This window comes from Diplotaxodon limnothrissa, linkage group LG3, assembly GCF_057381915.1.
Source record: "Diplotaxodon limnothrissa isolate DT_005_m linkage group LG3, D_limnothrissa_male_GT1.1, whole genome shotgun sequence".
Classification (NCBI taxonomy): domain Eukaryota; kingdom Metazoa; phylum Chordata; class Actinopteri; order Cichliformes; family Cichlidae; genus Diplotaxodon; species Diplotaxodon limnothrissa.
The window spans coordinates 44,139,836-44,211,924 of record NC_140598.1 but is presented as its reverse complement, the minus strand read 5'-3'; the positions used below and the strand labels follow the sequence as shown (position 1 = coordinate 44,211,924).

Below are 72,089 nucleotides of genomic sequence, written 5' to 3'. Positions count from 1 at the left end.
ATGGTCGCTGCTGTGAGTCTGTTGTGAGCGTGTGTTTCTTCCTATTCTTCTGTGTTCTTCCTATAAACAAACGTCAAAAGTTTCTTTGGGGGGGAAAGTTGTGTGTCGGATATGCTTAAAAAAAGTGCCATAATTTTTGACTTTCTAGTGTCTTATTTTTTGGTTTGTATATATCTTAAGTTAATCGGAGGGCAAAGACGCAAAGTCGTTAGAACCAGTAAATCTTTCTGACCTATATATACTTATTTTTTGCTCTAACTGCAGATAAACACAAGCCTCGATACAGATTGCAGTAAAGTGAAGGGTTTTATCTGTTAAAAAAGAAAGGGGGGGGGGACAATCGCACTGATCGACAGGGAGACGGAGAGTTCGTGAGCAGCAGTTTTACATCACAGAGTCAGGGCTCCGGTGACGTCATATTGTCTGAGTCGTGTCTAAGGGAGCAGGTCGTTTCAAAGACACCCCCTCCTCTGTTTGAAAAAACTTCACTTTTTCCTCCTCCCCATCGCTTTCACTCACCTGCCACTCCCCCCCCCCCCTTTAGAAAACACCCTTTTCCCCTCATTTCTTTCTATCAATCTTTTTTACTCCCCCTCCTCTTCTTTCCATTCAGCCCGTCTTTGCCATCCTCAACTCCTTCCTCCCACCTCCCTCTGTCTCTTTCTCTTGTCTAACATTTTGCTATCCGTGGCCTGCAGGAAGCTAGTCGGTCAGGCGCCGTCTAAAAATAGTCCCCACCGAAAGCAGATTAAAAAGAAAAAGAGGAGTAGAAAAGAAAAAGGAGGGGTGGGAGTAAATAAGTCGAAATGAACCAGGGGGCAGAGGCAAACCTTCACCTTGCTGCGGTAGGCAGAAAAACATTGCCGGTCTTTGTTTTCTTCGTTCTCGTGTGTCTATTTTTATATTCAGTCTCCTTATCCATCCTTTAAAGCCTCTTTTATTTTCTTGTGAGCACAAGCATTTACATGAAGGTTCTGTTTATTTGTGTTTTTTTGAAAAAAAGCAGGGTTTGGGGCGAGTGCCTACAGCAAATAAGCAGGACCAGCTCAACTGTCAGTCAGGCTTATAATGTGTCTCCTCTGTAACCTACAACCTGGCAGAGATTGTCAATTGATTTCAAAAAAACCATTATAGAGCTAATTTTCTATCGGACCGAGTATGGCCTTCACGGACAGAAAAAGGCGTAGTTTTACGCATCGATGCTGTCGGTCCCGATGAGAAGCAGCACCGAGCGTGTTATTGGGTAACAATACTGTGATGTCAGAGAGCTAATATGATGTTCTTGAATCATTCTTCCTGGATTTCTATGATTTCTTACTGTGTTTCCTTTGATTTTTGCTCCTCTCGGGTTTGTGCGGCAACACGGTCGGCTCATGATTAAAAAGTACAAATGCACTTTATAAGATGGACATGTTACACATTGCACTTGTAAATGTCGAATGTAAAACCTTGAAGAGAAAGATTTATTTTTACTATTGTAAATAAATGAAAAGAGAAACAATGAAAAAAAAAAGACTGCAAAAATTGAAAGAAGAAAAAGTGGAGAATAATTTGCCAAATAAAATAAAAAGAATAAAAAAGGGGAAAAAAAAATTCTGGAGTGGAGTAACGTCATTGCTTTGTAGGTTGTGTGACATTATCGGTGTGTGGGTGTCATTTTCGAGTGTGTGTGGGGATTATGAGTGCGTATGAGTCAACATTGCAGGTCACTGTAGTGTAGAAGGAAAGCCTGGGAATAAAAAAGAAAAGATGGTGCTGAATTATTAAACCACTCCCTGCTTGCATAACAGCAGAGAAGGCGAGATATCCCGGCAGGGAGAAGAGGGATCGGGAAAGAAGAAGGGACAGATTCCAATAAAAGATGCAACACGCACACAAAAAACACGTTTGATATTCCCGGAGAAGAAAACAGGAAGCCCAGAGGGACAGGATGCTGGGAAAGGTGTGAGAAAGTGTATATGTATTTGTGTGGCAACCTAAAAACTAAAAGAAACACACACATTTGTGTGATCTACACGTCTTTAGGTTGGTGTATTCCCTGGAGACAACGATAGCCATAGCGAGGGTGCTGCTGAAGGGTGGGGTCTTGATAAATAATTAACGGCGCTGCAGACTTGGTGACGCAGGTGAGCGTGTTTATCGTTTAACCTTTAATTAAGTTCTTGATAAACACGTTCACCTGCTAGCATGTGGGTGACAGCGTGAGACTTTAAAAGGTGATGTTCAAACTCCTTGACTCACCTCTATGCGGTCTCCACATGGAGGCGAAGAGCTCCGCCGTGTGGCCAGAGGTGAGTACTGCGCAGTCAGGAGACTAAGGGAAAAGACGCAGCATCCACCCACACACACACACACACACACACACACACACACACACGATGGGCTTCTTTTACGTCATTACAGCAGCTCTCTTGCAACAAGCACGAAGCAAAGCCCTTCTCCCCTTTTCCTTATCCTTACTGTCTCCTTCTCACTCTGTATGCACCCTTACACCCTCAGTGAGTCACAGCACTCTCTCCACCATCTGCTGCAGGATGCTGCAAATCACCTCGATGTATGTGCATGTGTTCGAGGGAGAAACGAACGCACAGAAGGTGGTGATGTTTCCGCATCTGTCGTGTCTGACTCGACACGCACACACATCCTGAGCCTGATATGAAACTGATTAACATTCGAATGGAGCCTGTGACGATGACTTACTCCATGTGGCGAGGAGATGATTCACGAGTGGACTTAATGTAAAACTGAAAGTTATTAAGTCAGTGATCTGGCATATTTTAAAGTTTTCCAGGAACTGATGATTTTTTTGGTAAATGGAGCATCTAATACACGTGACCCTGAAAAATGTGACATGATTTAATTCTCGCTGTTTGGCGCCACTGAGACATACAAAAACAGTCCCCTTCAGATGCATGGACAAGGGATTTGGTAAGTGTGAGAAGCCTTAATGCTACAAAAGCACAGCTATATACAACAGAGAACCTGTTATGTTTTCCTGTTTATTGTCATATTTATTCTGCTACATGCACATATTAAACATGACCAAAGTTTCAAATGATGAAATCAGCATACAGTTATGGTCAGAAGTTTACATCCACCCTTCATGGGCATGAATGTCAGGGTAATTTTGGGCTTTTAATCATATCTTTGAACTGTTTGTTTTCCAGGGTGGGATGATTGGCCAGCACACATAGGCTTTAGAAAACAAGAATTAGGTGCACAAGTCTGAATTTATTTTTCTGAATTTCTCTAATCCACACATGGTCAAAAGCATACCATATACCAGTATTATTGACAGCAAAACAGCCCAGAGCATGATGGTACCACCACCATGCTTGACAGTTGGTATCCGGTCGTTAAGTGATGACGCGACGAATCCTACTTCCGGGCCTAAAGTAGTCTGCGTTTAATATGGCTTTTGTGTTGTTAACATGTTTAATGTTTTGTATTTTCTTCTATTTGATCTCAAAAAGCTCCTAAAACAGTCAGCGACCACTGTTGACCTCCCTCAGCTTTTATTACCGCTAATCATTTATTTAAGCTCAGTTTTTAAAACCTTAAGATGTAACTACAGCCCAGCCCATGCAGCAGTATATGAATGACTAACCTCGTATTGTGGATGGATTATCTCAGTTGTTCTCCTGGCTGAAGTTTGGTCCTTTTACAACATCCTGCCATGCGATTACATTTGTTCCTGACCACCGAGAACACTCACGTTAACTTTTATCGAGTGGAAAAAGAGTTAGCTTGTTTATATTATGCTAACATAGCTTTGTCGCTAGCGGTCACGTAGCACATCATTATATACCAGCTAGCCCAACTTCAGTAACCCTACAAACGTCACTGCTGTTTAGTTTTCTGTCTTGCCTGGATGTTAAACTCAATTATTACACCTGGTAGAGCAGAACGCTGATAATTTTATTAAAGATGAAAGACTTTAGACAGTTTTTCAACCCTCAGTAATGCCATAGTGATCGTTTGATATATGGACCTGCAGCGGAGTTTAGGCCCAGACACGGCTAGTGACGTCAGACTTAACGACCGGACAATGGCGTGTCCAGCGGGGTGGCCTGGGGGGGCACAGGCCACCTCCCCAACCAGACTGGCCACCCCAGGTGCCACCCCAAAGGCAAAACAATACAATTCAATCAAATATCAAATGTCCGATTATGTTTTCACGGTGAAGCTCAGATATCCGAGTGTAAGTGAATGCAGCATCGGCTTCTGCGCTATGTGCGTCACGTTAGCAAAGGTAGGAGAGCCAAGCACGAAAGACGTCACTGCAGGAAACAATTTTTCGGTGAAAGAAAATGAGGACAGAATAAATGTCCCGGTAAGTAATATTAAGTTTGTTGAGTTTAGTAAACTTCGGTGAAATTAGAATACCAAGGAAAAAATAACACTTAAAGAATTATTGCAGCCGTCGAATATTTCAGACAGTATGCTACAGAGGGCAGCTAACATAAGAGTTATGAGTTATAAGATATCATCTAAGTCATAACATTGCTGTATGGAGCTGCAGATTTGGTTGCAGGTTAACATAGCTGGACTGGCCATCGGGCATACCGGGCATATCCCCAGTGACTTATTTTTTATTTTTATTTTGTAAGGGCATGAACAATGAAAGGTGGTGGATTGGCCAGATGCAGGTCGATGTGTAAAAATAACTCAGTTGTTTGGTGGTGGCTATGGCGGGGCTTCCACAGAGGCCAGCAGGTGGATGAGGGAAGGGGAGGCAGGAGGAGAGACCCGAGGCAGCCGCCAGTCCGAGTGTCAGGTGAACTGAACTTCAGGTAAGAAGTTATGACCTGCAGTCTATCTGGGTCAGATATAAACCAAGTTTAGGTGGAGTTTATTTTAGTTGTGCTGACTTTTTACCGTCAGTTGCAATAACTCATACTGCCCGAGCTAGCATGACGGAGTTTCTGTACAGCTGTTCAGTTGCTATGATGTTACTGATAGTGAACTTTATTTTATTCATAAGGTTAGTTAGTAGAGTTGCCAACGGCTCCTTAAAAATGGAATGGTCCCTCATTCAGAGAAAATATTATGCATTTGGTATTGAGCTGAGAAGAGACGCAGTTTGTCCCGAACTTTAGCTAGAATGGAAAAAGACAAAGCTGGATTTATTCTGTGTGTTTACGCTGCACAGCTGCCTCTTCTTCTCTCATTCTCTCCCCTGCCTCTCCTGTTGCTGCTTCAATCATGAAACTGATCAATGATCAGCTGATCAGCTTTTCTCTCTTGTTTATTTATCGCCCACTTTGCGCCAGAAAGAGGAAACCAGCAGATGTCGCGCTAAACAACAGCAGCACGTTTAAGCTTGATCAGCTGTTGTTAGAATTTATTTAATATTAATTTCCAGTATCAGCTGATGTTTGCTGGAGCCACAGCTGTAAAGCTGCTGGTCATGATGTCGGTTTGGATATGTGGTGAGAGGGAAACATGAAGATGAAACCAGGAGATGTCCTTACTGAATCATCAGAGCTGAACAGGTGATGAAGAAACAGGTTTAGGTGACATGAATGAGTTGAAGGGAAGTTATGAACTGTTTCTGAGAGACAAATAACACCAGGATCCTTTTTTAGGTAGCTGACAGCTGGTAACTGTGCAGGGGCGGGTCTAGCAAAGTTATGCCAGGGGGCCAGGTAGGGAATTAACAGGGAGAGGTGGGCACAAAGAAATACTTTTCTTTCTTATTCTCATTTAAAATATCTCGCTTTTATTAAATAATTATCTAAATCTTACAACCAAAGTTTTTATCTGATGTAAAATGTATAGAAATCATACATATACCAACAAGACAGTGTACATCACTGTCACAACAGCATTTGTTTTCATTCAAAGGCTTTATGGCTTTAATACCTGGTGGGTCGGTCTGTAGTCAAAATGCCAGATTTTCTGTCCCAGTCCAGCCCTGCAGGTTAATACTGGCAGTGTCACCATGCCAGCTGACTGTATTTCATCGTCAGCCAGTGTTGTTCTTTATCAATATTACCAAAGTTTACCATAAGGCAGCATAGAAAGCATTTACTTGCTTTCAGGTTTTATTCAAATGTTAGTCTTTTCAGTTGTTTCCCCACTTTTTTCCTGTTTCAAAATCAAACACCAGTTTGTGAGAAGATTATCTTCTTTTTTTAACAGGCAGATAAAGTTTTACATTGGAATTGGCTAATTTGTCAATTGTTTGTTACAAATGTTCATATTTTAATATTCAAAAATGTTTTTGCCCAAAACATATGTGCACTACATGTCAGTAAAAATACTATGCAAATATTGCTGTCCTTGAATGCTGAGTAAACACTGACAAAGCACTGATTGTATCTCTTGTACTTTATCAACGCAGTATCTAAAAACTTTGCACCGTAGTGGTTAAAATCTCATTCTAATAAGAGTTAAAAGCTCATTCGGTTATTAGGTTTATAGGATTATTTTTAAACATTATCTGCCAATTACATCTGCCACCCTTCTCCAAATCTGTGCCCCTACCTGGCCCCCCCAACAAAAATTTTCTAGACACGCCACTGCGACCGGATAGGATTTTTAGGTTGTAAAGCTTCACCTTTATTCCTTCAAACATACCTCTTGTCATTGTGGCACAAATCGTTCACAAGCTACTGCTATGTGAACACAGAAGGAAAACTCGACTTCGCCTAGGTTTTACCATGTGCGCTTTGGACTACCGTAACTCATCGACCATTTGAGCTAGAAAAAAAATTCACCTGGTTACTGAAAGAAGAGAAGCTGCGCTTTACAGGGATATTTGGTGTATTACGGTAGCACAAACGGTTTGCAAGCTACTGCTCTGGAAAAAGAAAAGCCAACTCCACTTAGGTGCGCTTCACACTAGCGTAACTCCTCGACCATTTGGGCAAGAGAGACATTTCAAATGGTGACTAAAAGACAAGAAAACGAGCTTTACGAAACTTCACGGTGCATCATTAGGGGGCACAAGCTGCGACGGTCCAATCACATGTAAAAATTGATGACTCATGGAGCAGAATGACGGGTGTGGAGAAGTGGCAACGCCCCCAAAAGGCCTGGATATTTTTTAACTGTTGTTTCATTGTCACAACAATACAATAATGTAAAATGACTTCCAGATATTGAAAGCTGAGGGTATTCTGAGAAAAGGGGCAAAAGAATTCACTTATAATATGATTTTTGGCCCTTTTACAGCCAAAATTACCAAATATGTCGAGGCAGCCTTAATGATACATAATAATAATGGATTGCATTTATGTAGCACTTTTCGACACCCTCAAAGCGCTTTACAATTTTACTCGCTGTTGGAGGCAGCTACAGTTGTAGTCACAGCTGCCCTGGGACAGACTGACAGAAGTGAGGCTGCCATATCGCGCCATTGGCTCCTCTGGCCATTATCAGTAGGTGGTAGGTGAAGTGTCTTGCCCAAGGACACAACGACCAAGAAAGACAGCTGGGGATCGAACCTGCAACCTTCCGGCTCACATTCGCACCTACAGCCACCTTAGAATAATGAGTTAACCACATGAATGTCTTTGGGATGCGGGAGGAACCCACACCGGCACAGGGAGAACAGACAGACGGAAAGCCAATGTCCAGATGTTGTATTTGAACCTGTGGACGCTTTTGTTGTGAGATAATAGTGCTACACACTCTTCATCCACCTATAGTATAAAATTCATATTTGAGGTACAATTAGGTATGTAGTAGGGGTGCAACAATACACAAAATTCATGGTTCGGTTCGGTTCGATACTTTGGTGTCACGGGTCGATATTTTTTTGATACAAAAAAATGTTCATGCCTTTTTTAATTTGTCATTTATTAAAATTATAAATATATATTTTATCTCAAAAGTACAGTTTTTAAATTTAATGTTGCTGAAACAACAAAGGGATAAAATAAAATAAATCTATCTGATCGAGAAATCACTCATCTTTGGAAAAGAGAGTTTATTACAGAGAAATGTCTCTTTCCAAAATAAAAGCTATACTATACGCTTCTTCTGGGCTATATTCTCAGCAGCATATTAAACATATCAGGTCCCCATAAGGAGAATCATGTGCTAACGGCTGTCTAAATGACTCGGGTAAAGTTTGTAGCATGCTGCTTGTTGTTTTTGTCTGCTTCCACTTGTCTTTGCACGAGGATGATGTTGGAGTAAATGTGCAGTCATAGTCATAGGGTTAGGGTTAGGCGCCAGAGGGATTGTTCGCATAGGGCGCCAAACAGGCTGGGACCGCCACTGACTGACCTGTACTGTTACTCTTTACCTTGTAGTCTTTTTGGGTCTCAGAGCAGCTCGACAAAAACTGCTTGTCACTTGAAAACTGTATTTGGTCTCCTTGTCCTCCCTTTAAAACTACAGAAATAATGCCAACAGTAGCTCACACAACTACTATGTACTGTTTTATGTGCCTCTATATCATTTAGAGAAGGTGATATTTTAATCAGTGGTGAATATTTATTTATCTCAGCGCAGGACGGACTCAAACACTTGTCCTCTCTTAAATACAGTCTGTGCAAGTCATCCTGGGAACCGGTTCCATCAAGCACATTTTTTATTTATAGACCTTTGATTCCAAAATTAGATCCTGACTGAAATTAGGAGCAAAAACAAAGCAAAGAACAAAGCAAAAGGACTATCCATCACCAAGACATTTCTGTTTCTGAGCATGGGTCAGCTGTATGTTTTTAGTCCGAAATAAAAATCTCTTCATCATTCCAGCATTTCTGCAGTGCTTGTTGTTTTTGCCACTGAACTGTCTCTCGCTCTCTTTTTTTTCTCTGTTTCCTTCACTGCTGTGTCACCATCTGTGCCCCAAAATGACTCCTCGGTCCAAAACAGCACCCATCGGTTCCTCCTCCACCCTGCCAATGGCCCAGAACGGCACGGCGCTGGGACCAAACGCGTCACCAGCAGTAGGCGTGTCACAGCGCTGAGAACATAAAGTGATGATGGCTGGATTTACGTCATTGCTGTGAAATGACAGATACTGCTGAGTAACACTTATCAGATTTGATTCTCTGTGAGAGAGGGGCTGGTAAGGTTTGCTTCTTTGTAACAAAATTTAAATGCACATAATTTGACCTGATGTTAAGGAGAAATGAATGCCAGAAAACATCAAATCATGTGCGTCACAGGATGTCTAACAACTATCAATGTATAAAAATCTCTCTATTATATCCTCCTGTTATAGAAGACTGAACGTGCCCAAATACAACTATTAATCTTATTTTAAATTGATTAAAGTTAACTGATAATGATAATTTGAAAATAAGCAAATACCTAATCAGCCAATCTTATGGCGGCAACTCAGTACATTTAGGCATGTAGGCATGGTCATGGACAACCTGCTAAAATCTAACCTCAAAATGGGGAAGAAATGTAATTCTAGTGATTCGATCCCAACTGATATGCTGGGATTTTTCCACACAACCAACCATCAAAAGAGAAAATATCCAGTGGGTGGCAGTTTACCGCGTGAAAATGCATTGTTGGTACCAAGAGGTAACGGTAACTCAAATAACCACTTGTTACAAACAAGGTATGCAGAAGATCATCTCTGAGTCTGTAGCAGAAAAAGACCACACCGACCACACAACTCAAGAGTCTCGATTTCTGCTGTGACATTCAGATGGCAGGCTCCATCCTGTCTCATACGAACAGTGATGTAATGCTGATGTTTTCTTAGCACGTTTTGCGGTGAGTGTTTTCACATGTGGCTGAGGGAAAAAAACAAAGGTGGGCTACAAATGATGATCCATTAGTGTGTCTACGTTAACCACAAGGGACACAAAAAAACAGGTCTGTGACTAATGCATAAAACCTAAAACAAAAGTACAGCATACACAGTTTTGTTCACCATTTATTAGCTATAGTTACATGCATACTTGCTTACAGTTGATTTTAGTGTGCAGTACACAGTTTCATTTAGTTTCATTGTCTAGGTTATATTACCCCAATTTTACTTTACAGGCTGCCTTACCAAAAGAAGTCTTTACAACATAGTTCGTTTTTCACATTTTCAACACATAACAAAGTTTTCTTAGAAGCCAGTAGCCATAGATACACAAGGTACGCTTGATATGCGAGGTCTCTGCTTTTGTTGCCAGGACCGGAAAAGCTGTCAGCACATCAAACAATACGGGAAGTAGCAAAATCGTCAAAGTCACAGCTTTACATTCTTAGAAGCTGCAGGGTCACCAGCTACTCCGGGCGAATTTCATGACTGAGTATATCTATGGCTCCAGCACAACAACACGACCATAGAATAAACAATCAGAACAATCAGAGCAATCAGACCACTTTTCTCTAGGTTTTTGCATCCTCCATTACGATACAACCTTCTTCCTTTTTTTTTCTCTTTAAATTCTAGGTAAATATTGGCCAGGTCTGTTGCAAATCCACTCTCTATCTCTTCATATGTGCTTTTTTTTGCTTCAGTAATAATGTCTATAAACGCAGGCCTTGGCACAAATCCTTAAATCTTATTCTAAACATTCAGGGAGAAAACCAAGAACCTGTCCACTCATTGTCCGCCCTTTAGTCCAGTTGTGAATCTCCAGCAGAGTGCAGTTGTTGAGTTAATTGAGTTTATATACAAGAACAAAAAAATTAAAGCTACTTTTGAGCCCTGTCCCTTTTTCAGAATCATGTCGTTATTGGGAATAAACCTGCACAGGTAAAGGTGAAAGTACTGAGCAGTCTGAACAGTCTCAGATACAGACTTAGATTATTACAGCAGGAGATATGGAGGTCGAGATTAGGCCGAATGCTGCTGAACACTTTACATGTGCAAGAGTAATTAGACGTTGAAGTTAGTGATTGTACAATTAAACAGCTGTAATGTACAATTTAGACAAATGTGGAGTCCCACCAAGCACCACATGTCCACTGATGTCCCCCCCTTTTTTCTGAGCTAAATATGGCCGGCTAGTCAAAACTGTCATATTTTCAGGCTACTACAATATTGTGCAAAAGTCCTGATCCATCCCTCATCTTTTTGCATTTTGGAAGTAGGTGCAGTACCTTAGTTTCATGCAAACATACATGTAAATACAGCATATAAGGAAAAAACTGAGTTTGTATAATTCTAAGAGATTTAAAAGTCAATATTTGGTGTGACAACCTTTATTCTTCAGCACAGCCTGAACTCTTAGACAATATTTCTTGTAATTTCTTTAAGTAGGAGTCGTTCTCCAGGCTTCTTTAGGGACATTCAAAGCTCTCTTTGGATGTTGGCTGTCTTTAGATGATCCCACACAAATTCAACAATATTGAGATCTGAGCTCTGAGAAGGCCAATTCATGACTGATAGCGTTTCATTGAGTGTGTTTTTCTATCCAGTTATGATTTTACTGCATTGGCAGTGTGTTTGGGGTCATTGTCATGTTAAAAATTAAGTTGCTGCCAATTGAATGATTTACCAATGGTACTTTTCTGTGTTCACAATTCACATTAATTTTGACACGATCTCCAAAACCACTGGCTGAGATGCAGCTCCAAACCGTAACACAGCCTCCACCGTGTTTTACAGATGTCTGCAGACTCTGACCTTATTACATCACTCCATCAGACCTGTTGTCACTGATTTTCAGTCCAGTTCTTGTGTAATCTGACATACCTCAGCCTTCCTGACAGCCACCCTTCCACTTCCACTGATTTCTAATGAGGCTTCAGTGAACAGTAGACTGATCATCTGAAGGTTCAGATGCATCTCTCAGGTCTGTTTCAGGTCTTTGTTGGATTTTTTTCCTATTTCTGACTTTTAGACAAAAATACTATTTATCTGTCAATTTTTCTTAGATTCAGCAAGAAAAATTAAAACCATTAAAACTTTGCAACAGGTTGCTAGTTACAAAGTACCTAAAGATACAATTTAAAATTATCTGTAAAGTTATCCTTGAATGAGTCATAGGTCAGTGTTAAGTCTCTGCTCAGGTACAAGGACTGAACTGAAAATGAGTGAAAAAGTAGCCAATGTCAAAGAAAATTCTGAAAGACCTTCACAAAGTCTGGAGAACGGTTACTCAAAATTTACAAGAAAGCCACGCTGCCTGGAAGCAAATATTAAAAAAAAATGAGGTGACTCAAGACTTTTGCACCATACAGCTTAATTCTAACCATGAATCCACGATTATGCTCCTTGATTCATGAATCACTTTCCTTCTTAACAGCCTGAAAAAACAATTTTCACCTTTAACTTTTCAAATCTAAAAGTTGTAGAGCAAACCTTTTAATGTAATCTTCCACATGTACACTTGTACTTTTTTTGGTTAGGTGGGACCGTTGAATATCAGAAACTGTTCAGAGCGCACGTTTTCCTCACAAATTAAAAACCGACTGAAACGCTGTTGGGTTAATATCTCTGCCGCAGTGCTAGCACACGGAGGAGTAGAACTCCACTTCCCACAATGCTTTGCAATTAAAGGTTGCAGCATTAACAACAACAAAGAAATCGATTAACTGAAAAGAAAACTAAAACCAATATTAGAATTTGTCTTTGCAGGATAATGTTTAAAGGTCAATCTGGTAACAATAATAACAAAAGATCACCCTTTACGTGGCTTCTGTGATATACCTGTTTTATCTGGTACCTTCATCCTGGCCTGGACAGTTAGAAAAGCCTAAAATAAATCAAAGTGAACAACTCACTGCAGCACGTTTGAAAAAAGAAAAAGCACATTATAAAAACACTACAGTCCAACCAGCTCATACCGAGGATTAGCCAAACCTATACCGAAAACAGAGAAGAGAGAATATACTGTAGATTACTGCCGCGAGCCTCTTACATTTATGTATTTATAGTCCAGGGGCTGCGTTCACAAAGCCTCCACAGACAGCAGTGCTGACCCAGGGTCGAGTGAAGGAGTGGACATGACCTTTGACCCTTGGGCTTTGTGAGAGCTGCTCCAGCTGTGGTTTAAGTGTGGAAGCGTTTATAATAAGACCAAGAGCACAGCACACAGTCACTGGCTGAAATGTCAGGCTTCACTTTATGAACGAATACAAAAAATACCAAAAACTAATTTCATGATAGTCACTGTTCAGACTGGGCAGATGGGGCTCAATTATTCAATGAGAGGGAAACTCGAACGAGGCTGCTGGCGCTTGTTTTCCCACACCAGCTTCATCCTGGGTGGGTGGAGTCTTTTATCACAGTTTCATCACACTATTCTAACGTTAGAAGGTATGTTTTTAGGAAATGCACTGACCCAACCCCTTTTTTTGTTTTTGAGAGTTTGGCTGTCCAATCACTTTTGTACCCAAAACGTACCTGGAGAGCCAGCTTCCACATTTCTCTGTGTAGTTTCTGCCTGTAAGCTAACGCCAGCGTACTGCGAGCTCATAAACACACCTGTGACATAAAATATTACTCTGAGCATTTCGAATGCTGCTGATCGTGTGTTTGTTTGATATTATGAATAGGACCTCTTTAAAAGAGCTGTATAATCATGTCGAGGAACATTTTCCAGTGGGCTCAAATATGTTAATGCATATTATCTGGCTTTGAGAATAAGATTATCTGCTCATCGGTGGCCCAACAACACTGGAACTGGTTTGTTTACATGTCCCAACTGTAGAAATATCCCACCAGCATAATCTGTATATAAAAGATGGCCCCAGCTAATGGTCTGAAAAGTGAAGCCAACATGAAAGCTGGAGTCTTTCTTCAACCAGCAGGGGGAGACCTCGTGTTGTACATTAATCGATGGGAAACCCCCTAATCTTTCTTCTTCTGTGACTTTACGTGTCGATGTTGCACGTTCTCCCTGTATCATTGTAACAGTCAGGAAGGCCTCACTAACTAACGGTAGGCCCAAAACTCAGAGTGTACAGCATGTACGTCCAACAGCTAACTAGCACTTGTTTATGGCTGTGTAGCTTTGAAATGCTTTCTTAAAAATGTAATTTCATACATCCTTTGTAACTTAATCCAACCCCATTAGTTTTTCCTTAGTACACTAGTGGCTCAGTCACACTGGAGTAAAAACCTCAGAAGAAAAAAAAGGTGGTTACCTGGTAATTGCATTGGATTTTTTTTGCAATCACCAACAGACTTCAAGTAGATACAGCAACTAACTGGTCGTCCAGAGCTTCAAAATGCTGCACCGCCAACCTTCTGGGCTTTCACCTCGACTGCACAGGTTGCCTGGTGGGAGGCAATCGGTCTCCAAACAAATGCAGACTGACTCGAACACTTGACTCTCAGACTGACTGGCAAAGGTTTGCAAATCACTGTCCTCTAATTTCTAAACACCAGAGAGCACAACTCGTCTATAACGCGTCTCTTTGCAATAGGAGACTCAGCTCAGCTGGTTGCATACTAGTTATATTCCAATATAAAAGCAGGGTTGTTGAGTGCATGTGTCAATGTGACTGAATCATAAACTAACGGTGCTCTCCAGACAAGCGTCTCCAGCTGTACGTCCCTCCGCAGAGCACTTTTATCTCCCATTAGCTACAGCTACATTAGCCACATCCTGTTAGCATGCATGACAGCTCACTACACAGAGATAATGCTGCTCCTGCTGTCTCATGCTGGTTCAGATGAGCCAAACTCTCAAAAGGTCAGTGTCTCCAAAGGAAGGTGTGCGTGTTTCATAAACAGGCATGACCCAGAAAGCTAGCGAGTTATCTGCTAATAAGCTATTTTTCTTTATTTTCCCTGATTATCCTTACTCGTTTCCATAAATCCTTTCTCAACATTTGGTAGAGGAGTTAAGATTGCACTATAATTAGTTTGTCTTGTGCTATATACCTTGTGTTTTGTAAACACGTCGCCCCCATACTCACTAGGGGCCCACCTGCACACAGAGCCTGTAATATTGCTAATAGAGCGTGTAGGGGAGGGGGAGCTGCTGAGTACTGAGTGTTGTTAAAGGTTAAAAATAAGCAGATGTGGGGCTGAAACAGTGTGTGTGGTTACTGTGCCATACGCCCTGGGTGGCTGGACACAAAAACCTCTCTGGTTTAAGTTCACAAACAGGTGTGTGAGAAATGTATGACTGATATTCTTTTTTAATCAGACTTTTTTAGTTGATGATGAACATTAAAACTAACCAAACCCCTTAAGTTTCAACTTAGCGTCACATTTCTCCCCCTTTAACTCTCCCCGCTTCATCTCTCTATTGTTTTTTCTTCTTTTAGTCGGACCATTCGTTCTCGTCGAGCTCGGAGTCGTCGTCGGACTCGCTGTACTCCACTGCGATACGACGCGACAGGATTGTGGCCACGTCGTTACCAACGGGCTCCCTCTTTGCCTCCTGCTCCCTCTGCTCCTGCACCTTCCTCAGCTGGATACCTGGAGGGAGCAGAGGAAGGGCGGAGTTAACAAAAAAAAGATAATTTCTATTAAGAAATTTAAGTAAATTCTTGGGGTTTTTTTTATAGTGTAAAATCTTTAAAACATTTAAAATTTCTTTATGTGTTTGTTCCACCAAAATCAAACTATTTTGGATGCAAAGGCATTTTTCAGTTATTCAAACTCATCCATCCTGGTAGTTTTTATGAAATAAATTTGTTTGTAAGCAACCAAAATGAAACGTAGCTGTGTTAACTTCCCTGCTCTATGTGGGGGCTAATAATAAAGACCCTGTGCGTCCCTTCCTCATACAGACGCACTCACCTCTACGTATGGCCGCCAACAGGTCGGAGCGGGCGTCGCTCATGGGGATCATCCCCAGCATGGTGGACTTCCTCGTCGAGGGTGCCGCGTCCACAGCTGACTGACCGATAGCGGCGTGCGGGGGTGACGGGTGGGCCTGGTGGCCCAAGGGGGCTCCCGGAGGAGGAGGAGGAGGGGCGGCCGGGGGTGCGCCTGAAGGCGGGTGGGAGGGGGAGGGCACGTAGTTGGCTGGGGGAGGAGGAGGAGAGGGTGAGTAGGGACGGGAGAGGGCGGAAGAGGTCGGGGGGACAGCGGAGGTGGCGGAGGGCGGGGCGTTGGTGGAGTCGAAGGCGGTCTGGGCAGAAGGGATGGTTAGTGGGGGTGGGGGAGGGGCCGGCGGGATGTAGTACTCGGGGATGGTGGAGGGCTGCCCTCTGGTGATGGAAAGAAGTAAATTAAAGATTTTTAATGAGTAGAAACAAACTAAACGCAAACAAAGCCGTAAAACAGATCAAGCAATAACACGCAGAAAACAAACCCGTGTGCGGCGCGGTAGTCCTTAACCGACTGCTGCCTCGGCCCGTTGACTGTCGGATCTCCTCCGGCCTGGACGCCGTGTCCCGAGGGGGTTCGGCCCAGGGAGGCCACGTGCCGACCTGTTGCCGCAGCACCGCCCGCTCCCGGGGGCTGGTTGGCCGGCCTCAGGCCCCGATCCAGTGACTGCGTCTGGGCCGCGGCACTGAGGTGATCCCTGGTGTGGTGGTCGGCGGGGTGGGCAGTGCTGGAGGCCTGGGTGGAGGGGTGGTTGGGGCTGGCTGGGTAGGAGTCGGACGCCATTGATCTGTTGGAGAGTTGTAATTGAAAATTAGAGGGCAGGTAGGAAGGAGCAGTGAATCATGATAATAACAGAAATGTTAGATTTTCTATTCCTTGTATTATTTCCTGCTCTGCCACAGCAGTGACTTCAGTCCCTAATGAAAGTCAACCTCATCGTTTCCTCCAACCTGCTGTGACGCAATCCAGGTGCTCTGCACTACATTTGCCAGAAGAGGGCAGCACAGAGCTGTAAACGACACAGTAAGCTGGCACTTCTTAAATCTCTGTATTAAGCAGGTATGTGCTTAAATTATGTGACACTTATAGTGGCTGTGTAACAACGCCAGCTTACTGTGTACTATTTATAGTATATGAATAGTATTTATAGGCTTTAAAGGATGAGAGAAACACTCATCCAATGCCCATCCTCAAACACTGACTGTACACATAAACTAGGACAGGAAACAGGACCTCAGAGACAAACCTCACTTGTAGCTAATGTATGTGTGTGTGCACACGTGTGTTTACCTGCTATCTGGGGACAGTGAGCCTTCAGAGGACATGCCGTGGTAAGGGGAGGGGGCGAGCCTGGCGTCTGGTCTGAACTCTTTGTCGTAGGCCAGGACGTTCCACTCCTGGCGTCGGTTACGAGCTTTACGCACCTTCAAGGTTAAACCGGGAGAAACAGACACGTTACACTGCAGTTACAGGTAAAATTATATATGTATATAATTATAGTAATGGAGTTTAGAAAGATTAAGCTGCTGTATTACATCTTTCTCCTGCAATCCTTTCACAGTCACTACCTTTAGAGCGGAGCATTAGAACAGCTGTACCTGTATTGCACCCTACTAATAGAAAATAGATTTTTACTGCCTCTACTCCAGTAGCAGCATTTACTAGAGATGCCTTTTAAAATGATTAAGAGCTCTCCACACTAACAATGTGGTCTCTGCTCTTTTTATTCCACTTTTATTAAGTATTTTACCAGCAAATTCACTTTTCTTTGGCTCTAAGCAGCTTTGTGATTTATTTTCTTCTTCATCAGTTCTTGATGTTACTGATGCAGTTAGGATGACTGTATAAGACCAGCTCAGATAATACATCTGCTAAAGTGCAGAATCAGTGTAAATGAAGGAGGAAGGTCAGATTACTCTTAGTAAGCCAGTAAATTTGAATTAAAGCGATTTTTCATGGGTGTCAACGATGGAAATCAAAGCTAAACTGAAAGAAACACAATATTCCCACAAACGTCGGGGAGCCCGGAGTCATTTGGGGTCTAAGGAGGAGGAGATATGTAAGAAAAGACTGATGTTTAAGGACAGTAACGTGCTTTGAAATGTGCAAGTGTTTACTCAGTTCCAAAAAAAGCACATAGAAAACCTGCCTCCAAACCAGCTGATTATTACAAACAGATTAAGCGTGACTGCTAACTTGACCCCTTTGATCTACAAACTGATAACACCGTGTATTCTGACAGCTTCCTATCAGAAGCAGCATTAACGTTTTTCAGCAGTTTGAGCTACAGTAACTCGTCTGTTGGATCGGACCACACGGGCCAGCCTTAGCTCCCCAATCATCAGTGAGCCTTGGACGTTCATGACCCTGTCACTGACCACTGCAGGCCAGGAACAACCCACAGCATCTGCGGTTTGGAGATGCTCTGATCCGGTTGTCTCGCCGTCACAACTTGGCCTTTGGTAAACTCACTCTAGTCCTTATGCTTGCCCATTTTTCCTGCTTCTTACTCATCAACTTTGAGGATAAACTGTTCATCTTCTCTCTAATATATCCCGCCCACTAAGAGCTGCAACGATGGAGAGATAATCAGTGTTGTTCACTTCACCTGTCAAAACTATGATCTGCTTTATACTCTGTTAAAAACTGTTCATTAAATGATTGTATAGAGGATTTAACCGCTTGCTTTACTCTTGTTTCAGAGGAACGTTGATAACTCTAATTAAATGACCATTAATAATAAACTTAGTAAGTGATTACTGACCTTCTTCACTTCTCTGCTCGGGTCTTCAACCTGCCTCTGCTGCTCCTACGAGTGACACACAGACACACAGAGGAGCAGAGGGAAACTCAGCTGTTGGCTATTTATTTATTTACTGTGTAAAGGGAAATATAAAAAAGCTCAACCCCATCACAAGCTCCTTCACCACGGGGTAAATTCACACTGACCCAGCCCCCAACACACACACACACACACAGTGTAAGCACCACCCAGTCACTATTCGACAACACCAAAAACACCGGTACAGATGACAGAGCCAAAACTTGTGGGAGCACAGGACAGCAACCAAACCAAACACGGAGGGTTAGCAAGACGGTGAGGTGTTAAGCTGAGGTGACATTAAACACACACACAGACAAACAGGAGGGAGTGTGTGTGTGTGTGTGCTGGCATTTACTTAGTACTTTCATGTGTATCAGCGTGTCTCAATGGTGTTAGGACATGTCTGCTTTGATAGGTGAGTCTGTAATGTGTGCTAGTGGGATGTGTGGGGAGGAAGTGGGGGGGCAGAACGGGGGCAGGTTAGGTTAGGGGTCGGGGTTGTCTTACAGAGATGGACAGGGGGCTCCTGGGTTGGGCCTGTCTGGAGTGGGGCCTGTCAGGGTGGGCCGGACAGCCCTATGGAAACATGGGAGAAAGACAAGCTGGTGCGTTAGACTGAGCAGAGGAGGCGGAGGAGGAGGGGGTGGGGGGTGTCTTCAAAGGCCAGGAAACTAAAGATAGAGAGAAACGAAGGAGGAGGAGCTGTGGGAGGAAAGGATAGAGGTGGAGGAGCCATCCTCCTGCAGCTCGCTCGGGCTCTCAGACCTGTTGAGTAACAGCTGAAGCTGCGTTGTTTCGGAGGTGGGAGGGGGGGGGGGAGGTTCTGCATGGTTTCCAGGTCGAAGGGAGGGAACAGAAAAATGTGAGCAGCATTAAATTCAACAGAAATATTGACCGAACTGCAGCAAACACATGCAGCAGCAGCTGTTGAGCGGTTACAATCACCAACAAAGGAAGAGAGCGCCAAAGGAAGTGTGAAGGGGAACACCACCGAAGCTCAGCTCTGAAATACTCGTAGCTCAGTTCCTATTAGTTTGAATGGATTAATAAACGAGAGCAATGGTGGTGTGCTGGAGCTCCTTTCAGTGCTCCAGGTTATTGGTGTTCACGTAGACCAGCGCACAGACCTGCAAACTGAATGCACTACTTTAAAACAGCAGGACACAGTTCAGTTAAATCCAGCAGGAAGTGAGCGTACAGTAGTGTGCTAAAGACTTGAGTCACCTCTGGTTTCTTTACATTTTTGTAGGAAAATGGCAAATATTCTTATTCTTCAGCACAGTCAGAACTCTCTTATGGAAGCGTTCTTGCAATTTCTTTAAGCAGTCTTCGGGAATAGTTCTGCGGGCTTCTTCAAGGACATTTAAAGCTCGTCTTTGGATGTTTCTGAATTTAGATGATCCCAAACTGCTTTAATAAAATTGATGTCCGGGCCCTGGGGAGGCCAATCCATAACTGATATTGTTCCACTGTGTGTTTTTCTATCCAATCAGATGTTTGCTGGATGGTATTGGACCTTATGGTACTTTTTTGCATTCATAATTCCATCGATTTTGACAAGATCTCCAAAAACACTGCAGCTCTAAACCACAACAGAGCCTCCAGGATTTGAATCAAAACTTTCAAATTCAGATTCATCACTCCATCAGATCTGTTGTCACTGATTTTGGGTCCAGTTCTTGTGTAATCTGGCATACCTCAGCCCACACACAGCCACCCTTCCACTGAGACCATTTCTGATGAGGCTTCAGTGAACAGTATATGAGTTGAAGGCCCAGATGTACAGTGGGGCAAAAAAGTATTTAGTCAGCCACCGATTGTGCAAGTTCCCCCACTTAAAATGATGACAGAGGTCAGTAATTTGCACCAGAGGTACACTTCAACTGTGAGAGACAGAATGTGAAAAAAAAATCCATGAATCCACATGGTAGGATTTGTAAAGAATTTATCCGTAAATTGGGGTGGAAAATAAGTATTTGGTCACCTCAAACATGGAAAATCTCTGGCTCTCACAGACCTGTAACGTCTTCTGTAAGAAGCTTTTCTGTCCCCACTCGTTACCTGTATGAATGGCACCTGTTTGAACTCATCATCTGTATAAAAGACACCTGTCCACAGCCGCAAACAGTCAGACTCCAAACTCCGCCATGGCCAAGACCAAAGAGCTTTCGAAGGACACCAGGAAAAGTATTGTAGACCTGCACCAGACTAGGAAGAGTGAATCTACAATAGGCAAGCAGCTTGGTGTGAAAAAAATCAACTGTGGGAGCAATCATCAGAAAATAGAAGACATACAAGACCACTGATAATCTCCCTCGATCTGGGGCTCCACGCAAGATCTCATCCCGTGGGGTCAAAATGATCATGAGAATGGTGAGCAAAGATCCCAGAACCACACGGGGGGACCTGGTGAATGACCTGCAGAGAGCTGGGACCAAAGTAACAAAGGTCACCATCAGTAACACACTACAACGGCAGGGAATCAAATCCCGCAGTGCCAGACGTGTTCCGCTGCTGAAGCCAGTGCATGTCCAGGCCCGTCTGAAGTTTGCCAGAGAGCACATGGATGATACAGCAGAGGATTGGGAGAATGTCAGGTGGTCAGATGAAACCAAAGTAGAACTTTTTGGTATAAACTCAACTCGTCGTGTTTGGAGGAAGAAGAATACTGAGTTGCATCCCAAGAACACCATACCTACTGTGAAGCATGGGGGTGGAAACATCATGCTATGGGGCTGTTTTTCTGCCAAGGGGACAGGACGACTGATCCGTGTTAAGGACAGAATGAATGGGGCCATGTATCGTGAGATTTTGAGTCAAAACCTCCTTCCATCAGTGAGAACTTTGAAGATGAAACGAGGCTGGGTCTTCCAACATGACAATGATCCAAAACACACCGCCCGGGCAACAAAGGAGTGGCTCCGTAAGAAGCATTTGAAAGTCCTGGAGTGGCCTAGCCAGTCTCCAGACCTCAACCCCATAGAAAATCTGTGGCGGGAGTTGAAAGTCCGTGTTGCTCGGCGACAGCCCCAAAACATCACTGCTCTCGAGAGAAGATCTGCATGGAGGAATGGGCCAAAATACCAGCTACTGTGTGTGCAAACCTGGTAAAGACCTATAGTAAACGTTTGACCTCTGTTATTGCCAACAAAGGTTATGTTACAAAGTATTGAGTTGTATTTTTGTTATTGACCAAATACTTATTTGCCACCCTGATTTACGAATAAATTCTTTACAAATCCTACCATGTGAATTCATGGATTTTTTTTTCACATTCTGTCTCTCACAGTTGAAGTGTACCTCTGGTGCAAATTACTGACCTCTGTCATCATTTTAGGTGGGGGAACTTGCACAATCGGTGGCTGACTAAATACTTTTTTGCCCCACTGTATCTCTCAGGGCCGTGTCAGGTCTTCGCTGGATTTTTTCCCTGGCTCTAAAAGACATGACTTTCAAGCAGAAACGCCTACGGAGGAGGCTACAAATGTGGCCTCCTCCTGAGGCCACATTTGTAGACCGATTACGTCACAGCGACACGATGAAGACTGTCCAAATTCGTAGACTCCTCCGAATCCGGCCGACAAATACGTCCTCCTTTTCCCCAGATTTGAAGAATGGGCCGGGTGTGTCCTTCGTGGCCCACCATATCCCAGAATTCATAGCGCGGCCCAGCCAATTCCAGTTTCCAAACAATGGCGGCCGCTACTAAGTTTTTAATATTACTGTTATTAATCTTTCTGGGTCACAAAATAAACTTTTAACATATTTTAGGCAAGAAAGTAGCTGTGTAAACTTCAAATATCTGCTCGGTTTATCAAGACATCGCATATTTGCAAAAGCGCTCCGATGTTTTCGGAGACGTCCGTTACCCACCAGCTCGATAGCTAGCTGGGGGTTCAATGTCACTCGAGCCGGTGAGAACAGCGGACTCCCGGCTTCATCGCTTTCAGACCCCCGCCGTCTTTCACTACTCAGGTTAAACATGATATATAAGTCACTCAGATAACTTAAAAACGTTATTGTTTAGCTTTTTCAGTGTTTTACTTGTTGGGGAGTAAATCGTTTTGGTTGAGATTAAAGTTATTAGATTAAATTAAATAAAAGTTGATTAATCCCTCGGGTGGTTTTCATACAGCTGAATAAACATCAAACAGAAAACTGATTAAACAGAAGTGTGAGACGGTCGTGTCCTGTTATATTTTAGATAGCAAGGAGCAGAGAGCTGAGTTTACTGGACTCCACCGAGACAGCGGTGACGCAGATTTGAAGGCTGGACCGTCCCATTTCACAGCCTCGCACTTCCAGCCTTCTCGGTCTTCAAAGGACCCGGCCCACGTAGACCGCGAAGGCCGGGTCCTCCGAAGGACGTGGCCTAGGTTTTGGGACACAGCTTCAGATGCGGTTCATCTGCTATAGATATATATTTTTAGACTCGCCACTTCTTCTTCTTCTTTCCACTTGTCAAGTTTCCTCAAACTTTTTAAGGGACACACTGCACACAATATGAGAGGACGAGGTGAAACAGCTATTAGCCACGGTCTTGCTGATTAATGCTAAAACACTTTTTGAGTTAGGTGCCTTTTCTGTTCTTGAATGATTCATAGGTCAGGGTTCAGTGGTCTAGCACAGCGGTCCCCAACCCCTGGGCCTCGGACCGGTACCGGTCCGTGAGTCATTTGGTACCGGGCCGCGAGAGTTGAGGCTCAGGTGTGAAATGTATGGTTTTCAGGGTTTTTATCGGTTTTCAGTGTTATTTTGTTATCGTTTGTACCGTTAACTTGGTTTTCCTGGGTCTTTTCACGTGTGTTATGAATAAATCTTATTTTTTTCGGTACCGGTACTAGTTTTATTTTGTTGTATTTATCCGCGACACCTTAAAGGCCGGTCCGTGAAAATATTGTCGGGCATAAACCGGTCCGTGGCGCAAAAAAGGTTGGAGACCGCTGGTCTAACAAACAAAATCCTCTAAAAATGGTCAGGTTCCACGACTGGACTGAAAATGAGTGAAAAAGCAGACAATGTCCAAAGAAGAACTCTGAAAGACCTTCAGAAAGCCTGGAGAACTATTACTCAAGAGCACTTAAAGGTCTGGCTGCTTGGAAGAAAAATATAAAGCAATGAGTGGTGTCTCAAGAGTTTTACACTGTATGTAACTACAGCCAAATACAACGTTCGTATAAGTTCTCCCTCGATCACGTTGTTGTCTCTGGATAACCGGCCTGCTCAGCTGCTGCTGCATCGATAGCCGATTAAACAACCAAGCAAAGCTAAATGGAGAGTACATGAAACTGAAATAACAGCATAGATGGCACCACCGGGCAGGAAAATAAAAATTCGCAAAATAAAGCAGAAGATGAATTTCTTTAACCGTTTCCAGACCACGGTGACGTACACCCAAACATACAGCGCACGCTCACAAACACTCGTTCGGCGCACACATCGTACCTTCTGCCGTCTCTTCTCTTTGCGCTTGTCCTCAGTGGCCTGCAGCATCTTTTCCTTCCACAGGTTGAAGAAGTAGGAGGGGTCGGTGTAAAACTTCAGGGCGTCCTTCTTGTCATCCCTGCGAGGAGGAGGAAGTGAAACTAAGAAAAAAAAAACAGCGGAGCTTGGTAAATTATCAATACTGGCAGAGAGGCTAAAAGACTGACCTATAGGGGGTGAGAATATTAAGTGGTGGAGGTTTGTCGCAGCGGTGGTACATCTCCACCACAGGGTTGGGCACAGAGGTCCTCGACACCACCTGCTGGTCCTGAATGGTACTGCTCTTAAAGGCCTTTCTCATGTTGATGTCCTGCAGAGAAACTGGAAACAGAGAAGGAGGACAGCATTAAATTATGATAAGCAAACAGAATGAAAAACAACAACACGGCGATTAAGCCGGCAGAGTCACAAACACTGGTGTTTGACATCATAATCCCCCAAAACAGCCGGTTTCAGCCACTAATTCCTTCATATGCATCACTCTCCTCTACCCTCGATTTTTTTTTAACGCATGAATCAAAGCCAGGATTTGTGGCATTAAGAGAAAAAGAGCCTAATCTCTTGTTAGGGCTCTTAGAAAAAATTTGCACAAGTTTAGCAGATTTTTAATGCCAATTAATTCAAGCTTCAGTCTGATGGAGTGACCAAAGAAAACATCAACCTGGAAAATAAACTTTTTAAAATCTAGTTTAAGGACAATTACGGACAATCCGAGTGAAAAATAAAAACAGATAATCATCAGAAAATAATAATTTTCCTCTTTTTTTTTAGCTTCCTACAGTGGAGTTAATCAATCTTGTGTCACTGCTCACAGATAAAATGCATCTAATCACTTCCCATTTATCATACCCACTACACCATTACATCACACGTCACATGCTCTGGGCTGAATGACAGCGTGCGTCTGCTGGAGTTCTTCATTAAATAAAGATGATCTGCTTTTTTATGAAGTCTAGACTCTATAAATATGCAAACATCTGCCGTTCTCAATGCGTGTGCAGCTTCTGATTGGCCAATATGTTTTTCTACCAGCCACCATGGGGCTCTGCTTATTCCAGGAGTCCTTTAAACACCGGACACGTGAGATTTGTGTTTCATATTTTAAACCTTTAAAACCTGAATCATGAAACAACTGCTAGAAAATTCAAATTTTTGAAAATGACAATAAAATAAAAAAATAAATTAAATATTAATTTGCATACACGAGTTTTAGTTTGTATCGTATTTGCTACATTCAGTATTTTATTTTTCAGTTTATTGCTTAAAATGTTTTGTGCAATTTATTTATGTAAAAAAAAAATCACAATGATGATGTTCAAGTCTGAGAAACTGGGGGTATTAAATATGATATGATAGTGAAATCCCCCTTTTTGTCAGTGTAAAGAAGTTTAACAACACATTTAAACCCTGAGATGTCTTAATACAAGATAAGACAAATTTCAACAACACGTCTCAGTTTTTCTACATGACAAATGTGTAAAATTACAGAAAGATTTTCTTTAATAGTAAAAAAACAGGAACTTTGCCCATGTCCTCATTTTAGGTTTGGGACTGGTGTCGGCTCCTGGGCTCATGTACTAATGAGAAGTGAAGAAGTGAAAGAACTGAAAAAAGGGGGAACTAGGGTGGGGCACGAAAATGAGAACAAACAGCTTGTAGAACTGGGGGGGTCATATATGGACAAGACCCGGAAGAGGCGTGTTTGGAGGCGTGGTCCCGCTCCTGAAATTCACATAATTTATCTTCAATTACTTAACTAAATGGCTGTGGGGGAGGTCTTTGTCAGCAGGAAAAGCCGTAGAATTTATAAAAAGAAAATTTCAAAGTCCGCAAATTTTTTCCAAAACACATCAGCAGGCTGCTGGGACAACTCTGGCCATTCACACCGAATTTGGACGAATTTCCTGTATTTGTTTGACTAATTTATAACTCTGATAAGTGGAAGAGAATGGATGGATGAAGAATCTGTATTTTGTTTCTCTTGCCTTAAAACATACGCAGGAAATAAGGGGTTAGCAACTAATCAAAGAAAATAATAATACTAATATTAATAATAATACTAGCCATCAGCCTCTTGGTAGATGCACATGTAGTATAAATGTGAAAATCCTAGCAGTTGACCTCTGATTGTGAGGTCAAGCTCGCCAGGATTTGAACTCGTCCCAGAATGTTAGCAAGTCGTCTCGTTCTTAAGTTACCGCAATCACAAACTTGGGTGTCCACCCGCCCACCAGCCCAGCAGGGTGCCGCCAAAACCCCGTCAGTATACAAACTGTTGCACTTCACTTTAACCTCATCGTTTCGACCTTTCCGTCGACAAATAAAACGGCACATGCTGCTCAAGCAGGAGCCATAACACACTCAGAGCAGCTATTGACCCTCAATGGTAACTTTACACACGCAGCTCTGACCTTGTTGAGATTTATGGGTTTATCGGTCGTTGAAAAGCGGCGTGGTAAATGTAGGAAACTGCTGAGAGAGGCAGGGGATGAAATGCTACGAGGCAAAGACGTCTAATTAGAACACTTCATTGTCAAGTAATTCCTGGAGTACATACTTATCAGCAGATGCTTCTCTAAACAGACACCGTTTGGATATGTGTGTATTTGTTTGCTACGATTCTGCAACCTATAGACGATCATTTTAGAAGTAAAACGGATAAACGGATCAAATACACGCACATCGTGTGCATATCGACTGATACAGAACATACAGCTTAAACGGTGTTTGAACTCGAACGCATACATACGCATGCACAAATAATAGGACAGCAGGGTCAGATTAGACTTGGAGCTTGTTGCATCAGCTTAACAAGCATCGCACACACACACACGCATGCAAACTGTGGCTGCACAACAACAGGAGGCTGGGCGGTGTGTTAAGTGTCAGAACGTGACACGTATGTGTGTCAATCCTGTGAGAGATTTATCACCGCTGCAGTGCTATCCAAGATCTAGCAGATGGCTAAACACACACACACACACACACACACACACACACACACACACACACACAGAGACGATCAGGGCGTGATCAGTGTCCTATACGATCAGTTTAAACCACGTCAGTGTCACACACGCTCCTGTCATTAGCTCTGTGCACTGACGCAGCATGTCTGTGTTTGTATGGACACATTTTATTACTGAAAAATCTATGGTTAGCTTAAAAATCCGCCTGCAGACACCAAAGGGCGACTGGCCGTTTGATCTGTGTGTGTGTGCAGTCAGAGCACACTCCTGTCTGTTTGATCATTCCTCCCTAAGCTTCCTTCCCTACGGCCAAATGAATAATCCACAAAACTCGCAGCTAATGCAACTTTCATTCAGACACATCTTCAAAGAGACCTCGCTCTCTCTGCTCTTCTTCTCCTTCTCCTCTTTCTCCTCTCCGGCCCTTTTTAACACTCACCTCCCTCTCTGCACATACACATGCATAAACTGTGTTAAACACCATTAATAACCACATTCGTGTAATGCACACACTGATTAAGGAACTCTGCACTGACCTAACCTCTGAATTTAGAGTTATTTGGATTTATGTGAACAATTTATAATCACTTTACTGTCTGGAGGGACGTGCTGCTTCCTGTAGGCTCCTTCCCCCTTTTTTCTCTTTTCTTCCATCCTTCCTTATTTCCTACCTCCCTTCATTCCTTTTTGACCTTAGATCATCTTTCTTTGCTTTCTCTTTGCTTTCATTTCTTCCTCACTTCCTTCTCGCAATCCTTCTTTCCTTCCTCCTTCCATCTCTTCTCTCCTCCTTTCCTTTCTTCATGTACGGAAGAAAAAAGGGTGGTGCACAAAAGAAGCAATGAAGAAGAGGAAGCGAGGAATCAGAAAGGAGGTGGAAAAATGAGTAGTGGGACATGATGAGACAGAAAACAAATTTGAGTGAATGTGTGGAAAAGGAAACGAAGGAATTAAAGGACTGAGAAATGGTTTGTGTGGAGGAGGAAGAGGAGGAGGAAGAGGTAAAAAGAGACAGAAAGAGACGAGAGAGAGAGGGTGGAAAAGTGTGAGGAGGCGAGCAGGAGGAGGAGGAGGCGAGATAAGGGGAGGGAAGGATAAGACAGAAGACTGCTGAGCTTTTCCTTTTTATCCTCGTCTGTGCTGCTCTCTCTGACGCTGTCTGAGGCCGGCGTGCTGCAGAATGACTCGGCAGTATCAGCACAGACAGAGAGAGACGCACAGAGCTACAGACGAAAAATATATATCCAGACAAACGGGAGGAAGAGGAGAAAGAGGAAAAGGGAGGAGTAAGGTGGGGAAAGACTGAGGGGAGGAGGAAGAGAAACAAAGAAACAGGAAATTGGAACCAGAGGAGAGGAGAGGGCATTAGGGGAAGAACAGGAGTCTAGGATAGCGGGGAGACACAGTGGGGAAAGAAAACAAGGAAAACAGAAGAAAAGAAAGGGGGATGAGGGCTTCTCAGAGAGTGACGAGGAGGAGAGAACAGGAAAGGCAGGAAAAGGATAAAAGGAGAGAAAATTGAGCCAAATCAAAAGGAACAGAGAGGCCGACATGAGAGGATGGAGGAAGAAAAGATGAGACAAAAAAGGTTAGAGGCACAGGAGGATAAATAAACGTCTGAGAGAGATCAAAGATTTTAAAAAAAGAACATACACACAGAACTCCGTGTGTGTGTGTGTGTGTGTGTGTGTGTGTGTGTGTGTGTGTGTGTGTGTGTGTGTGTAGGCCTATCAATTACTGCATTAAGAGAATTGACCTTCAGAGACAGACTGAAGCTTAATGATGGAGATAAAGATCCTGACTCACACTGTGCAAACAGCAAACACACATATTAGTCATAACAGCAGCTCACATAAACACTTGTACACTCATAGAAATAGTCGGTGCTCTCTAACAACACAATTAATAATCCATAGTGCCGGGGACACACACACACACACACACACACACGCACACGCACACACACACACACAGGTTAAAAGCTTTGCAGAGATGCGTTTATCTCAGAGTGTTTACTCCAACACAAACATGAGGCGGACAGACACAAAGAAAGCGAAACAGCTTGTTGACACGCACCAAGCAGATGGCCTTCTACCTTTGCGAGGACTCACAGATACCTCGGTTTATCCCGACCAACCCTGAGCCGAGGATTAACTCGAGCTCCAAAAGTCGAGTCCTAACGGCTACTCTGAGGTGAGACTCAGCCACACCTTCACTCACTCACAGGACCTCAAACGCACACTCAAACACCCACACAGGGCATAATATAAGAGCCTAGAGACCCCTCATCAATAAATCATCAGCACAGCCATTAAAATGCTGCACACACAAACACACACCCACGCTAGTCCTAATAGCAGTTCACATAAACACGTGTACACTCATAGAAACAGTCAGTGCTCTCTAACAGCACAATTAATAATCTATAGTGCTGCAAACACACACACAAAGAGAATAAAAACACACATCCTCACACACACACCTTCCTCCACAGTGGAGTCGAGCTGGGTGACTTTCACAGCCAGCTGGTCCACCCTCTCCTGCAGGCTGCTCATCCTCAGGTAGAAGCTGTTGGCTTCGTTAAACAGTTCCCCGAAAATGTCCTCAGCATGACGACCTGTACAGAGGGAGAGAAACACACAAACACACACACACACACAGTCAGATTCGCCACTTTAATATCTTTCATCCAGGGATATTTAACAGGCTACATTCACACTTCCATGTTGGCCAGCTGAACTCTGCCTCACACCGCAGGAATAAAACATGCAGCGAGAATTAAATCAGCTGGGAGAATCAGACTGTCTGGAAAAGCAGAGCAAGCTGACACAATTAAAGACGTTCAGAGTTACTTCAGGTTTCCGTCCAAAAAGGACAAAAGAAAGTGTGATAACAGAAGGTCTACATGTATACAGTGGTCCCTCGCTATAATGCGGTTCACATTTCGCGCCCTTGCTGTTTCGCAGATTTTTTGGGGGTGCAATTTTGCTTTTTTGTGTTCTGCATCCTGATTGGCTGTAGACCACTGTCAATCAATCTCGTGCTGTGTCTCCTGTACAGTACAGAATGTGTTCAGCTGCCAACTTTACATAAATCTTCGATCGCTAGCAGTGTGACTCTGAAGTGCTGCACTGTATATTTGAAAGTTTTCTCCCCAACAAACACAACAATGTTGACGCAACCACGGGTGCCTTATTTTTCTACAGAGGTGTGAACTTTGAGATTGTTTAAACAAGAGAGAAAAGTGTGAAAATGTTCATGCCTGTCTGAGAAAAGTGTATAAAGTGTGTACTAGAGATGGCACCATACCACTTTTTTATGTCCGATACCGATATCATAAATTTGGATATCTGCCGATACCGATATGAATCCAATATAGTGTTTTTTAATCAATAAAACTGTTTTTTAATATCTTAATGCATTTTGTATAAGTTCAAACTCAAGTAAAAAACAAACAAACACTAAAGCTATTCTGTTATACCTGTATGTAAAAAATAGCAAGAAAAAAAAATAGGGAACCACCCCTCACGCTCCACCTCATGATGCTTAATCGACATAATCAACTTTAATTTGATGCAGTGTGAAAAAAATGCACAGAAATAAATTATTTTTCTACAATAATTAAATAGATTCAACATCTTTCTTCAACAGAATTGCAGACTGCACAGATGGTACCTTCCCAAAGGAAAAAGTAGTATAGCTTACTAGGGTATATTAGACTTAATCCGGTCGTTAAGTCTGACGTCACTAGCCGTGTCTGGCCCTAAACTCCGCTGCAGGTCCATATATCAAACGATCACTATGGCATTACTGAGAGTTGAAAAACTGTCTAAAGTCTTTCATCTTTAATAAAATGATCAGCGTTCTGCTCTACCAGGTGTAACAATTGAGTTTAACATCCAGGCATCCATGAAAACGGAATTTATGACATTTAACGGAGTTAGAAGTTAGCAGGGAGTTAGCTCGCTAGCTTCTATCTAAATACAATATAGCATGTCCTGACTGCGGGGTTTTGGAAACAAATTAAAACGTACAGCTCTGTTATCACTTCCAGCATAAATGAAGACAGAAAACTAAACAGCAGTGACGTTTGTAGGGTTACTGAAGTTGGGCTAGCTGGTATATAATGATGTGCTACGTGACCGCTAGCGACACAGCTATGTTAGCTTAATATAAACAAGCTAACCTTTTTTCCACTCGATAAAAGTTACCGTGAGTGTTCTCGGTGGTCAGGAACAAATGTAATCGCATGGCAGGATGCTGTAAAAGGACCAAACTTCAGCCAGGAGAACAACTGAGATAATCCATCCACAATACGAGGTTAGTCATTCATATACTGCTGCATGGGCTGGGCTGTAGCTACATCCTAAGGTTTTAAAAACTGAGCTTAAATAAATGATTAGCGGTAATAAAAGACGAGGGAGGTCAACAGTGATCACTGACTGTTTTAGGAGCTTTTTGAGATCAAATAGAAGAAAATACATAACATTAAACATGTTAACAACACAAAAGCCATATTAAACGCAGACTACTTTAGACCCGGAAGTAGGATTCGTCGCGTCATCACTGAACAACCGGATAATTACTATATACAGTAATGGACTTCTGTACATTTTACATCAAATTAAAACTTTGGGTGTAAGATTCAGATAATTATTTATTAAAAGCTAGACATTTGAAATGAGAATAAGAAAGAAAAGTATGTCTTTGTGCCCCCTTTTCCCTGTTAATGCCCTATCGGCCCCCCTGGCTAAACTTTGCTAGATCCGCCCCTGCACAGTTACCAGCCGTCAGCTGCGTAGAAAAAGATCCTTGAGTAGAAAGTAATATTAAATAAATTCTAACAACAGCGTATCAAGCTTAAACGTGCTGCTGTTGTTCAGCCGCTGGTTTTCTCTTTCTGGTGCAAAGTGGGCCAAAAACAAAGAAGAGAGACGGACTCGCGACAGAAAAGCCGATCAGCTGATCATTGATCAGTTTCATGATTGAAGTAGCAGCAAGAAGAGGCAGTCGCCCCATATATCGTTTGTTAAGCTTAACACGGGAATGCTTAACAAACATTCAGAGATGAACTTACACACTTGCTTTACTTCTCTGGGATCACTTTCTCTGAGATGAAATGCCGGTTTGGTAGCGAGGCTCCAAATGCTCAACCAGACCGCTGACAGGTATCGCACGCCACAGTCGCTCTATCACGTGACTACACTGCTCCAACGTGCTACGGTTATAAGCCGAGTTATGCAATGTCGCAAGTTTTGTGAGGTGCTTTTTTGATATTTAATGGATCGATTACATTTTTTATTTCTCTCCGATATCCGATCCAGTAATTTAGGTCAGTATCGGACCGATACCGATACGTAATATCGGATCGGTCCATCTCTAGTGTGTAGTGAGGGGTTTCATAGCCTTAAAACATCTATAATGATTGTAAAAAAATTAAGTTGGCTATTTTGCAGATTTCACATATTATTTTTAGAATGTAACTCCAGCGATAAATGAGGGACCACTGTACATACAGTTTACAGTGTGCACGGACTCACCTGTGATCAGATATTCTCCACTTTGCTGTATTCTAACCGATTCATTTCTCTGCCTTACTGTAACACTGTAAGGTAGCTCTGTATGTATGAGTTGATTGGATTTCTACTTGGAGGAAGTGTTCAGAGAGCAGTGTGCTGTCCAAATGAGGCTCTATTATAGCATGCTAGCTGTAGCCAGCTGTCTGTCCTTTCCTGTGTAAAGATGAACTGCAAAAAATAAATAAATAATGAGATGATCCTAGTCTTCATTCAGTCCTGTTTGTTTGTTAAGCCACTTATCACTGGCCTATGAATCATTCAAGTGCAAAAAGGCACCTAACTCAACACAACTCAACCAGTGTTGTGTCTACACATACCAGACAACTTAGCAAAAGGATCATTTTAAATTGTATCTCTGGGCACTTTGTTACTCGCAGCCCGTCCCAAAAACCTCATTTGTTCCCATTTCTTTAGCTGAATCTATGAAAAATGTGAAAGACAAGACAAGGTGGTTCCCAAAGAGCTTTATAGGTGAAAACTTGGCAAACCTCAGCTTGCTGTGCAGGGTGTTTTCATGGAAACTGGACAAAAGAAGGACATGGACAGTATCTGAATGTCATGTCCTTAAGATAGAGAAAAAAATCCAGCAGAAGCCTGACACGGGCCTGAGAGACACATCTGGACCTTCATCTGATCCATCTACTGTTCTCTGAAGCCTCGTCAGAATTGTCTAAGTTGAAGGGTGGCTGTGAAGAAGGCGTTCATGAAATGTACGAGAAGAGAAATTCAGAGATGGAGGTTGCTCCCCTCCCTCCTCCCGGCGTCTGCCTCAGCAGGACCAGCCGCCTCCTGCTGTGCACCTGTCGGACTGAATATTTAAACAGGGCCTCTCTGTCTGAGAGCGTTTGCACGTCTGTGACGACAGCGGCACAAATATTTAAATGCATTTACCGAGATGCAGAACTGCAGCCTTCCTCAATAACACTGTCACCTTCAAATTGAATCACATGCACACTCATTTCAGCGTCTCGCCACCTCGTTCGCTCTCTTCTCTCGTCCTGCGTCTCCATCTCTCGGCCCACGTCATCACAGATGGAGCAGAGGCAGAGCGCTCGCTCATTTGCAGTGAGCTGTCGCTGAATATAATCTATCCTCTAACTGTTAATCGAATTTAAATAGCCTTTCCCCCCTCACACTCAATTCATTTCCATTGAAGTATGCCTCGTCTGCTACAGAGCACATCAGCTATGAATGACTTCATTGCTTTCAAATGAAGAATGTGTTTAGCTGTTCAGGGTGAGAAATTCCAATAAAGAGAATACAGAGGACGCTAAACTGCGGGATACGATGCTTCAGAAGGAATTCTGAAAACATGCTCACCTGCACGTTATTAGACCTGATAAAAAATACAAAAATCACCTTGGATTCACCTTACTTTCACATCAATCCATCAATCACTATGGCAACTGTGCTCATCAGCAAACAACTGCTGACGCACAAACTAATCAGCATATGCACGCACGGCCTTATTCACACTCAACACATCTCAAGTGGTCTGCATTAAGGAGCATGGCTCTGAATTCATTTTAGGTGTGATTGCATGTAAATGCCTAGACATGCTGGGCTCTGATTGCTCACGAGTGTTAGAGACAGACATGTGACTTGTCTGTCCCGTTTGTAGCAACTGAAAATAAAATAAATTCATAATTATAATAAAGGTCAATCAAATGGACCAATATGGCAAGGCCATGATGATCCACTTGGTAAAATAAATCCGCTTGCCATCTTTCTTGGCCTTAAGACAACAATTTTGATGGCTAAAGATCCAAACGGGACACAAAAAAAAAAGGAGAAAAAAAAGAGACAGACATGTGACCTACTGCGATGGAGGGTAAACAACACAGGTCCTCTTCACTACAGTCACGAAAAAAACTCGTGAACTTTTTGTTAAAGGTGGTTAAGAGGTCCTGAATCGTGGGGTGCGCTTCATTTTTCACGGGCCCGTGAAAAACAATTTTTAAAATTATAATGTGTAACGTCTCACCACTAGATTTCAGTAAGTAAGTGAATAATCGTAGCTTTGGTGGCTTCTGTACAAACAACTGCGGTTGCCGTTCATCTAGAGCTGGGCGATATGAGATTTTTTCATATCACGATATGTTTTTTTCATTTCAGGCGATAACGATATCTATCACGATATAAGCCAAATAACTATATTTGTAAGATTTAAATGTGCCGTTGCTCACAAGTAAAATGTGAAATAATCAGCAACTTGTTTTTATTTAAATATTTATTTCCCATAATAAGTTCAACAGGGTACATGTACTTAAGGAACATGAGACTTTTTCAGATAGATAAAGGCAAATATTGCAAACTACACACAAGGCAGCCGCTAAAGCGTTTAAGTTTCAAAATAGAACAAACAAAACAGACTAAATTGTCAATTCCACTTAGAAACAAAATATTAATTCTAAAAATAAATCTTAGTTTGTTTTACAGAAGAACAGACAAAACTGACTAACTTTTGTCAATATCAAATAAACTGAGAACTAAAAGGAAATTCTCAATCTCTCCTTGTTGTATAGCTTAGCTTTTCAAACAGTTTTAACAGTTACTTTAGTCTGACAAAAGCCGAATGACGAATTAGCGCTTCCAGTCAGAGACTGAGGCTACGTCCACACGTACACGGGTATTTTTGAAAACGGAGATTTTCCGTTTTCGTTTTAAAAAATAATCCCGTCCACACATAAAGGCAGAAATGAAGGAAAACGCTGCTATGAACATGCCAAAGCAGCAGGTGGCGCTAGATTCCTAACCGTGCAGAAATGTTGGCCAATCAGAAGTCTAGAAGCCCCGGTGGGAAAAAGTAAACAAAGCTGGGGCATAGAAGCAGAACCGAGTCGTATGTGTGGAGGGACAGTAACTGTGTGTATATGTAAGCATTTAAACACTGCAGAGAGTAGAATTAACAGTATTGTAGAAATTCATTTCACCGAAACAATAACGTGGCGCACAGTGTGACGCATGCACCAGTTCATTGTATTTCCAGACTTGCTTTCGGCACAATTTACAGTGCACGCTACTCTGTTTTTTGTCAGACTTGAAATAGCCGAAATACCTTCACACTACGGAACTTCTTTGGCTCTTCCGTTTGACAATCTCTCCGGCATTGGAACCATCATCTGTTTTCTCTTCGGTCACGCTCGGTTGATTTTTCTAGTCGGCACACTCATTTCCTCCATTACCCGCTGGCTGCTTCCCAAACAAACACACGTGCGGCTTGGCACTTGTGCTGTACGTAACAAGTCACGCGACGTGACGCTGCGGCTGTGATTGGTTCGGCTCTGCGCTACTTAATTTGGATTGGCTGAACTTTTTTTTTTTTTTTTTTTTGAGGACAAGAGCGGCGAGGTCTATCGCGATAGCTTAATTTCTCTATCGAGTAAAAGTTATATCGCGATACATATCGTTATCGTTCTATCGCCCAGCTCTACGTTCATCTGTAGTGAGTGTAGGCTTCCAGTTCACTGTTTAGCTCAGCTGTCGATATGTGCAAAACTTTGTGAAATGAGCTGATGAATCAGTGTGGTGAGTTGCTGAGGATATACTGAACTTCTCTGTTGGTCAGAGCTTCTATTTTTGCTGCTGTTAGCCGCTGTTAGCTGCTGTTAGCCGCTGTTAGCCGGTTAGCCAGCAGCTAAACTTTCTTTGAAGTGGATTTAATTTTGCTTAACTTTGACACTTATGAAATGAAAATGTAATCAAACTGTTTATCAGAGGAAAAGTATGAATTTTAGGATACTCAAACTTAGCATAGCATTAGCTGGTAGCTGCTGTTGTTTAGCTTTGTTGTAGTCAGCTGTTTGGAGAGTGGAAGGATGATATGTCTAACCTGCTAACAATAAGTAATTGTTTCAATATTGGGAATAAATAAGCATGTTTATGCATATTTTTTGTGTTACAGCTATGACTTCAATTCAAGAGCTAAGGCTTGGAGTGAGGAGCAAGATGAAGTTTTATCCAGATTCCAACGGTGATGTATATTTCCTTTATGTTTTCTTCTGCTTCTTTGTTTAAGCGGACCCCTTCATATAATAAAACATAGGTATGACCTTCATATGTTGAAGGTGCAGACATGGTGCCTCCACAGTACAGTTCTCTTCTCCTCCGCCTACATCTGTACTACATACTACATCTGTAGCCGTTCTCTAGCCACTTACACACAATGCGTTTATGTGCAGCGGTTGATTTCCATCTTAACCACTGTATTCAAGAGATTTATGAGTACAACATTTTTTTTCTGTTAAATAACCTCAACAAAATGACTGACTGCAACTTTGAGTATTGAGTATCTTCAGTAGGGCTGATTCAGTGAATGCTGGATAAACCAAGGCTACAGAACAGGGTTTACTGACCAACCCCAAAAAACTGCCTGGCTTGTGTCAGCAGTGCATTTTTCTTTAAAAGAGGAAATAATGTTACAAAATAGTTTTTTTAAATAAAAAGCTCCTCCCCCCTCCAAAAAAAAGAGCCCCAAACCGTGCATCATATCAGATCATGCTAAAGACTCATGCTAGCATGTTAATGCTAAAATGTCGGAATGAAAACTACATGAATGTTACAGGATATTCTTGTGCTGAACTACAGTATACTTACTTAGACTGCCCAGCTGCTTGATGATGGCTGCCAGTGTAGTGTTGGTGACGCACTCCAGCTCACTAGTCACCCCATCTGGCAGCGCTCCACGGCACAAGTGCCGGGGCTCAATGTTCCTCTTCACCAACGGCATGCTGGTCTACACCTGAAGAAGACATTGAGACAAGGAGAGAGAGAGAGAGAGAGAGAGAGAGAGAGAGGTAAATTGTTATGCGATTTTCACTTGAAACATTGATTCGATTTCTACTAATGTTTAAATACATGACATCCTCGAAATGAGTTTACATCTCCAAAGCCGCCGGCTAACAGCTCACCTGTAGTCTGCAGAATATCTTCTAACATCAGCCAATATGCTGTTGCTCTTTATTTAAATCCCCCTTTGGGAAACACAGCTAACATCACAGCCACGTCCTGGCAGACAAGGAAGAAAGTAGGAAAGCTAAGGAAAAAAAATGGGTTGATGTTCAGCTGTGATTGCTGATGGAAACGGAGGTGTCATGTCTGCCGCGGGGCACAGTCACTCATCACGCTGCTTAATGTCAGTGCTGCTGGAATGAGCCAAGAGCCCAATGAGCCAGAAAGAAGTTTTTAAATGGTGCTAACGAGCAGCAACCGTGGTCAGAGAAGCCACGAGAGAAAGACGGAGTGACAGAAGGAGAGACGAGTTGAATATGAAAGAGGAGAGAACAGACAGGATGTCAGGGCACGTCACGAAGAAGAGCTACATATACTGCAGATCCTGTCCTGTATGATGAAGAAAGCCAGATGTCTTTGTGCCGAGTGAAATGGGAAAAACCCAGATATATGGGAGTCAATGTAATTTAAAAAATGTGTAAGTCTATTACAGTTAGTAACAGAAAGTAACAATAACAGAAAGTAACGCTATATCATAGAGCTGGGCGATATGAGATTTTTTCATATCACGATATGTTTTTTTCATTTCAGGCGATAACGATATCTATCACGATATAAGCCAAATAACTATATTTGTAAGATTTAAATGTGCCGTTGCTCACAAGTAAAATGTGAAATAATCAGCAGCTTGTTTTTATTTAAATATTTATTTCCCATAATAAGTTCAACAGGGTACATGTACTTAAGGAACATGAGACTTTTTCAGATAAATAAAGGCAAATATTACAAACTACACAAAAGGCAGCCGCTAAAGCGTTTAAGTTTCAAAACAGAACAAACGAAACAGACTAAATTGTCAATTCCACTTAGAAACAAAATATTAATTCTAAAAATAAATCTTAGTTTGTTTTACAGAAGAACAGACAAAACTGACTAACTTTTGTCAATATCAAATAAACTGAGAACTAAAAGGAAATTCTCAATCTCTCCTTGTTGTATAGCTTAGCTTTTCAAACAGTTTTAACAGTTACTTCAGTCTGACAAAAGCCGAATGACGAATTAGCGCTTCCAGTCAGAGACTGAGGCTACGTCCACACGTACACGGGTATTTTTGAAAACGGAGATTTTCCGTTTTCGTTTTAAAAAATAATCCCGTCCACACATAAAGGCAGAAATGAAGGAAAACGCTGCTATGAACATGCCAAAGCAGCAGGTGGCGCTAGATTCCTAACCGTGCAGAAATGTTGGCCAATCAGAAGTCTAGAAGCCTCGGTGGGAAAAAGTAAACAAAGCTGGGGCATAGAAGCAGAACCGAGTCGTATGTGTGGAGGGACAGTAACTGTGTGTATATGTAAGCATTTAAACACTGCAGAGAGTAGAATTAACAGTAACAGTATTGTAGAAATTCATTTCACCGAAACAATAACGTGGCGCACAGTGTGACGCATGCTCAACGTGGCAAAGACCAAGGAACTGATCGTGGACTTCAGGAAGACCAGGAAACACTTGACCCCTGTTTCAATCCAGGGGGTCAGTGTTGACATTGTGGAGGACTATAAATACCTTGGAGTACACATTGACAATAAACTGGACTGGGCTAAAAACACCACAGCACTTTACAGGAAGGGCCAGAGTCGTCTCTATTTTTTGAGGCGACTGAGGTCCTTCAACATCTGCCAGAAAATGCTGAGGATTTTCTATGAGTCTGTGGTGGCCAGTGCGATCCTCTATGCTGTTGCATGCTGGGGGAGCAGGCTGAGGGTCGCAGATGCCAACAGACTTAATAAACTGATCCGTAAGGCCAGCAATGTTGTGGGGATGGAGCTGGACTCCCTCAAGGTGGTGTCGGAGAGGCGGATGCTGTCCAAGATAAAGACAATGTTGGATAACACCTCCCACCCACTCCATGACATGTTGGTCAGTCACAGGAGCTCGTTCAGTGAGAGACTGAGATTACCGAAAAGCACCACTGAACGACACAGGAAATCATTCCTGCCTGTGGCCATCTCCCTGTACAACGCATCCACTTAACACACTGTTTGCTGCTACAACTACACATGTTTCTTTTCCAAATATTTATTTATAAGTGACTTATGTATGTATGTATGTATATATATGTATATATTGTACTATTCTTAGTTAGCGTATTGTCTGTCTTGTCTTAATGTTGGTTTAAAATGGAGCACTGTAACAAAAAATAATTTCCCCCAGGGATCAATAAAGTATTCTGATTCTGATTCTGATGCACCAGTTTATTGTATTTCCAGACTTGTTTTCGGCACAATTTACAGTGCACGCTACTCTGTTTTTTGTCAGACTTGAAATAGCCGAAATACCTTCACACTACGGAACTTCTTTGGCTCTTCCGTTCGACAATCTCTCCGGCATTGGTACCATCATCTGTTTTCTCTTCGGTCACACTCGGTTGATTTTTCTAGTCGGCACACTCATTTCCTCCATTACCCGGGCGGTACGGTGGCTGGCTGCTTCCCAAACAAATACACATGTGCGGCTTGGCACTTGTGCTATACGTAACAAGTCACGCGACGTGACGCTGCGGCTGTGATTGGTTCGGCTCTGCGCTACTTAATTTGGATTGGCTGACCTTTTTTTTTTTTTTTTTAAGAGGACAAGAGCGGCGAGGTCTATCGCGATAGATTAATTTCTCTATCGAGTAAAAGTTATATCGCGATACATATCGTTATCGTTCTATCGCCCAGCTCTACTATATCATCATATGAAAAGTTCTGTTTTTGCTTCACTATTGCACATAGTTGTGATATAGGACTTAATGAAGAACTAAGTTATCACACAGTATGAACAACCTTAAAGCCTCTTAAGAATAAATTAGTGCCAAAAAGACATGAGAGACGACTGACTGGGGAACAAGAGAATAAACACGAGGGCAGAACTAGAACTACGTCCACACGTACACAGGTGTTTTCAAAGACTCCATTTTTGCGTTTAAGTGTGGTCGAGGAAAACTGAGATTTAGTCTCGCAACGTCACAGGTGTGCGCCGTTCTTGACGTCACGCTGTCCGCCACGTTATTGTTTACATAAATTACTGCAGTGGCAGATAGAGATAAGATACTTTTCCACACTTACATACACATGCGCAGTTACTGTCCTTCTATTTAGAAAGACAGAGGCATCAGAGTGAACTACGGACGTGGCTTCTACATTAAATGCTGACGTCGGTCTTGAATAAATTTACTTTCTTAAATTAAATGTATGTATTTTGTATGCATTTTGTTCATTCCTAAGTTGTGAGTCTACACCAGCGGTCCCCAACCCCCGGGCCTCGGACCGGTCCCTGAGTCGTTTGGTACCGGGCCGCAAGAGTTGAGGCTCAGGTGTGAAATGTATGGTTTTCAGGGTTTTTATTGGTTTTCAGCGTTATTTTGTTATCGTTTTGATTGTTAACTCGGTTTTCCTGGGTCTTTTCACGTGTGTTATGAATAAATCTTCTTTTTTTCTGTACCGGTACTAGTTTTATTTTGTTGTATTTATCCGCGACACCTCACAGGCCGGTCCGTGAAAATATTGTCGGGCATAAACCGGTCCGTGGCGCAAAAAAGGTTGGGGACCGCTGGTCTACACCAACCAAAATAATGCCTTTAGTTAATAACATCTGAAATGATGAAGGCACTTGAAAAGTAACACAAAATTATCTGCCTTTCCAGAAAAACAAAAACGTAAAGTTTTTGTGAGTGTACAAAACCCTGTGTACTCTTTCCCAGGCTTCTAGACTTCTGATTGGCCAACATTTCGTTTTTAGCGTTTACATGTGGACTGAGATATTTGTTCAAAACTGCACGTTTGGACGGGCTTTTCCAGTTTTCAAAAATACCTGCGTACATGTGGACGTAGCCTAAAACTGAGACCTAGAAATCACAAACCCAGAGGAACTGGAGAGCTACAATTACAAAACAGCAACCAAAACACCAGCAGTCATAAAGCAAGATGAAAGCAACGATTCATAATAATAATAATACAAAAATCAAAGCACTGGGCCACCAACCCAGGACCGTGACTCCAATATCTGTTGTTCAACTGTGTTTTTTGATATAACTGTTCAGCTCTTGCACACCTGTAGACTGTACTGATAATCTGTAAACAGATTATGCAACTTTGGAAAAGAATAGCGGATATTTAACATGAAAATGGGACGTGTCAGTCGTTTACTTGAACATAAAAACAGACTGACAATCCAGAACAACCAACCGCACAAACACACAGAATGATTATTATGATCAGTCAAACAAAACAAACCAACCAAGTGACCAGCCAACAAACAAGAAGAAAGAATAATCAACCAGACAACCAATCAAATAACCAAAAAACAAACTAACCAAAGAGACCAACCAGACCAATCAACCAACTGCCCAGTCATTCAAACAAGAAGACAGATTAATCAACCAGACAACCAACCAGAAAAGAGCCAACTGGCCCAACGAACCATAACAGTCTTAAAATGAAATATAAAAAGGGAGTTTTGAACTTCCTTCTCAAAGATTATCACATTATTGACCAAATGGGATCCAACATGCTTTAACAGCACAGTCTCATTTGGCCCAACTCTTCCAAAGAGGCTGTCATGAGAGCGGTGAAGAAAGACAGAAAGAAAAGTTGGAAAATAAGTGTGACAGAGCTCCCGACAGAGTCAAACACGTGAGAGGAAGCTGCTTGGCTTTTCTCCATTTGCAGTGAACTCTCAATGTGGGACACGCTTGTTATTTTTGGGCCAGGGTTTTGTGCAAGTCTGTGTGTATTCATATGTGCGTATATGGCATCTGTGTATGGTGTGTATTTTCCCAAAGTGTGCACACTGGAGTGTGTGTCCGTACAGTATGTAGATGTGGGAGGAGTGTGTTTTCCCAGGTCAGCGCTCTGCTGTTATTGCGCTGCCTCCCACAGTTCTAATATATTCAACGACACAATCAACAGTACTAAGGCGAGACAATGGAGGTAAACAAAAACACTGGCAGAAAGGGTGAATCTGTGAGTCTGTGATGCAAACTTTATCTTGATGACGGCGTACGTGATAATCCCACTTTGGTGCCTCAACCCTGAAATCGATTTCTACACTTGTAAGACACTAAACGTGTATTTGTTCACATGCTCCTTAATTTGTTTGTCCTGCCTGAAACTCACATGCCAACTTTAATAAAAACTGACTGGTTTGTCCTCTTTATGTCTCTCACACACTCTTCCGCCCTTCCTCCTTCTAATAGCTTCTGACATTCAATTACACAAACCACCTCAGATTGTGCCGCCGGCTCGTCGTGAGAGTGCGAGCGAGCGTCCCTACCAGTGCGTGGGTGAGCCAGTATCGACCTCCCCCTCCTCCAGCTGTTGTAAATAATCTAACACTCTGGGTATTTAATAATACATATGCACTCCTCCTCATCCTCCTTTGCTGCCTCGGTAGCTGCTCTTCATCTCAGATTTGTCTCATCTGTCGGAGTCCTCCCTCCTCGACTTTTCCCCGCATTCCTGCCTGTTTTCTCGCTCTCCATCTCCTCTCCATCTCATTAATAAACCAGTAATGGTGAATATCTCTTCCTCTGACTATCCAGGTATATATATATATATATATATATATATATATATATATATATATATACATACACACATACATACACACACACACACACACATATATATATATATACACATACATATATATACATACATACATATATACATACATATATATACATACATACATATACATACATATACATATATACACATATATATATATACACATATACATATATACACATATACATATATATACATATACATATATACACATATACATATACATATATATATATATATATATATATATATATACACATATACATATATATATATATATATATATATATATAAAAACACCCAGCACGCCCCTGCGGGCGGTTTATCCTTCAAGCTCGGGTCCTCTACCAGAGGCCTGGGAGCTTGAGGGTCCTGCGCAGTATCTTAGCTGTTCCCAGGACTGCGCTCTTCTGGACAGAGATCTCCGATGTTATTCCCGGGATCTGCTGGAGCCACTCGCCTAGCTTGGGAGTCACCGCACCTAGTGCTCCGATTACCACGGGGACCACCGTTACCTTCACCCTCCACATCCTCTCGAGCTCTTCTCTGAGCCCTTGGTATTTCTCCAGCTTCTCGTGTTCCTTCTTCCTGATATTGCTGTCATTCGGAACCGCTACATCGATCACTACGGCCGTCTTCTTCTGTTTGTCTACCACCACTATGTCCGGTTGGTTAGCCACCACCATTTTGTCCGTCTGTATCTGGAAGTCCCACAGGATCTTAGCTCGGTCATTCTCCACCACCCTTGGGGGCATCTCCCATTTTGACCTCGGGACTTCTAGGTTATACTCGGCACAGATGTTCCTGTACACTATGCCGGCCACTTGGTTATGGCGTTCCATGTATGCCTTGCCTGCTAGCATCTTGCACCCTGCTGTTATGTGCTGGATTGTCTCTGGGGCATCTTTACACAGCCTGCACCTGGGGTCTTGCCTGGTGTGATAGACCCCAGCCTCTATGGATCTTGTATTCAGAGCTTGTTCTTGTGCTGCCATGATTAGTGCCTCTGTGCTGTCTTTCAGTCCAGCTTTGTCCAGCCACTGGTAGGATTTCTGGATATCAGCCACCTCCTCTATCTGCCGGTGGTACATACCGTGCAGGGCCCTGTCCTTCCATGATGGTTCCTCGTCTCCCTCCTCTTTCTTGGGTTTCTGCTGCCTGAGGTATTCACTGAGCACTCGGTCAGTTGGGGCCATCTTCCCAATGTATTCTTGGATGTTCCTTGTCTCATCCTGGACTGTGGTGCTGACACTCACCAGTCCCCGGCCCCCTTCCTTCCGCTTAGCGTACAGCCTCAGGGTGCTGGACTTGGGGTGAAACCCTCCATGCATGGTCAGGAGCTTTCTTGTCTTTATGTCAGTGGCTTCTATCTCCTCCTTTGGCCAGCCTATTACCCCAGCAGGGTACCTGATCACGGGCAGGGCGTATGTGTTGATTGCCCGGATCTTGTTCTTACCATTCAGCTGACTCCTCAGGACTTGCCTGACCCTCTGCAGGTACTTGGTGGTTGCAGCCTTTCTAGCGGCCTCTTCATGGTTCCCATTTGCCTGCGGGATCCCCAGGTACTTGTAACTGTCCTCTATGTCTGCAATGTTGCCTTCTGGTAGTTCAATCCCCTCAGTTCTGACTACCTTCCCTCTCTTTGTTACCATCCGACTACACTTCTCCAGTCCGAACGACATTCCAATGTCATTGCTGTATAGCCTGGTAGTGTGGATCAGTGAATCGATGTCTCGTTCACTCTTGGCATACAGCTTGATGTCATCCATGTACAGGAGGTGGCTGACAACTGCTCCGTTCCGTAGTCGGTATCCGTAGCCAGTCTTGTTAATGATCTCACTGAGGGGGTTCAGGCCTATGCAGAACAGCAGTGGGGACAGAGCATCTCCTTGGTAGATCCCGCACTTGATGGTAACTTGTGCTATGGGCTTGGAGTTGGCCTCTAGTGTTGTACGCCACATCCCCATTGAGTTCCTGATGAAGGCTCTTAGGGTCCCATTGATCTTGTACAATTCTAGGCATTCCAGTATCCAGCTGTGGGGCATCGAGTCATAGGCCTTCTTGTAATCAATCCAGGCAGTGCACAGGTTGGTCAGTCTGGTCTTGCAGTCTCGGCTGATTGTTCTGTCTACCAGTAGCTGGTGTTTTGCACCTCTGGTATTCTTGCCAATTCCTTTCTGTGTCCCACTCATGTATTGACCCATGTGCCTGTTCATCTTAGCCGATATGATGCCTGACAGGAGCTTCCATGTAGTACTAAGGCAGGTTATTGGTCGGTAGTTGGAGGGGACCGGCCCCTTCTTGGGGTCCTTGGGGATCAGGACCGTCCGGCCTTCAGTTAGCCATTCCGGGTGTCTCTCGTTAACTAGCAGCTGGTTCATTTGTGCTGCCAGACGCTCGTGGAGTGCAGTCAGCTTCTTCAGCCAGTAGGCGTGAACCATGTCGGGCCCTGGTGCTGTCCAACTCTTCATACTGGAGACCCTTTCTTGGATATCTGCCACTGTGATGGTTACTGGACCCTGTTCAGGGAGGTCGCTGTGGTCTGCCCTCAGATCCACTAGCCACTGAGCATTGCCGTTATGGGTTGCATCCTTCTCCGTCCCCAGCCTTGGTGGTGCTGTTCTCTTATTGTTCCCTTGCCACTGAGAGTACACCTTTGCTGGTTCTGTGGAGAACAGCTGGTTTATTCTCCTGCCGTACCTCCTCAAGCGGCTGGCCAAGGCTGTGAGTCTTTGCTTGGCAGTTTCCAAGGCCTCAGGTATGGACAGCTTGCTGTATTTCTTAGGCACCTTATTTGTCGCACCTTTCTGCAACTCCGTTAGTTGGCTAACCTCCCTCCGTGCTACTTTGATCTTGCCCTCTAGCCTCCTTCTCCATGGAGGGTACTGCCCCTTGTGGCTGTTCAACTTGTAGCCAAGCATCTCACTGATCACTGCTGCCGTATTGTAGATCAGCTTGTTAGTGTCGGTAATCGTGGTTGTAGGTATTGCCCGTAGTGCTGCATTAACATCATCTAGCAGACCTTCTGAGGGTACTTCACGTAATCTTGGTAACCGGCTACGGGGGATCCAGGTTTCAAGCTTGGCCATGATCCTATTTTTCAGGTCAGTTCCTCTCGCACTCAACGATCCTTCTCCTATCGCACTTGGGGCTATGTACCCAATCTCGGGTGGGGGTGATGATATCTCCCCCCTGACCTGGCGTCCTGACTCCTCCTTGCCGTAGCATTTGTGTTGTACCTCGTCAATCTCTAGCTGTGAGAGCAGTCCCTTCTTTCGAATGTTGGAACACTGAGCTACTAGTTGTTTCGCCGTCATTGTGGATGTTGGGTATCGAAGAATCCATTGTTCCCTCATCCTATTCATGTAGCCCCTTCCGCCGGGGTTACTTGCGTAGTAGCATTCCAACAACGCCCTGTTTTCGTCCCTTGCCCACCGATGCCTTCTTGTTCCAGTAGCCCACTTTTCGTCAGGGTGCCCTGGTTCCTCAACACCTGACGCGGACCTTGTTGATCCGGGCGACGTCCGAGCCGGCATGCCTTCATATTTATCTGTCTCGCTCATGTCTGCGGTAGGCTTGCTTAGCATAGGGGGTCTAGCCTTAGGACCCTTACTGGATACAGACGCCCCAGGCAGGAATCGAACTTGCGATCCTCTGTTCCAAAGGCGTGTAGTTTAACCACTACGCTATCCAGCTGCTATTGGTGACCCTGATATATATATATATATATATATATATATATATATATATATATATACACACACACACATACATATATACATATATATATATATATATATATACACATACATATACATATACATATACACATACATACATATACACATACATATATACCCATACCAACAAACCCGTGCATGCGCACACACATGAAAATATTAGACAAGAACACCCTATCAAATCTCTACCTGGATTAAATGACTTTAAACATCTCAAGAGTTTCTGGGACTGTAGGGCACAGAGGGAAAGAGAAAATTAGCATGACAAGAAGAAGGAGGAAGAAGAAGAGGAAGAGGAGGAAAAAAGTATGTCGGTGAGCCATGGGAGTGTTGCCACGGCAACGTGGCGAGGACTCCGCTCTGCTGTTGAAAAGTGGAACTTGGCACGACTCCCAAAATAGTAGGAAAGAGAAAGAAGGGGACAGGATGAGACGGAGAAAGAGGGGGGAAAAGAGGACGGGAGAGAGAGGAAGACGGTTAGAGTTAGAGGAGAAACTCTGACATGACAGACTCCACAAGGATTTACTCCACTCTGACGCTGGTGCTGATACAGCGCAGGAGGATTTGTGACAGGATGAAAGATGTCTGAGGACTCTGCGGAGACGAGCTGGGGTCGTGTGAATCACCCCACACTAGGCTGCTGCCTTTTGGTGCCTTAAAAGAAAGGAGTCCTAGGACGTCCTCTGAACTCATTTCCTCACTTCATGACACTTCTACTACTAGCCAAAACAGCTCAAACTGTAGGAAAGTCAAGTATGAAATTACTTGACAGAGATCTTGAGATAAAAAATGGCTAACAGCTATTTGCTATGATTCTTGCTATGATCACCGGGTTAGAGAAGAAGACACAGCTAAATATGAAGCTGCAGCCTGGACAGGAAAACTGGAAACCACATCCACCCATGAGCTCATTCAAAGCTCATTTCATACAAAATTAGTGGCACATAAACAGACTTTCTAGTTTTACCAGGACTGACAGACATGTGATTTTCATGCCTCTTGTGTCATTAAACACATCACTTTAAAGGTCTTTAGAAACAGCGAATCGGCAGCATTTATCAGGATCTATCCTAGTTCAACCTGAGCCTTTCAAGGAGGAATACTCAAAAGCATCAGTGCACACACAACAGTGACGTTCAGAAAGTCAAAATCCTGCTTTTCATTAGGAAACAAACTGTTGTAACCATCTAACGTGCAGAGCTACAAGACTGTGAAACGATGCTCCTGTAGAAACCACGAGTCCACCCTGCTCTACCCACAATCCTAAACTGAAACAGCAACACCGCCAATTGGTGGAATTCACTGTTACCATGGAAACTTCTGTTTAAACCTGCAAACGTCCTGTTGTTTAGTGAGCCAAAGCATCAAAAAGCTTGTGAGGAGTGATTGTACTGTACCATACTGGCAACCACACACACAAACTCCAAAATACATTCAAATTTCTTATTTTTTAACGTTATTATGAACCGTATAATCACTACAGTGATGAAAATAAGGTTTACTGTGGAATCAGGATTTATGGGATGAGCAGCTTCTTCACTGTTAAGATTAATCATCTACAGTTTTGCACAGTCGCTGTTTTTTTCTCCTTTATTTTTTTTTAAACTCTTAACATCAGGACTATTAGAAAAGGGAAAACAGATTAAAATTAATTAAATAAATGCATTTAAAAGTTGCCAATTTCTGGTTAAAAAGCCTTGTTATTCATCCACAACTTTTCTAGCACTATAAAGCACTGAAATCCCTTCATGCTACAAGCCCCAGTCCCTCACTGGCACAGCGGTCCTCACTGTATACATGCAGCGCTTTTAACCTTTGCACTGGGGGAATTTTGTCTGTTCAGTATCTCGCACAAAGACACAATGATGAACCACCGAGCTGCCGAGCCAAGACTGTCCCGAAGCGTCAGGCTAATGTTAAGACATTAAAAGCCGAGCTGCTGAGCTGCACACAAGTAAAGATCCCAGATGTGATATTTGCATTACAGGATCTGCTTTCTGACCAACCGGGCTCTTTGGACACCCGCTGCAGGTCCACTGACATGTCTCCCTTTTCTGTATCTCCAACACGTCATCCTCCTCATGTTTAGATGGTTGAGGGCTAACTTACAGCTATCCTCAGATAAGACTTTATCCTTCTGATCCAAAGCTGAGTGGAGCCCGTTTGCAAGGAGGAGCAGAGACCCCCCCTCCTCCTAGTTTGTGTGTTGCACCCATACATCTTCCCAGGAGATAAACCAATCGATTTTGTTTAGCCTCTGCACAGAAATGAAACGACAATTTGTTTTTACTCTAAAATGATTTGCATATTTAATTTGGAAGCTGCAGCAGTTTCATTTTGATTTAAACTGACAGACGGGCAGATAAAGAGGAGATGGTATTAATTACTGTCCTCAACCAAACTCATCATTCCTGCAGGCAGTCAGTCAGCTAATGCTATTACTGCTCCGTCTGCTCAGCCAGGCGCACACACACAGACACACACTTGTCCTGCTGTGCTACACCCCGCCTGGTCTGCCTCAGTCAGTTCTGAGAAGGGTTAGCAACCTGTCTCCACCCCCTTTGCCCTCCCTCCACTACCGCGCTCCACAGGAGCCACCTGTATAAGCTAGGGCTGAACGATTATGGAAAATAATCTAATTGCGATTTTTTGCCCCAATATTGCGATTGCGATGCGATATGCGATTATTTTTTAAGGTCTTTGTCTTCTGTATTATTAAACAAAGACAAGCAATACATCATATAGTATGGCCAATACTATATTACATTAATTTTAAACTGTTCTTTCCTGGAAGACAGACCTCTGTTATGATGACATGAGGTGATGCATGAATTGATGACTGACATTTTTATTTAACTTCTTCAATCACAACAGACATCCTCTTCCCTCCCTGAAGGACCTGTACAGCACTCGCTGTCTCAAGAGGGCACGCAGCATCCTACGGGACTGCACACACCCAGGACACCGGGTGTTTAAGCTGCTGCCGTCTGGCAGGAGGTTCAGGCTGCTGAGGTCCCGAACAAATAGACTCAAGGACAGCTTTTACAACAGGGCAATAGCCCTGATCAATGTAAATAGCTGACCTGACTGGATACCTCCCTGGACTTTTTAGGGGGAGGTAACAATGTTTAAAACAATAACAATAATATTTATATTTATAACAAGGTGCAATAATAATTAATGTGCAATAATAACAGTGTGCAATACACATACTTATTCTTCTTTTTTATACTAAGTTAATATACTGTGTTGTGTTGTTTGTTACGTTGTGATGTGTCATATCGTGTCGTGTTGTGTTATATGTAGTGCCGACGTAGGACAGTTTTTCCAATTTCATTGTACTACTGTACTATGTATGACTGTGCAATGACAATAAAGAGTTATCTTATCTTATCTTATCTTATCTTATCTTAGTATATTTGAACATACACAATAGTTTATTTTTAGCTTACAAACATCTGAGCATAAAGTGCTGACAAGGAACCCTGGTGTAAACATTAAAATGAAAGTCAGTACAATGTGCAGATTGCAGAAATATACATAAAAAAATCAGTGGCTTTACCACACTCAGTTTTTCGACATCTGTGAACTACTAGACAGTCATTCAATTAAAAAATAATATTAAATAAATAAAACTAATAAATAAAAAATACACACATCTTACTGATCTCTGCAGTCAGTAACATTACACATAAAGTGCAAACATAATAGCAATTGTATAAACACACACACAAACACGCCTTTAAAGTTTAAAGGCGTGAAATTGGACGGTCTAGCCTTCTGATTAGCTAATCAGAAGGCTAGTTCTGATTAGCGTCACCGCTGTCTCGGTGGAGTTTAATAAACTCGGCCGTCTGCTTCTTGCTATCTAAAATATAACCAGACACTGGTGTAAATTCTCGACTGTCTCATACTTCTGTTTAATAAGTTTTCTGTTTGACGTTTAGTCAGCTGTGTGAAAACCAAGGAGGAACCCACCCGGGGGATTAATAAAGTTTTATTTTATCTAATCTAATAACTTTAATCTCAGCCAAACCGATTTACTCACGAACAAACAAAACACTGAAAAAAGCCCAACAATAACATTTTTAGGTTGTCTAAGTGACTTATATATTACGTTTAACCCGAGCAGCGAAACTCCGCGGTGATCTGAAAATGATGTGCCGGGAGTTGTGCCGTTCTCGGCCGCATCAGTAACCCTCGAGCTCCCGGCTAGCTGTCGAGCTGGTGGGTAGCAGACGCCTCTGAAAACGTCGAAGCACTTTTGCAAATATGGGATATCTTGATAAACCGAGCAGATATTTGATGTTTACACAACTACTTTCTCGCCTGAAAATATGTTAAAAGTTTATTTTGTGACCCAGAAAGATTAGTATGAGTAATTTTAAAACTTAGTAGCGGCCGCCATTGCTGGAAACTGGAGTTTGGCTGGGCCGCGCTATGAATTCTGGGATATGGTAGTAATTTGGACAGCCTTATAATCGCAGTATAATCGCAGCCTTTGCGGTTAGAAAATTGCACTTGATCATGTCGCGATATTATCGCAAATGCGATATATCGTTCAGCCCTAGTATAAGCACAGCTAATTAGCTTTGTGCAGTAACTAATGGAAACGACCAGCACTGATTCGATCTAACGATATAATTAGAACACTTACTGGGCTAAGTTAAGAGTCCCATTTGCACGACAGCTAGCTGGTTCTGCATAATGTCACCATGCGCATGCATGTGACTTTAAAGAACATCAGCCACGCAGTCACGTCTATGATTAGCAGACTAATGGAGTGGGAAATTTAAAAGCATGTGGGGTCCTTTCCTTGATGCCCTTCAAAATTTATAAGAATCTTTCAGCAAACTCTCTTATGTCAGGCGTGGAAATACAGTGTGCAGGTCTAGGTGAAGTGACCTGGGTGGGAATGAATGGGATCATTTTGCAGGGATTATGTTATTTTTGTTAAATATTATAAGTATGTTTATATAAATTTTTTTTTCTCTATTTCACAGCCTTAAATGTACAGGCTAATTACCCCGAATGTACAGATCATCTGTAATCCTTTTCTTCTCTTTTTCTTTATATGTATAAAAGAAAAACTCTTAATAAAAAGATATTGTTTAAAATCCCACTAATGCTGCAGAAAGCAAGCCCGCATGGAGAAAATGTAACAGAAAGAATTTATATAAATATGACGCCAGAGCTGTTAAACAAAAATAATATTATCTGTCCTTAAATTTAAATTTCTTAAAACTGAAGCCCAAGTAAATGTATAAATTTACAGAATATGTTCCGTTAGCTTAAAAGTACAAAAATTGTGTTTTGTTTTAAATGAACAGACAGTCAAAATATCATAAATTTCCATAGTAGACGGTGAAAAAACAGGAACATTCATTGTTTATTTACTTTGCTGTAGTATGAATGGCCATGAGGTATTTAGAAAAGCTGTAAAACATCTGAACCTGCCTAAAATTTATGCCCTCCTTCACATTTAGTGGGCCGATTCTGGACCCCAGGCCTTATTTTTGACACCACTGGGTGTAGCATAAGAGTTAAATTGCTCTCTGCAAAAATCCATACTTAGGATCTACAGGGTGGGCCATTTATATGGATACACAGTAATAACATGGGAATGGTTGGTGATATTAAAGTCCTGTCTGTGGCACATTAGTATATGTGAGGGGGCAAACTCCTCAAGATGGGTGGTGACCATGGTGGCCATTTAGAAGTCGGCCATCTTGGATACAACTTTTGTTTTTTCAATAGGAAGAGGGCCATGTGACACATCAAACTTATTGGTAATGTCACAAGAAAAACAATGGTGTGCTTGGTTTCAACGTAACTTTATTCTCAACCATTCCCATTTGATTACGGTGTATCCATATAAATGGCCCACCCTGTACCGTGAAACTACACTGAGATGAGCCTGCTTATAACACAAAGCAAATCAATAATATGCTGTTATGTTTTTTTGGATTACTCTCTACGAAAAAGTCTTGATCGTGAACTTAATGTCCACACTTAAGACTTGATTACTTGATAAGTGCTTATGAAAAGCTGGAGGCGAGTGGAGAGCAGCTTTTTGGAGCTGTTCAAAAAGTGCCTCATTCAAAGCCTGACAAGAAAAAAAGAGTTGTTATGTCATCGCCTCACAAGCGGATTAGTGTTTCATGGTGCATCCCTGTTCACGATGATGAAACAGAGAGGTTTTACAAACTGCCTCGATTAATTCTGCATGGCTGCACGGTACAAACCTCAAAGTGATTCACAGAGCAAGAAAACAATAAGAAAATAGAATATGCCTTCCACATGCTACCACAAACATCTCTGTGTTAAATGAATTGCGACCTGTGTCCTTTTATCTGTTGTGTAAAACATGCAGGCTGGTCCGAACAAGCGGTGCAGCTCATGTGAGAATGAAGAGGTGAAGATCGTGGCTGAGTGTTATGAGGGCGCGTGTTAATGTAAATGGATTAAAGTCCGGGCTAACAGCGGATTGTGTGTGCGGTGAATTCAAGTGTAAATTGAGGGAATGATTTGCATAAGCTCATATTTGTTACTTTTAATACTAACTCGTTAGTCTGCAGTCTTAAAATGTGCTAATTTGCAAAGCACCACCCTGACTGTGAAACAGTATGAAGACATGTTGTTTTAGAAGTGACAGCTCGTATATTGAACTGTAAACATAAGCACTCAAACATGAACCTGATTAAATCTGAAGGTTTTAACTGGGTCTTGTTCCAAAGTATGCAGTGAAAGACAATCCAACCACTCCCCATGAAGGCCGATCAATACCCACTACTGACATATTTATCGAGGTCCTCCTGGGCTGCAGATTTGTCAGCTCCACATCCATGAGGAGAATCTCCCGTTCCACCAGATCCCAAAGGTGCTGTGTTAGACTGAGATCTGGTGACTGTGGAGGCCACTTGAGTGCAGTGAACTCATTGTCATGGTCAAGAAACCAGTTTGAGATGATGTGAGCTTTGTGACATGGTGTGTTATCCTGCTGGAAGCAGCCATCAGAAGATGGTACACTGTGGTCATAAAGGGATGAACATGGTCAGCAACAATATCCAGGTAGGGGTTTAAACAATAGTTAACTTTAATTAAGTGGTACAGGGTGTGCGACGAAAATATCCCTCACACAGCCACTGCATGCAGAAGCCCGGCTAGCTCAGTCGGTAGAGCATGAGACTCTTAATCTCAGGGTCGTGGGTTCGAGCCCCACGTTGGGCGATATAGTTTTAGGTCAGAAATTACGAGGTTGCTCTCAGGTAAGAGTCTAACAACCCACGTGTACTGTTAGGTGAGCTCCAATCTAGTTGATCAATGGCAATGATAATTTGCATATTAACGATCAAGGAACTCACAGTCCGTTGTTCATTCAGTGGGCTGGTTTCAATCATTATGCAAATGTACTGTTACTAAGATTGGGGAAACCTGCAGTCGAAAGACGAAAGGATTTTCCCACTGAAAACGCTACGTCCAGATGAACAGAATCAACCTTTTGGGATCTACTTACCTGGATGATTGAGCATGCATCAAGACACTATGAAGTCTGACTTATTGTAGAAGGTCTTGCTTAGAAAGCAGTTCTTCCAGTTTGCAGAAGAGAAAGTTCCTTGGGAGGGCCACCCCAACACAAGCCTGGCTAGCTCAGTCGGTAGAGCATGAGACTCTTACTCTCAGGGTCGTGGGATCGAGCCCCACGTTGGGCGATGCAGTTTTGGGTCAGAACTTAATATGACATTGCTCTCAGGTAAGAGTCCAACAGCCCCAGTGGGTTGAGAGGTCAGTTTCTATCTAGTTGATCAAATCTTACAATGCTGTGATTGCAGCCATTCCCCAACTCTCTGTGAATGGTACTCATGGCCATTGATCAGTGGGTTTTAGTCAGTGGTTGTTGATCAATGGTCATGAGAATTTGCATAATTATGATTAAGGAACTGACCTCCCAGCCCACTGTTCCTTCAGTGGGCTGGTTTCAGTCATTATGCAAATTTACTGTTTAGGGGAAACCTGCAGTCAGCTGAGACTGAAGAAGTCACTTGGATGAGTGACGAAACATTTCTCCCACTAAAAACGCTACGTCCAGATGAACAGAATCAATTTTTGGGATCTACTTACCTGGATGATTGAGCATGCATCAAGACACTATGAAGTCTGACTTATTGTAGAAGGTCTTACTCAGAAAGCAGTTCTTCCAGTTTGTAGAAGAGAAAGTTCCTTGGGAGGAATACTGATGAGAGGTGATTGTGGTTCAGGACTATCGACCTCCAGGAGCCTGAACTGTTAATACAAGGCAGCATAAATCCATATTTGCATGTTGTTTACACCAAATTCTGATCCTACCATCTGAATGTTGCAGCATAAAGCGAGACTCATCTAATTAGGAAAGGTTATTCCAATCTTCTGTCATGCAATTTTGATAAGCAAATGTGAAGTGTATCAGTTTCGTGCTTTTAGATGACAGGAGTGGCATCCAATGTGGTCTTCTGCTGCTGTAGCCCATCTGCTTCAAGGTTTGACAAGGTGTGCCTTCAGAGCTGGGTTCATTGTTCATGGTGTAGATTGAACTAGGTGCTGGAAACATCCCTCAGAGATTTGGGTCCATTTGGACATGACAGCATCTCACAGTTTCTGCAGATTTGTCAGCTCCACATCCATGAGGAGAATCTCCCGTTCCACCAGATCCCAAAGGTGCTGTGTTAGACTGAGATCTGGTGACTGTGGAGGCCACTTGAGTGCAGTGAACTCATTGTCATGGTCAAGAAACCAGTTTGAGATGATGTGAGCTTTGTGACATGGTGTGTTATCCTGCTGGAAGCAGCCATCAGAAGATGGTACACTGTGGTCATAAAGGGATGAACATGGTCAGCAACAATATCCAGGTAGGGGTTTAAACAATAGTTAACTTTAATTAAGTGGTACAGGGTGTGCGACGAAAATATCCCTCACACAGCCACTGCATGCAGAAGCCCGGCTAGCTCAGTCGGTAGAGCATGAGACTCTTAATCTCAGGGTCGTGGGTTCGAGCCCCACGTTGGGCGATATAGTTTTAGGTCAGAAATTACGAGGTTGCTCTCAGGTAAGAGTCTAACAACCCACGTGTACTGTTAGGTGAGCTCCAATCTAGTTGATCAATGGCAATGATAATTTGCATGTTAACGATCAAGGAACTCACAGTCCGTTGTTCATTCAGTGGGCTGGTTTCAATCATTATGCAAATGTACTGTTACTAAGATTGGGGAAACCTGCAGTCAGCTGAGACTGAAGAAGTTACTTGGATGAGTGATGAAAGGATTTTCCCACTGAAAACGCTACGTCCAGATGAACAGAATCAACCTTTTGGGATCTACTTACCTGGATGATTGAGGATGCATCAAGACACTATGAAGTCTGACTTATTGTAGAAGGTCTTACTCAGAAAGATTGAATGCCAATACAAGCCCGGCTAGCTCAGTCGGTAGAGCATGAGACTCTTAATCTCAGGGTCGTGGGTTCGAGCCCCATGTTGGGCGATGAATTTATGAGGTTTCTCTCAGGTGAGATTATAACAACCCACATGGGCTGAGAGGTCAGTTGGCAATGCGGTCTTGGTTCAAGGATGACACATGATGTGCGTGAATTCCTGTCAGCTTGTTGCATTCTTTCAATTCTCCTCTGCATTCTCGCTTGAACAATAACTTTTAACCCACTGGATGTTTTCTCCTTTTCAGACTTTCAGACTCATGATGACTGTGTGAGAAATCCCAGCAGACTAGCAGTTTGTGAATTACTCAGACCGACAACCATCCCACACTCAAAGTCACTTAAATCACCTTTCCTCCTCACTCTGACGCTCAGTTTGACCTTGAGTAGGCTGTCCTGATCATATCTACATGCCTTAAAGCAGTGCCATGTGATATGGCTCATTATTCAAGTTACCAAACAGGCGAATGGGTGTAGCTAATGAAGTGACCAAAACCTTGAACCTTGAATTCAGGGTTTAAGCACAAGTGACAGAAATTTTACAAAACTATTGCTTATTCACATTTAAAACAGTAAAGAGACCCATTATGTATAAAATCCATAGAGAAAGATATGTTGATGAACAGATGAACAATTTGTAAAACATGCCTTGAGTTCTTCTTATGGAGTTTGACCAATCAGAAATCTGAAATATTCCTGGAGCCACACGAAAACATCATAAACAACTCTTTTTTCATGACTAAGATCATTTAACGTCTTTTTTCTGGATGAAGAAACATGCAGCTCTTCAGAACCTTGTGGAGCCAAGAAGCAAACACTAATATCTGTGTAATGTTAACAGCTAGGCTTGTACAGCCAAGCCTGATTGACAGTCTGGGAGCGCACAGCTATGACAACAGCAAAGCGAGCCAACACAGTGAAACAGAGCTAATGTTTTATTCTGAGTCAGGATTACTCTGGTTTTTGCTCTGCAGGCCTGGGAAGCTCTCAGTTTGGTGGAACGCCAAATGTCAGCTAGCAAAAGGCATCCGCGAGTACGAAGCAGAACAAAGCACTAAATAATAAAACATTTACAAAACTATGTACAAACAAAATGAGTGGGACGAGTGTTGTATGAAAATCACGTGATAAAAGGCAGGCTCGATGCAAAGAAAAGAGCAGAAAAGTGTTTGTTTCTTATGTTGCATGAACCACACTGAATGTTAACAGCAGCGATGTCAGTTACAGCTTCATTTCTACCACCCCCAACCCCCAGCACGCTGACTCTTGCTTCCTTTCTCCTCCCCTCTTCCCTCATCCTTTAACTAACTGTATCCCTTACGCCCTCCCCCCCGCTCAGGCTCAGCTCTCTTTGATGTCTGCATTTGTTGATGCTCTTGGATGAGGAGCAATTCTGCAAAAACGATGTCAATTACAGCGGTAGCACACATGCACACCTTTTTTTTGCGCTAATCCTCACTAAAAACAAATAATGCAAAAGAGAGAAGAAGAGACGGGCGATTTAACGCTCTCTTTTTACTTCCTCTCCTTTTTTTTGCCCCCCTCCTTCTGTGAGAAGAACCAGCAGACTCTGTGGAGTTGTTGTCATGGTTTCTTGGGAAGCGTTTTCATTTTTTGGCGATCAGAGCAGGGCTGCGAGAGACAGAAGAGAGTTTACACCGAGGCGATCGAGTTTTGCGAGGGATCTCAGTCACTTCATTGTTTCCAGTGTCTGTGTGTGTGCCTACAGTACCTCTTAAGTGAGGCTGAATGCAGATGAGCTGTTATGAAACAGCTACTTTAAAGACAAAACATATCAGATAAACACCAAGTGCACACACTCCTGACTGTCCAGCAGCATTTGCAATAACATTCAGAATCAGGGTTCTGGCTCCGTTTCCTAAATTCATCATCCTTTTTTGCCACATGGATCATTTAAACAAAGAGACCATTTATGGTCAAATTGCTGGTCTGGATTTGAAAGATAAAGCTGAATCAATCCTAATATCCAGTCCTATTTATAACTGGTGAGCAGGCTGTGCACCCGGTTACTGCTCTCTCGTCCCTCTTCACAAACATGGCTGTGGAGGCCAACTGTGCAGTTTCTAAAGTGTGCAAATGCTCTGCCTTTTTACTCAGACTATAGATAAAAGATAAATGTATCCACTGTGATGAACATATTTTAAAGCCTTAATCTTTAAATTCTTCATGGACACATTTACATTTTATTTATTGTTTACTCTATTTAATTTGTAAAATATGTGTACACACACACACACACACACACACACGTAGAAAAATATTTAGTATACACATCCAGAAATGCATATACTATTATATATTGTACATATATTTATTAGTTTCAGATGTAGCCATTCTTGTATTTTGCTTGTTTACATTATTGTATTTTGCACAACTCTGTTGCTTGTGAAGCTCGCACACAAGAATTTCACTCACATGTGCTGTACCAATGTACCTGCACATGTGATGTGACAATAAAAGTGATTTGATTTGATTTGATTTGATTTGATTACATTCTTCAAGAGGGCGGAGCAGGCAGTTGTCAGCTAACACTAGCTAGCCTGGTAAGGCCTCAGGCACACAAGCCTAGGGACTGGAGGTTGGCAGGGAGAAAATGTGTGTTCCCTGAGCGGTTGGACAGTGGTTGCTGGCAGTTGCTAGGTTATTTAGATGCAACACCAAAAACCTCCCTGTGATTGCTTTGGTCACTGCCGCGGTTGTTTGCATGGAAGACGCCTCCTTGTCTGCGAGCACTCGCTAACTGCATGCCAAAATATGCAGACTGGGCAAGCTTTAGCTAATATTCACACACTGGTGTGTGCTCCTGTTGAGCAGTGTGTGAGTGTTACACAGAAAGCACTTAGGCAAGGAAAAAAGTGAATGGGAGAACGAGGCTTGTAGTACAAAGTGCTTTAAGTGCTCAAGCAGATGCAGTGCATTTACAGCCCTTTTCCCTACTGATTGGTGGTTACCACTAACAGGTCTCTAGGCGTGTGTGACTGCGTGACCAGGGCTTTAGTAATCAAATTCCATAGCGACCTCCAACCAATTGCCAACCAGTCTCTAGGCCTCAGTGACCTTGGGGAAAAGGGTAGTGCTTAACCGACACAACCCATACACCACAGCAGACACAGGTGTGGTGCATGAGGTAATGAACACTGCCTCAGTCTCTTGAGATTAGTGATCAGAAGAGGTTATAGAACCAAAAGCAAAAGCAAAAACAAAAGCAAGCACCTATGCTAAGTAGATTACAGGCACAAAGCTTGTTAGATAACAAAAAAGCTACCGAGCAGCCTCGAGCTAAATCACACAGAAGTATGAAACAGAGAGAGGAGTGCTGCTTACACTACAGCTTTACTCATGCTCGCTGATCCCCCAGCACAGCCGATCCCTGAAGTCCAGTTTGTATCTGGTGTGATTGCTGCACGTGGGTTGGGGTGTGGAGTCGGTAGCATTTGTACATGTTACAAATGTAGTGTGGTCACTAACCTTGCCCAAGCACGGACCTCAAAAACGTTCTTAACCGCACAATTTCTAAATAATTAACGTTTCTGTGCTCCGCCAGAGCGCTTCTTTAGAAACATGCGTGTGCATTAAAGACGAGGAGAGTGCGCGTGACAGGAAGGAGCTGAGATGCTGAAGCGAGATGGAGCGTGCTTGGGCCTGCATCGGAGACGGGGAGGAGGAGGGGCCAACTGTGCTCGGGCACGGTGCGAGGTAACCAGGCCTAGTATGAATTAACTATAAATCATTGAAGCTCTCACAGCAAATGATTGGTGTTGGAGCTGGATAGCAGAACTAGGACACCGCTGCAATCGGTGACAGCTGAAGGTGAGACAGAGGAGGAGAAGTGAGGATGGAATCAGCAACACATGAGGGGGAAGAGCGCAATGACCACAGCTGTAACAGCTTTCCTCACGGAGTCCTGCAGGGACTGCTTTAAAACTCCGTGGGGTGCATTAAGGAACTACCTGATTAACCCCTTAATAAATATAGAGAACAGTTATTCCAAAGATATGGCCACAGAATAGCAGATGCCAGTCGCTTCAGACACACAATCATTTTCCATGCCCTCTTTTATCCTCCACTAATGTGGTTAGTAAACAGGTCAGCCACAGAATGAATGCAGTGAGCGCAGTGTTTCTGAGCTGTATTCAGTCCACCACTCTGTGTGTGTGTGTTGTGAAAACTCCCCTCGCACCCCTCTGCGACCCTCACAATTAAATGTGCCGACCTCAGCGCAATTGCAACAAGTCATCCAGCAGAACCGTGTGACCTGACACTGTCACACTTACAGCACACAGGCAAACTGGGCCTCCTGGTGCAGGGTTGGTGGGCGGTGAGCCCCGGATACTGGGACGAAGGCGAGGGGAGACGGGTCACATTAAAGCTGTGGATGTGATGCCTCACAGTGTCCCAGTTTCACTGCTCCCAGTTCAAAAATTGGGGAGGTGGAACGCGGCGAGCTCAGGCGAGAAAATCTGCTGGTTCCAGCTCTCTGACTCCTAAAGCTGAGGAGCTACATGCTAACAGTAGAAACATCAGAAAATCAGAATCTCTGGTTTAATTTGTATCATTTTTGCTGCGCTGGACGTTTTTGTGCTTGATTATGTAATTTATTCAAGGAAAAATAAGGCCTGTGCAGACTTGCCTTTTTTTAGTTTTATCCATTTGTGTCACTTTAACTGTTGGATCTCATTTTGTGTTGTAAAAAAAAAAATGAAATTTTTGTCCTTAAAACGCACTTTTCAATTTTTCAATTCAATTCAGTTTTATTTATTTTTAAAGACAATAATACAATGCAAGTGAATAAGATATACTTACTTCCTGACAGTGTTTGACCTCAGCACTGCGTTCCATCCTACTCAGCACTCATCATTTTTGAAAGACTCCTCATTTAAATAACTTTCTCCACCACAGCTGAAGCATATTTTGTGCTCATGACATTTTGGTAAAACTATATTTTTCCCCATTTCTGTTACTCTTCGCTTCTAAAAAATGAAATTGCTTTACAGTTACTAGGCCTAGTCTAAAGATCATTAGAGACAGCATATCTCGCCTTTTAAAATACTAACAGAATATTTTTAAATTAGCAGAACTGAAAGAAATCCCCTTTGTTTTGATAAATTTCCAATTAACTACCCAACAGTTACAGTTATGTCATTACAAAGGCTCTTTAATTATCTGCACAATGGGTGGAGAGAAAAGAAAAAACCTTCAAACGTGGCTTTTATTCCTGTGTACACGCACTGCTATCAGCTGATTTAAGCTAGCTGTGCAGGAAGGGAGGAGGAAAAGGGTGAAGTGGTGGGGTGGGTGATTTTGTCATTTTTAATGCATGAAAGCACAAGAGCGTGACAGTAAACTGCGTCGTGGACATATTTATAGCACTTCCACAACAACTTTGGCTGTTTGCAGGCATCCGTGCATGCAGACAGCATGCTAAAGCAAAGCTAGCGAAGACCTTAGAGGTGAGTGACCCTGGCCCAGCAGCCTGTCAGCAGTGCTGAACGGTCAGGCTCAGGGCTTCTATTTCACCACGCCCCGTCGTTTTCTTCTACTGCAGAGCTGCAGTGTTACAGACGACGTGGAATTTGTTAAAAGCTGAAGGGTTCATCATTCTCATTATTGCACTGCACATGTAACAAGTACTTCCACTGACAAACTGCTCTTTCCTTAACGATGTGTGACACGCTCACAGCTGAATGTTCTGCTCTAATGTGGCGATGAAGGCGTTCATGCAAAAAAACCCGTCTAAGTTCAAAGTCAGAGCTGCAACACAGCAGACCATCCATCCCACACAGATTTGCTTTTTCTGGCCAAGTGAAACGCTGCTGCACAGCAGAGCACCGTCAGACTCACAGGAAGCGGGGAATTGAGTGCAATCCAAGCTGTCTGTCGAGCAGCAGTGTGCAAGCCTCAGCCCACAGAAAGCTTCACTTTACAACATTACATTTTCCACTTTTTGATTACGGTAACTCTGGCAGAAAACACCTCAGACATGCAGAGCTGCAGAACACGGGCCTCCTCTGTGGAGCTGAAAGGCGACATGTTGTCACGACATATTCGATGAAAAATGACTCGTATGGAATAACAGAAAACTCAATAATTGGAGGTTTTCAAATTTACAGATGTAAGTAATTAAGTAAGTGTGTTACTTGGTTTAGTAGATGCAGAAAACAGTGATTTCATAAAGTATTAGATCAAGTAAATTTGTAAAATCTTACATTGTAAAAAAGTAGGAAGAAAATACTTGAATTATAAGGTCAAGCACCCACCATGTCGCCATGGTGACTGCTCCCATCTTTTAAACAACAAGAGACAACAAATTTATTAAAGCAATGATGTCCTGTGATACAAGTACACGCTCACTGCTTTCATAGGAGATAAGGAGGTAAGATAATCAAATGCACTTGATTAAATGATCATCAGCAAATGTGAGCGCCGCTGTAGCACAAGTTTTGGTGGTTTGGAGCATTCAGGTGTGCGTTACCACAATAAACAATCCTACCAGGAGCGCACGTCCCAGCACATTCACCCAAAATTCAGACTATGCAATATTCAGAGAAACTGCAAACAACCGAATTCAATTTTAGCTTTTATTTATATAGCATCAAAAGACAACAGTTAAAAGTAAAGACCCTATAACAGAGAGAAACCCTCAATAATCAAACAACCCAAGGGCAACATCTCACACTCTAAAACTGGGTCATGCAACAGGACAACGATCCCAGCAGATCTACAACAGAATGACTGAAAAAGAAAACATTTCAAGGTGTTGCAACGATCCAGACCACAACCTGTTTAAAACCTTCAGAGAGCCGTGCATAAATGAATGCAGTGGCTCTTCCCACTGAGAACAGAAGCACTCAGGTCCTGACGACCGGGTGAGAAAACAATATCACATTCTGCAGATTCTGAGGGAAAACACGGCCTGGAAACGCATCCAGCTGAGAGAGACAAAAAGTAAATATTTCCTGCCAACAATCTGAAATAATTTCCCTAAAGAACGGTGCACCAGAAGTAAGTTAATAATAAATGGACTCTGACAGTGCAGCCAGCAGGAGAAATCAAGTAAGAAACGGGGAATGTGAGGTTTGTACACACAGAAAACAGCAGAAAGATATAAAGAACAACATCTATAACATGCAAATCAACTAAAAAATTTACTTTCAACCACTTTAGGCTTGGTACATATTCGACATGCAGTCATTGATCCATCCATCTTCTTCTGCTTACTCAATTCCAGTTGGAGCCTATCCCGGCTATTATAGCGTGAGAGGTGGGGTGCACGAGGACAGGTCACACTCATATTCACCCTACTAGCGCCTACTTAACTAGACTCGACTCTGTTTTGATCATTTTCCATTACAACTGAGTACCACCTCAATGTGGGTAGGGTTGTTATAGCAATGCAGTCTAAAGGCCCTTTTCCATTAGTACCTACTCTTATTGGCTCGCCACTGATCGCCACGAATCGACTCGGATCAACTGGTTTTCCATTATAATCCAGTACTACCTAACGTGCGTGATCGCCATTGTAGCAATGCGTCCAAGCGTCCTGCGCCGTAATTAATATGCAACACTAACGCTACAAAAAGTGGACGTTGAGGCAAAAATATACCTGCTGCTCGGTCTGTGGCTTTTCATTAGACTCGGGGATCAGGGTGTTGGTTTTTGTAGCCATATTTCTCATTGCTGGGTTTCAACAATGGTGGTTTTAACTTTTATGAACGAGATGGTCTCATGACTCATCGAGTGACGCTACTTACCAGCTAATCAGTGGGATGCAGTCTGACGATGGCACATTTTAGTAGCTGCTCGGATCGCTTGGAAACCCGGGCAAGCAGGCACTAAAAAAGTACCTGGTACCAGGTACTACAACCTAATGGAAAACACTGCTTTCTTTTAAGTTGCCAAGTGAATATTTAAAAAACATATTTGAGCAGAGCTCTGTTTATGTTTTAAGACAAAAATAAGACACTCATGAGAAGTAAATGGGGCAGTGGCTCTAAGCGAATATGATACAACCACCTTTAAGTAAGAACAGAGCATGGAAAATTCACGACAGACAGATCCTATTCAGCATGTCAGATGGTTATTCAAACAACAAAAAAGCCCAAGAGTCCACCTCTAAGCGGCCACATCACTCAGCGTGAGTGCACCCTGAAGAGCCTGCTGTGTATCTTCAGAAGTAATTCAAACCATTAACCACAACTGAACACGTGTTGGAGGGAAAATCCGAGGAAGGCAGAGATCTGTTGCAATAATACAATAAAATCCCCACTTCCTGTCACCTGGAAATGTTTAAAGCTGACCAGCTCTGGTTCAGAGGCAGAGAAACAGGCTGGAGGTTCAATACCAGAACAGGCCCCTCAGGGAGGAAAGAACAGCAAATGCATGTCTGGAAAATGAATAATGTGCCTTCTACTGGAGAAAAAAAGAGGATCCCCTGAACGGCTGACTCCTGAAATACAGATTTTGGTGAAAACACGGCACTTCCTGATGGAATCCTAATCATCCTCTGAGGCAAACGTGGGAGACTGAGGGTTAAATCTCTCACAAAGTCAGAAAAAAAACACGCACAACTCATCTAAGATGGAAGGCTGTTTCCGGCTGGAAGCTACCCATTTATTTCTGCAGGGATGAAACTGAGAGTTCAAGCATCAACATCACTGAATCAGAGCTAATAAGCACTCATATGTGACTTTTAGACAACAACCTTCATTTGAATCTAGGGGGCCGTGAGGTCTCTAAAAGACCAGAAACTCAGAGGAGTGAGGCACAAACATAGGGCTGAAGCTATATTTGATCCTTGTTCTGAAAAGAACGCTCATAAACAGGCCTGGTGCTGAACATAAACACAGCCTTCATCGCAAAGCGTGGATAAAGGACGAGTCGAACTAACTTGTTTCTTTTATGAGATTAAAGGAAAGATGTGTTCCAGTAATTTTACTGTGTGTGTTATTCTGCTGGTCACATGCTGGAACACGGTCAGGAACAACACTCAGGAAGGCTGTGGTGTTTAAAGGATCCATGACACCACCATCATCCTGAACCATACAGGGCAGGATGGAGCCGTGCTTTCATGTTGTTTCATGCCAAATTCAGACTCTATCTTCCAAAAGCTGCAGTGGAAATCGAGACTCAGAGATTTTGGTAAATATTGACATGATTCAGGATTCATGACGAGAATCTCCTGTTCAGTCTCCCGCTTTATTGGATTGAGGTTTGGTGACCGTGGAGGCCATTTAAGTATAGTGAACCAGTCTGAGGTGATTTGAGCTCTGGGCCATGGTGTGTTATCCTGCTGGACAATATTCAAGTAGCCAGTGGTGTTTCGAAAACTCATCCAGCAGTGCAAGCCCGGCTAGCTCAGTCAGTAGAGCATGAGACTCTTAATCTCAGGGTCGTGGGTTCGAGCCCCACGTTGGGCGTTAGTGTTTTAGGACTTTACGGTCTAGTACAGATAATTGCTATAAAGTCTGCCTAATTGTGAAAGCTGTTAGTCAGAATGTATTAATCTGCACACTGTGTAATCCACAGTTCATCCAGTGTGCAGATTAATACATTAATACAAGCTGGTGGCTTAGTGGTAAATGACTGGTACTTGATAGGAGCTCTTGCAATGACTTCTTACCACTAGCCTCACTCACACACACAAGCTTTATTAACCAAAAGTTCACATTCAGAGGATTCATTGACTGTCAAGAATTTGTCAACATGCAGACTACAGAATCTGAGGATTCAACCAAAAACCTTCACAATTAGGAGACAACCTCCACACCAAGATTCAGTATGATGCCCAAAGCTTGTTTTTCAGCAGCTTACATGACAGTAAACTGATGTAAGTTCTGTCTTAAAAGAGAATCGCCCAACGTGGGGCTCGAACCCACGACCCTGAGATTAAGAGTCTCATGCTCTACCGACTGAGCTAGCCGGGCTTACACAACCTAAACTACTTTCATTTCCAGGGGTACAACATACCATATAAGCAGGTCATCATCTTGACCACATCGACATGAATAGATGCATCAATTTACTGCCAGGAGGCTGATTAGATATTTGAATCACTGCAGGAATTTTAATTCATTACTCAAGAGAAGAAAATGCAAGTCTGGCTCAGTTCCCATGTAAAAAAAAGAAAGAAAACAAAGGTTCTAACACACCAAAGTTCTAAGAATGACAAAATAATTAGTGGATCTACAAACAAATAAATAGTACAAAACACTGTGTAAGGATGGGCGGATGGATTTTTGCTAGATAAGCTCAACAAGTCTTAATGGATGTTGCTAAGTAATAGGCTAATAAGTAATAGCACCATAATGCATTAAGTAAAAACACTTAGGAAATAACTTCCTCAAAACAGACCTTAGTTTAGTGCCTGTACACATTAATAATGTATTTTCACAAGTGTTGGCTGTAGTCAGGGCATCAGTAACTGTAAGTGGACTAAAAATACCTTTGGGGGAAAGGGGGGATTATGCATGTAAAAAGCCCTTGAAAACCAGAAAACTAGCCTTTGTGGCCACAGCAGAGCGCATGCCTTTGTCACCCAGCACAGCATCGCCCCTCCTTTGTCTTTGCTTCAAGCCCTGAAGTAACTCTGTGTACGAGTGTACGAATGTGTTTATGTGTGTACAGTTAGGCATCTGTGTGTGTGTGTTGTGCTGTGTGTCCCCTGTTGGAGCGTTTATGCTTATTTAGTGCTCACCGCTCTTCGCCCTTATTCCTCGATGATTCGCTTATGTAAGAAATCAGCGCAAGCCTCTCTGAGCACCGTCTCCAATGAATACAGCAGCTACACAAACGCACATAAAAGAAGCCTATTATCTAATCACTGTTCACCCAGGCTGGAGTCTAGACTTGAAAGGATTCACAGAACTGGACTCAGTACATTAGTTCATAACAGAGCACTTATTTTCAGTGGCCAAATCTTGAAGTCATTCCACTTCCTGGATCGCTTACACTGGTAGAGGCCTCACTTTAAGATCCTATCCAATCCATGCAGATAAAGCTGTTATTCTGATTGGCTGCTTAATGTAAACAGAAGGTTTGTACTAGAGGTGGGTGGGGCTTCGGTGCTCTGCACTCACTGACATCATATAGAGTTATTGGTAAAAAAAGAAAAAAAGAAATCTGAAACCAAGTGTTTAGAGAGGTCTAAAGCTACTGTCATCATCTGAGGATTGAACCACCAACCCTTGTCAAGGAGGAAACAACCTCCTCTATGCCCTGAACGATAAGACCTTCCACTTGATGCATCAGGACTCGGTGTTACGCCAAAGGAAGCTTCTCCTCTGCAAAGTGGTAGGAGTGTGGCCTATTCTACCTTCTGAGTAACAGATTGCACATAAGCCAGACTTTATAGTAATTACTTGTAGTTTGCTGAGCCCCTTTTCCATTAGTACTTACTCAGATCGCCACGATTTTAAGGGTTTTCCATTTGGTCATAGTACTTTGTACTAAATGGTGCCTGCTCGCCCGGGCTTCCAAGCAATCCGAGCAGGTCATGCAGGCCACCGATTGGCTGGTAAGTGGCGTCACTCAATGAGTTATTAGAGTGTCTCATTCACAAAAAATCAAAACATCCATTTCTGAAACCCGGCAATGAGGAAAATGGCTACAAAAACAAAAACACGATGTGGTAGATACATGAAAAGCCACAGACCGAGCAGCAGGTATATTGTTGCCTCGACGTCCACATTTGTTGAAGCGTTCATGACTCGTACCAATTATGTCACAGGACGCTGGGCTATGTTGCTTTGACAACAACCATTACTTGATTGTAATGGTAAACCAGTTGAGTAAATCCAAGGAGGTATAAATGGAAAAGGGGCATTAAACTGTAAACCATCCATAATAGGTTCTGTCTTAAAAGTGCAGCGCCCAACGTGGGGCTCGAACCCACGACCCTGAGATTAAGAGTCTCATGCTCTACCGACTGAGCTAGCCGGGCTTACAAAAGATTAACCACTTTTGCCTGTTGGGAACATATAGATACAAATAAACAACAGATTAAATTTTACTGAATAAATAATAAAGATTTGGATGACAACCAGACAAGTGTTTAATTCCTTTGCCCCACCCCATTTTTTGGACCATTATCCCCTGCCTCTTGCTTAAATAAAACATGGTAGAGAGCCAATAATGTGCACAAATCCCTCCAGGTGGCTGAGTTGGCTGGATTCACATTGCAGCAGGCCTCCATACTGGGAATATGAAATGAATTAATTAATTAAATTAAACACAGGAGCAACAGGAGCATCCTCGGGAGCAGAAGCAGCAAGAGAGGAGCCACAATAATAAAAACTTACTCATCTGGAATCTTTTTGATCTGACTGAGGCCTGTTTCACGGTTAAAGACATGAAAGCACAGCTTAATGGCCAATTTAAGTCAGTATGGACGTATTAAAATATCTGCAGGAATTCCAAAAATTCCAAAGTCAGGTACGCAGAGACAGAAAAACGGGGGGGACAGACACGTAGAGACAAAGTGGATCCTCTGCGCACGCTAATCCCCCCACACCCTGCACACCTCCTGCATAAGCCCCACTGCTCTTTTTTTCTAGCCGCCACAAGCTAGTTTGCAGCCAAATCCCACAACACATTCTCCCAACTGCTGACATTTTGTTGCAGCCAGTGAGAGAGAGAGAGGGGAGGAGAGGCACCTGACCAACCGCACTGGGAGAGATGGAGGGATTACAGGAGGGAGAAAATGGTGTGAAACCCGGCCGTCCTAAAGAAGCATGCAGCTCTTTCCTCTCGATTATCAAAGGGCTTCGTGTTTTCTGCGCGTGCAGCTCCGTGATGCAACAACAACAACAACAACAACAACAAATGCGCCCTCCCTTTCCCTTTCCCTTTCCCCCGTGTACCAGCTCCCAAGGGGAGCGGGCATGTGTCCACACCATCGCTGTCAAACGCAAAACCGATTTTTAGACGCCCCCTCTTACCTGGCTTCGGGCTCTCCCGTCACCTTCTCCTCTCCGCTTCTCCTCTCTCGGTTATTTAAACGCTTCTCACCGTTTCTCCTTCTCACCCTGCTCCGCATTTCATTTCGGAACGACCGTGTTGGAGGCTCGGGCCGGAGGGAGGATGGATGGTTGGATGGAGAAGAGGCGGAGCGGGCAGAGGAGCGGAAGCCTTTGAAGTGGAGAAATCTGGGTCCCTGCTCGCGTGGACCGGATTTATGTCGTTTCCAAGGCAGCGTCCGTCTAACCCGATGACCGCCAAGCTGCAATCTGGCGTACTGAGAAACCACTTCCGATTTGTCCTTCAAAATAAAAGTCTACTCTTTTTTTTTAGGTTTCTTACACACAAGTAGGTAAAACGTATTCACACGGCGCGTTTCAAAGATACAAATCACAAAGTGCTTAACAATAATGTAAAGTAATAATTATTCTGAAACTAAACTACATCTCATCATGTCCTTTAGTTTATCTGTTTTATTATTTACTCCCCACCTCCACCTCAGCCTCCTCTTCTGTGCGGACTATGATGCTCACAGAAGGATAGCAGCAAGAGTAAAACGTTTACAAGATGGTAGTGAGAGCAGCTAAACGCTGGTCTGCATAAATATATTTACCTACATTATTTCAATCGTTTTAAGACCTTTATGCTGACAGCTGAGGCCCTTTAACAGCCGCCGTTTCTCGCTGCTACCTTCCGCTAGCTTGACGCAGCTGTCAAATCAGAGGGCTGCAGCAGATTGGCGAAAGAGCGCGTGCGCTGTCCGAAGCATTCCGACGATTGCCGGCGGCGGCCGAGGACCACCACCCACACTCCGCGTAGCAGAGCGGGGATGAGCAGGCAGAGCCGCCGCAGGCCTCCGGGAATACGACACTTCCATTTAAATACACGTCGATCGGAGGCTCGTTTCTCTTTAATTAAGGAAGAACAACTAGAAAGTATAATCTCTCTCTCTCTCTCTCTCTCTCCATATATATATATATATATATATATATATATATATATATATATATATATATATATATATATATATATATATATATATATATATATATATGTATATTACACATTATTGTATTTACACAAAATGGAATCCCCAAACTGTTCCCGGTATACCTGACGTTTAGGACCTTTAAGCCTGTAGCTTGTAGCTATCTTCATTATCGGTTAGGGCCCCTCCTCATCCTTTTCTTCTTCTTTGGTGCAACCCTATAAATTTGGGGAACCTCTTCGGCCTCTCCCCTTTTTTACAGTTCCCCTGTGGGAGAGGTTGGTGTCATTTATTTTCCAACACTAACTATATCTTTATCCACCCTGATGTTACTGATTGTGTGTTCTTAGCTCATCATTTTCATAATTACACCTGTCTTTACTAGATACTGTGAATATGTGTATAAGCACTGTCTCTCTCTCTCCCCCTACATACTCACTCTCTCTCTCTCTCTCACACACACACACACACACACACACACATATATATATATATATACACACACACACACACACACACACACACACACACACACATATATATATTCACACATATATATATATTCACACATATATATATATATTCACACAGATATATATATATATATATATACACACACACACACACACATATATATATATATTCACACATATATATATATTCACACATATATATATATATTCACACAGATATATATATATATATATATACATACACACACAAACACACATATATATGTGTGTGCGTGTGTATGTATTACGGTTAAGGTTGACTGTTGAAAGAGAAAAATGCTCTTCATATTTTTATCAATGAAATATTCTTTATCAATGACTAAAGACAGTATCTGCGTTGGTGGTTCTTTGTGTCCGGGGATGGGCGTCCAGGTACACACCGGCTCACTCCTTGGCGGCCGCTTATCGGGGCCTGGAGCCTGGGGCTCGCTCGGGCCACTTCGGAGGTGGGGTGCCCCCGGCCTCTCGGCCTGGGGCTCGGTCACTCAGGCGCAGCTGGCTGCCGGCGGAGCTCACGGGCGCGTCACTGCAACTCCCCCTGGCTTCTGCTCCGCGGCTGCTGAGTGAGCCCTCATCTGGGACTCTCCTCAGCTCTTTCCGGGACAGTGGCGCAGCTGCCCCTCTGTTGGTCTTCCTTGGTCTCTTGTGTTCTGGGGGCCTCTGGATGTCTGGAGTTTTGATCTCCTCCACACCTGCTTCACGCCCTGGAGGACGGGGCTGTGGCCCCCCCACACCCTCTAGCAGATTATTACATGAAGGAACCTTTTAAAAAACAAAAAACAAGCGCGTCCATGCTCACAGGTGTACACACGGGTGATCACACCCACAAACTACACCCTTTTTGGCTCCTACCTCAAAGCACACTGTGTTCTGTTGATCTTATGTGCTGCACAATAATGTTTTTTTTGAAAATATTTTTATTGAAAAAAGAAAACAGTACTTGCAGTTACCGAAATACAATCAACCTTTCTTAATTTTCCTAAGTAAATTAACATATATATATATATGAAAAAAACAACAACAAAAAACAAAAAAACAAAACACAACGCCCCCCCCCCCCCCAGTCCCACACAGATCAACACAACCATCAAACATATTAGAGGAATATAACAGTAACAAAAGTAGATTTAAACAGGCAATACCTCTAGACTAGCAAAATAAGAGATAAAGGGTTGCCACTTGTGAAAAAATTTGGCTGTGCAACCTCTCAACGTATATTTAATTTTTTCAAGTTTTAAAAAAAACATGACATCTTTAAGCCACCGGGAAATAGTAGGATACTTAGCAGACTTCCAATGCAACAATATTAGACGTCTCGCTAATAGGGATGTGAAGGCTATAATAT

General features: G+C 42.9%; 1 protein-coding gene and 7 non-coding genes across 8 annotated transcripts; 5 read left to right on the top strand and 3 right to left on the bottom strand.

Annotated features, from left to right (window-relative positions):
• Positions 1-15,134: 15,134 nt before the first annotated feature.
• On the bottom strand, positions 15,135-37,234 carry LOC146636038 (actin-binding protein WASF3). Its single transcript, XM_085350672.1, has 10 exons — positions 37,102-37,234; positions 29,409-29,543; positions 24,125-24,278; positions 23,919-24,036; positions 18,981-19,049; positions 18,414-18,458; positions 16,940-17,073; positions 16,134-16,436; positions 15,617-16,029; positions 15,135-15,292 (listed from the first exon to the last, which is right to left on the bottom strand). The coding sequence occupies exons 1-10, from the start codon at positions 37,232-37,234 to the stop codon at positions 15,135-15,137; spliced, it is 1,662 nt and encodes a 553-aa protein (XP_085206798.1).
• A 16,727-nt stretch (positions 37,235-53,961) lies between these two features.
• Positions 53,962-54,034, top strand: trnak-cuu (transfer RNA lysine (anticodon CUU)). The gene has a single exon. It is a non-coding gene; the product is annotated as a tRNA-Lys (tRNA).
• Positions 54,035-54,443: 409 nt separating this feature from the next.
• trnak-cuu (transfer RNA lysine (anticodon CUU)) lies at positions 54,444-54,516 on the top strand. Its single transcript has one exon. It is a non-coding gene; the product is annotated as a tRNA-Lys (tRNA).
• A 1,259-nt stretch (positions 54,517-55,775) lies between these two features.
• trnak-cuu (transfer RNA lysine (anticodon CUU)) lies at positions 55,776-55,848 on the top strand. Its single transcript has one exon. It is a non-coding gene; the product is annotated as a tRNA-Lys (tRNA).
• A 398-nt stretch (positions 55,849-56,246) lies between these two features.
• Positions 56,247-56,319, top strand: trnak-cuu (transfer RNA lysine (anticodon CUU)). Its single transcript has one exon. It is a non-coding gene; the product is annotated as a tRNA-Lys (tRNA).
• A 9,314-nt stretch (positions 56,320-65,633) lies between these two features.
• trnak-cuu (transfer RNA lysine (anticodon CUU)) lies at positions 65,634-65,706 on the top strand. Its single transcript has one exon. It is a non-coding gene; the product is annotated as a tRNA-Lys (tRNA).
• A 434-nt stretch (positions 65,707-66,140) lies between these two features.
• On the bottom strand, positions 66,141-66,213 carry trnak-cuu (transfer RNA lysine (anticodon CUU)). The gene has a single exon. It is a non-coding gene; the product is annotated as a tRNA-Lys (tRNA).
• A 1,942-nt stretch (positions 66,214-68,155) lies between these two features.
• On the bottom strand, positions 68,156-68,228 carry trnak-cuu (transfer RNA lysine (anticodon CUU)). Its single transcript has one exon. It is a non-coding gene; the product is annotated as a tRNA-Lys (tRNA).
• Between the last annotated feature and the right edge of the window lie 3,861 nt (positions 68,229-72,089).

What these genes read in the sequence shown, in the direction of transcription:
- LOC146636038 (XM_085350672.1), bottom strand. Translation starts at nt 37,234, where the DNA reads ATGCCGTTGGTGAAGAGGAACATTGAGCCCCGGCACTTGTGCCGTGGA. An exon ending in CGACTCCACTGTGGAGGAAG is followed by an intron (nt 24,279 to 29,408) that starts GTGTGTGTGTGA and finishes CTCTGTTTCCAG; the next exon opens with TTTCTCTGCAGGACATCAAC. An exon ending in GGAGCCCCCTGTCCATCTCT is followed by an intron (nt 18,459 to 18,980) that starts GTAAGACAACCC and finishes TGTCACTCGTAG; the next exon opens with GAGCAGCAGAGGCAGGTTGA.